At 42.1% G+C, this 70946-nt stretch overlaps 6 protein-coding genes across 10 annotated transcripts in view; all 6 read left to right on the top strand.

The window, feature by feature from the left end:
* The window catches only part of frmpd3 (FERM and PDZ domain containing 3), a 17049-nt gene extending 16424 nt beyond the window's left edge, over positions 1-625 (top strand). Inside the window, exon 12 of the mRNA XM_040119527.1 lies at positions 1-625. This exon is cut by the window's left edge and continues 4959 nt beyond it. The gene's annotated coding sequence lies outside the window, so the exon portion shown is untranslated.
* Positions 626-2283: 1658 nt separating this feature from the next.
* On the top strand, positions 2284-6490 carry prps1b (phosphoribosyl pyrophosphate synthetase 1B). Of its 2 annotated transcripts, none has more exons than XM_040119524.1 (7): positions 2284-2436; positions 2884-3073; positions 3779-3877; positions 4148-4272; positions 4475-4648; positions 4869-5028; positions 5312-6490. In XM_040119524.1, exons 1-7 carry the CDS (start codon positions 2315-2317, stop codon positions 5402-5404), a joined length of 963 nt encoding a protein of 320 aa, XP_039975458.1. In that variant the 5' UTR covers positions 2284-2314; the 3' UTR covers positions 5405-6490. The 2 variants fall into 2 exon arrangements, with proteins under 2 accessions (XP_039975458.1, XP_039975459.1); XM_040119525.1 differs by having other exon boundaries at positions 2884-3067.
* A 992-nt stretch (positions 6491-7482) lies between these two features.
* Positions 7483-9128, top strand: LOC120785518 (solute carrier family 25 member 53-like). Its single transcript, XM_040120297.1, has one exon. It carries the CDS (start codon positions 7513-7515, stop codon positions 8392-8394), a length of 882 nt encoding a protein of 293 aa, XP_039976231.1. The 5' UTR covers positions 7483-7512; the 3' UTR covers positions 8395-9128.
* A 5896-nt stretch (positions 9129-15024) lies between these two features.
* zgc:66447 (SLAIN motif-containing protein-like) lies at positions 15025-26891 on the top strand. Of its 3 annotated transcripts, none has more exons than XM_040120166.1 (9): positions 15025-15354; positions 15910-16586; positions 19644-19780; positions 20604-20726; positions 23004-23144; positions 23446-23775; positions 23916-24059; positions 25469-25766; positions 25857-26891. In XM_040120166.1, the coding sequence occupies exons 2-9, from the start codon at positions 15919-15921 to the stop codon at positions 25909-25911; spliced, it is 1896 nt and encodes a 631-aa protein (XP_039976100.1). In that variant the 5' UTR covers positions 15025-15354; positions 15910-15918; the 3' UTR covers positions 25912-26891. The 3 variants fall into 3 exon arrangements, with proteins under 3 accessions (XP_039976100.1, XP_039976101.1, XP_039976099.1); XM_040120167.1 differs by lacking the exon at positions 15025-15354 and adding an exon at positions 15375-15470; XM_040120165.1 differs by lacking the exon at positions 15025-15354 and adding an exon at positions 15596-15770.
* A 379-nt stretch (positions 26892-27270) lies between these two features.
* On the top strand, positions 27271-33738 carry znf711 (zinc finger protein 711). 2 transcript variants are annotated; one of them, XM_040120334.1, is made up of 8 exons: positions 27271-27491; positions 28603-28684; positions 28797-28895; positions 29317-30177; positions 30305-30451; positions 30589-30771; positions 31124-31258; positions 31390-33738. In XM_040120334.1, the coding sequence occupies exons 3-8, from the start codon at positions 28817-28819 to the stop codon at positions 32568-32570; spliced, it is 2586 nt and encodes an 861-aa protein (XP_039976268.1). In that variant the 5' UTR covers positions 27271-27491; positions 28603-28684; positions 28797-28816; the 3' UTR covers positions 32571-33738. The 2 variants fall into 2 exon arrangements, with proteins under 2 accessions (XP_039976268.1, XP_039976269.1); XM_040120335.1 differs by lacking the exon at positions 28797-28895.
* A 4664-nt stretch (positions 33739-38402) lies between these two features.
* On the top strand, positions 38403-40963 carry kctd12b (potassium channel tetramerisation domain containing 12b). Its single transcript, XM_040120503.1, has one exon. It carries the CDS (start codon positions 39129-39131, stop codon positions 39978-39980), a length of 852 nt encoding a protein of 283 aa, XP_039976437.1. The 5' UTR covers positions 38403-39128; the 3' UTR covers positions 39981-40963.
* The last annotated feature ends 29983 nt before the right edge of the window (positions 40964-70946 follow it).

The following is a 70946-nucleotide window of genomic DNA, read 5'->3' on the forward strand; positions in this document are numbered from 1 at the left end:
TTTTCCCTTACGTATAAGACTTTCGGGGGCAGACATTTTGACCATTGAAGCTGATGATACTGTTTGTTCAGATAATTTTACCATTCTAAAGTGGAAAAACGGGCAAAAATGAAAGGCTGTGGTGGCAACATGTTAATGTTTTGCAGATGGTATTCGTTATGGAAATGTATTATTCTACACTGTTAATGTAAATAATAAGATGAAATATTTGAGAGAATAAGAAACACTTTTAAAACATTACTTGTAACATTAAGATTTATCCAAACACTTCACTATTTTGTAAAAAGGACAACATAAAACATGTCTGTAAGGTAATTATTTATAGTAGTAATGTAACATAGAGACTAATAGCAAAACATATATTTTAAGGAGTATATTATGAGTATAAAGCATGGGACATGTTTATTTTTATAAATAAAAATATCAGACAATGTTCTCTCATCAGCACTTGAACATTTTAATATTATAATAAACATTTTCTGTGGTAGTCACTGTTCAGTTGCTTTGCTTAACTATGTGGATTTGTCTGTGTTTCATTCACACAATGAGCCCGCCAAGGCTTAATCCATTGTTTCTTTATGTGCACCAATTCATTCCTGTTTTTTTTTTTACTGTCAATGATCTTGTCGTCACTGTGGTCTTCTGTCTGTGTACAAAGTTAACTCATGTTTTAAAAGCAATAAAGTATATTATATAAACTCTTTCAGAGAATTTGGAAATGACATTGTATGCAGAAAACTTGCATTATTAACAGGGTGTCCATTAGAATGACTTCAAACAAAGGGTGTCATGTGAGATAAATTAAGATAAATTACCTGGAAAAGTCTCTCTCGCAGGTTCTTACTGCTGTATTTGCTTGCAAACCTCACTGACTTGACACAACACCAATGGTTGACAGTAAAATGGTTCTGTGTTTTTGACAGTTAAGATAGGTTTATTTAAAATTATTTTTTTCTGTGTTATTCGTATTAATGATAAACATTTGAAAAGCAGATTGAAGCTGAGCCAACCAACCCGAGGGCCTCTTTGAAAAAAAACACTGCAGCGAAGTTATGTTCAGTTACAAAAAAAAAAAGATATTCCAGTTAAATTACAACTGTCCGTGGTTGTTAGAGATCTACAGTGTAACACCCATAATTTTACACACTAGTCAAACCTCAATATACGGTAATATTCCACTGTAATAGTAATTCGTTTATTCACAGCAGACATTTTGTCATGTCAGAGTAGGAAAAGCAAAGGCGTAAATAATAAAATTAGTGTTGGCTGAATTCTATTTAGCTGCTTCGGTTACAAGGTCCTTGTATTGTGCATGCTGGCTCACTGTCACGGCTTAATGGGACACTAGAATTAGACAGAGCAATTGTTAATGTTATTAGTAACCCCCGGTGCTTCTCCTACTGTGTCAACAAGTGACATGTCGACTCTGAAAAGAGCCTATAATGTTAAACTAGCAGTGCTGTTCCTTAAATGTAGATTTCATTCTTACCTTTTTCAGAGACTGCATTTTGTTGATGCTCATTTGTTATAGTCCCTAAGTACACCATGCTGTAACCTGAGGTCCTGAAGGGAGTGCCAGGCACACGTCTGCCAGAAAAAGATTAGATTAAGACCATGACTACACCACTGGTATGTGTAGTTCTGTTATCTCTCCACCTAGAGTATGGACAGGCTAAATATTATCGTTATTATCATTTCTTTATTGATCATATCCAACACCAAAAAATCTAAGACAGAGCCAGTATGCGCAAGGTGAGGTTGAATGTTCACATTTGCAGAGGGCCTACAATCGATATTGAGGCTCAGAGGAGACACGTCAACGGTTTACAGACATTAAAGTTACTTTGAAGCCACTATACATGCTTTTTATAAAACAATTTGGGAAATTGATCCATTATTCGGGGCGATAAAATGTAAACCCCTAGAAAAATAGGGCAGTTAAAACTCGGTTTATCTGTAGAGCTACATTTTTACCTCACTTTTTACGGCAGTTAGTTGACATGCGTACGCTGGTGTTTCTAAGGATCTACCCGGCTCGGCGCGCTCGCGTGCCCCCGTTCTTCGCGCTGCTGGCCGCAGTGACGTAGGCGAAAGCGTGCGCGCCGCCACGAGAGGGAGAGTCACACGCGTGATGTGTGGGACATAATGGTGGATAGGTAGGGAACACACTTTAGCTCTGTAAGAGTAGCTCATCGGCTGTTGACCGGTTTCCAGTTGCCGTCTCGGACTCCTCGATCCGTCTCGCTCGACAGCTGCTCGCCGCCCGCCGCCGCTGCCCCTCTCGGACTGAAGGACAGCCTGGACCGCAACAAAAATGCCCAATATCAAAATATTCAGCGGTAGCTCGCATCCGGACCTGTCTCAGAAAATAGCAGACCGCCTGGGTCTCGAGCTGGGGAAGGTTGTCACGAAGAAATTTAGCAACCAAGAAACATGGTGAGTTGTCATTTGTCGTGGCCGCTGTTACAGAAGCTAATAATCCGAGGTGTGCCCCGTACGCAAATGTTGTAGCCTAGCGACATGTATTGAATTAGAAACGTGGTGTCACGGTGAAATTGCCGCGCAGTGTTGTCAGGAACTTGTAGTCCACGCATGGCTGACAACTCATGCTAACTAACGACCAGTCTGCTCATTCTGAGCAAAGAAATCCACCTGACTTCCGTCAGTAAATTGAAGCTATAATGTCAGATCACATATCCTAATGATACTGTCATTTTCTGACTCAGCATCCTTCCGTGTCCCCCAGTTTAACCCTTGTGCAGATCACATCACATGTAGACACAAGCCATTGTTTACTCTGTCTCATCTATCTCCTACCTGCCATGGTGTGTTAGCTCCATGGCACTAAGTGCTGTTTGTCTTGTCACTTCTGTCCTCTGCTAGCGTCGAGATAGGGGAGAGCGTACGTGGGGAAGACGTCTACATTGTGCAGAGTGGCTGTGGGGAGATCAATGACAATTTGATGGAGCTGCTGATCATGATCAACGCCTGCAAGATTGCCTCGGCCTCCAGAGTCACAGCTGTCATCCCCTGCTTTCCGTATGCCCGGCAAGACAAGAAGGACAAGGTGGGGGTGAGGGATATCTGTCTAATTACTTCTGTCATGCCATTTGCCATCCAGCGTCATGACAAGAAGCCTGCAGCCATGTTGCTCAACAAAGACTTGACAAGGCATATTTACTTTCTTTTAAGTTTGTTTTTCCTCTCCCTCATTCTGTATGCTTTGCTGAATCAACTCAGTTCCCATCCCATTCATCCCTGTGTTACTTACTCTCATTCCAACATTTTGATCATGTTGCATGAATGGAATGTTTTGCATGTTTAACAACCAAATGTAAGCCTTTATTAATCAGTAGGAATGGAGGGGGGGTCTTTTGATATTGTGATGCATGTCTGTTATATAACATTCAGTGCTATATTTTTATTGTATTAAAAGCGATCACACAGCTGGGCCAAACATTCATCCTGAACATATTTAACTCTTTAGCAAGATGTAAACTGAATGCCTCTTTCCGCTTAGCATTCGTATGTACATGCTGGTGATTTTTGCATATCACCTTTCCCAGTATATGTTAAATAGTGAGTGAAAGTATCAGTGGTCATAAACACAATATTGTCACGTTAAAAATATTGAGATCTAGAGTCAAAAAGATTCATCTCTGACTGTTTATAATTTTACTGAATTGTTATGCTCTCAGTTAGGTGTTATTTTTAGAAATGAGCCTTGCTTGCCAGTTCACTTATTTCATGTGACTGAAGAGATCTATTTTCATTGCAGAGCCGCGCTCCTATTTCTGCCAAGTTGGTGGCCAACATGTTGTCAGTGTCCGGCGCAGACCACATAATTACCATGGACTTGCACGCCTCACAGATACAGGTGAGCAACAAATAAGCTGACCTAAACAGAAGTGCATCTTATTCACCATCCTGCCATTAATCAGTCCTTTGGGTAATATTTTTGGTTAGCATTCTAAACCCGTTTGTGCCTGATTTTGGAGAAGCCAAATTTTAAACCTGACTCTCCCAGCCTTATGTTTACATACATGTCAGCAAAGAAAGATACGACCCGTCCTTTGGTCCTTCCAGCAAGTAGCATTTGTTCAGCTCCCGTTGCCCCAGTCCACTTACCGGTTTTATCTTTTTCCAGGGATTCTTTGATATCCCCGTTGATAACTTGTATGCAGAGCCAGCCGTGCTGAAATGGATCAAAGAGAACATCCCTGAATGGAAAAACTGTATCATTGTTTCACCTGACGCAGGAGGAGCCAAGAGGTATGCCGCTTACCATAGGTGTTCTGCCCTTGAGCATAGCTTACCCTGACCATATCCCATCTAGAATGTACTTTAGATTAAATCTTTTGTTGATTTTACTTATCTCTGATAGGGCTCTAATTTGACGTGTACAATTGCAGTTTAATACACTTCAACATGCACACCAGCTCTAACTCATGGACATTATACTTTCCCTTTTCAGGGTCACCTCAATAGCCGACAGGCTGAATGTGGACTTTGCTCTTATTCACAAGGAGAGGAAAAAAGCAAATGAGGTAGACCGCATGGTTCTCGTCGGAGATGTGACAGATCGGGTCGCCATTCTGGTTGATGACATGGCTGACACGTGTGGCACAATCTGCCATGCTGCTGACAAGTAAGCCCCTTTAGTTGCCTTTCGCGGTAAATAGATCTGGAACTTTTACAGCATAACAAAAGATATGACCACAGGCAAGTGGGCTACTGTGGTTACTATGGTCCTGACCTCAAACTAACTTAGAGAGACCATTACTGAATTCCATTTAGAGACCACTGTTCCAGAATATATCCAGTGATGTGGAGATCTGTAATGCATTATACTGTTTTTTTCCCCTTAGACTAATTTCTGCCGGTGCCACCAAGGTGTATGCCATCCTAACCCATGGCATCTTCTCTGGCCCAGCTATCTCACGCATCAACAATGCCTGCTTTGAAGCTGTGGTAGTCACTAATACAATCCCTCAGGAGGAGAAGATGAAACATTGTCCCAAAATACAGGTCAGGATACAGCACTTTCCTTGGTTATTGTAAGGTTGCAATTGTTTATTGTGATTGGGTTTTTTGTGTATGTCAAAAAAAACAATGTAATTATATAAAAAGGGGCTATATGCAGAATGATATGAAGTAAACACGCAAATCTTCAGTTTCGAGGAAGCTAGTATTGTTGGGAAGCTTTTTTTTTAACTCGGTAGAAGACTTATATAGAGTCATTAATGCTCTGTCAGTAAATAAAATATCCAGTCTAACTACTTTCCTAACTTACCATCTTCTCTGCCTGCAGGTTATTGACATCTCCATGATTCTTGCAGAGGCCATCCGTAGAACTCACAACGGCGAGTCTGTGTCGTACCTGTTCAGCCATGTCCCCTTGTAACAAATGGTTTTTACCATCAATATGTGTCCTGTTACACCAAATAAGAGAAGAGGGAAATCCCCAACCCAATCGCAACCATTAGCAAAGATGTTCAGCTAACTGTGGAAAACAAAAAAGAATGAACTGTCATGTCTGTTACCAATGCTGACCCCACTCACATGAGTTCCTTCCCCCTTTAGCAGTGACCCTGGGGCACCAAAGAAATGGCAGATTACCAATTTAGGCCAGCTTATTTATTGTACATGGATAAATAAGAGTTTATCCACTGTGAACTTTGCCCCCCTTTGTTGACATCTACATACAGAGTTTCTCCTGACCATGACTGACTCCAGGAGTCATTTCAATCTGCTGTCAAAGAGCTTGGATAAATATCCCTGGCAGACTCCAGTGGTCAGGAGAAGCATCTGGCATATAAAGCTGTTACAGTGCTTTTTTTTTGTTACTATGAACGAGTGTAGGTTTTCATGTCGCTCTTATATCCTCAGCTGTTTGAAAGATTATAATGAAGTGAATGTGTTTTGAACTAGTTTACGGTGCCACTGAAGCTCCACTCAACCAAGAGTGCCTCAACAGTCTGAAATGAAATTACTTTTTCCTCCAGATCCCCCACCCCCCCCACCCCCAACACCATCTCCATCCCCCTCTTATTTTGTTTATGCTTAGTTTCTCACTGGATGAAGAGCTTACATGTGTCTCATCAGGCTGTAGAAGATGTTTTGGGATGTTTCGTTCAACTCTTGAGGTGCCTTCATTGAGTGGGGTTTGCCCAGTGTCCGGGGTTTGCCCAGTGTCCAGGGTTTACCCTTTGAGGTTCTATGTTGAAGATCTTTCTATAGAGAAGCTGTTTGGTTTTTAGCTTGGGGTCTCTGCAGGCTGGAGCTTCCTTCAGAAATGTTCACCTGCTTTTTTTTTTGTTTTGTTTTGTTTTGTTTGTTTTGTTTTTGTTTTTTTCTTAATATCTGGAGGAAGGATTTGTCATCAATGTGCATATTCCAAACCTTTGTGTTTACTTTTTCAGTAGGATTAATGTGCCAGTTATCTGAGGGTGCGTTCTTAATAAAATTGAATATGCATAAAATCTTAAAAGTGGCATTTGTATTGTTATTTGTTATTAATTGATCATAAGTTTATAACTTAATTCTATGAATGTATTTTTTGGGGGGGAAATTTGGTGGGCCTTGCAACCTTGAGGGAGCTGACATCCATGGTGGTGTGTATTTCATAGGCTTGTTCGGGTAAATTTTTTTTAGACTCAGCATTTTGGGCATTGAATAAAGGAATCATTATTAAGTTTTTGGCAGGATGGAGGAGGCACTGAAACAGCGTTTTGACCTTTAATTTTGGCAAATATTTAAGACAATAAAACTGAACAGTTGACTTTTAAAATAAAATAAGTAAAATTCAAATATTTAGAACTCTCATCTTTATCTTTTCTGTTTTTGAATTTATAGAATTTGGTATTTCTAAAATCCCGCCAACGGCGCTGATGACGACTCGGCTTGGGATTATTAATAATTTGCAGTTGTATAAAACGGCAGTTATGGTTTCACATGGGGCACGCCCTTGTTCCGGAGATAGAAAAGAACATTGATTGATGGGCAAAACAACCAATCGCCGACCACATGACGTAGCCCGTCTTGACCAATAGTTATTATAGAAGAGGCGGGCCAACCATAGACGGCGGACCGGCAGGTTAATGCTAAGTGCACTGTGTTTTCATATAATCGCCGTAAATCGTCCTGAAAAGATTTGACAGTTATATTTTCGTATTCGGATAGAGGCGGGTGGGAAAACGTGTTGTCACCGCAACTGGACGAATAACCAGAAATTACTTCTCTCTACGTGCAGTGTTGTTTTCAGTTTCCAACAGTGCACGGAGGAAAATCAAAGTAGACACTACGCGATACATTTACTGTTTTTGCAGCCTGGCGACATATGAGGTAAGTGAATATCATTGTCTTAAATGTTTATGATCACACACCATAAGTTATTTCAGTTTAATTTCTTTTGCTGTGATATTCCAACCTTTGATCTTTTTTAATTTCTGGATTTACAGTTTCACTGTAACATTCCAGGATCTTGTGCGAGCCTGACAGAGTAGCTCCAGTATGACAGGAATTCCTGATCATAAACAAGATAATGAGGACCTTAGGCACTCCATGGTTCGTTTCCAGAGCTACTTGCATGGCGGGACATCCAGCTTGCTGTCCGCCATCCCCACCCTCATCGTCTTTCCTGTCTACAAGACTGTCTTCCGGCAGCAAATCCACAACAGCCCAGTCCACCAGGCAGTGGGGCAGCTCTACAAAGAGGGGCCTGTGAAGCTCTACAGGGGTGTGGCCCCACCATTGCTGATGAGGACTCTGAATGGCACGCTGCTGTTTGGCCTGCAGGACACCCTCCTCCACCAACTCTCCCTGTCATCCCAAAATGTCATCTCCACCTCTGCCCTGCCTGCTCTGGCTGGGTTTGGTGCAGGTGTGGTAGAAGCAGTGGTTTTCACCCCATTCGAGCGCGTCCAAAACCTACTGCAGAACGGCCGGAACGACCATCAACTACCCACCCTGAAGAGTGTTCTGGTCAGGCTGCGGGCACAGAGGCTGGCCTTAGGGTACTACAGGGCCTTTCTGCCCATCACAGCCCGCAATGCTCTCGGCAGCTCCCTCTACTTTGGCCTCAAGGGGCCCATATGCGCTGTTGTGGCGGGACAGGGGCTCTCTCCAGTGGCCTCCTCCTTCATCTCAGGGACGCTGACCTCCATGGCAATCAGCTTGGCTCTGTACCCACTCTCTGTGCTCGTGGCAAACATGCAGGCACAGGCGGGAGGAGAGGGGAAAGGGGTCGTGGCTTGTTGGAGGATGCTGTGGAAATCTCGGCAGCAGAGTGTGGCTCTGCTGTACCGAGGAGGCTCCCTCGTTATTTTGAGATCGTGCATCACATGGGGAATCACCACTGCTATCTATGACAGGCAGGAGAAACGTTCAGCCTGAGGAGACACAGAGGTCATCTCTATTGGATATCAAAATGACAAGTTGAAAATAGTCTTTTTAAATTGCTTTTAATATGCATTACTGTAGAATGCTCCCTTGAAAAGTCCCCCAGACCCCACCTCCTGTTTGTGCAGGTGCTTCGACCAGTCAGCAGGAGTCCTGCAGCCACAAGGATACGATCCATCATCTGGTTCAAACCAACAAACACAACGCACAAGCAAGGTGAAAGCACCACTGCCAGGTTTTAAGCCCCGATCTCTGAGGTAGTGGGCAAGTATTTAATTTATAATGAGCCAAAGTTGTTTGTAAACTAGAAATATAAATATGGTGCTAGTGGTTTTCTTTGTCTAAAAGGGGAACTTCACCTGAACCTGAAAGTCAGTTTACTTGCCATGGGAAGTACTACAGCCTGTGAAAGCAGTTGTATAATTTGTTCTGTGGCTTTGGAGGAGCTTTTTCTTCTATTAGAATCTCAGGCATTTTTGCTTTTATTAACATAGTAGAAAGTAGACATGACAGCGAGTGAGGGGAAAGAGATTGGGGATGGCATCCAACAAAGGTCACTAGCCCAGAGTTTCCTAAAGTCTGATGATCCTGTCCTGATTATCTCAACTTCGACTTGATGACTACAACTTTATAACAGAAAGCCTGCAAAACAATTTGATTTCCTTGGTTGTGGACATGGTTATTTATATAGCACTGTGACACTCATCCAAGCTGTAAACTGCCTCTCGCCCAGTGTGGGACAACACTACTTTTTTTTTTTTTTTTTTTTTTGCAAAGTGCATTAATAAAAATAATCTTATTCATCATACCCTGAAGTAGTTCCTATTATGTATTGACTGTCCACAACACTATTCTAATGGGTTTTTTTGTCAAATCGTGTAATATCATAAGCAGTCCACTAGATGGTAGTTGCGTTGCAAATTCAAAACATGAAATCATCGTAATCAACCACAATGGGAGCTCAGTGCGCTGACTGGTGGCACAGTGGCTGCTGCGGCTACAGGAAGGAAGGAGTGATTCATATGACTATAACATCTGGGGCAGGAATGGACAACAATGCCCAAGGAGCAGCCTATAATATCTCTGGGAAGTCAGGCATCACGCGTGTCCAATTGAAATCCTTCCCGTGAGCTGCGGGAGCCAATGAGAGACAGAGTACGGGTGTCCGTGTTGGCGTGCAGGATGGCGCGTTGGCTCTATTTAAACCGCTGGCCTCGCACGGATTGCACAGACGCATCTTACCTGTAGAGGACATTTCCGCGGCGCACCCCTGCACCAGGTAAATTTGTTCTGAATTGTCTCTGTTTGTCAGGCTTTCAAAAAGGAAACAAGACAATTGCAAGGCAACGTAGTGCGAACATCATAATTAATTTTAAGACGTTTTTTTTTTTTCTACGTAGCAAAGGGTTATAGGTGTATTTGTGCAGTATTTCTGGTAGAGCCCATGCAGCCATGCCACTGCAGTTAATGATCACTCCGTTATACTGCGAGGCGTGTACAGGTACCTGGCGGCGCTGCATTCCTCCGCAAGCCAGCAGCCTCACTGCATGTGGGACTGGTTCACGACTTAACGCCGCTTCTCCAAGCAAATCCGCCTCCTTACCTTGATGTAGAACATAAAACGCACCATCATGCATGCTGAGCACGGCGGGGGGGGCGCGCGCACTCTGTGGCTAGGTGTGGACGGTGTGATAACGTTATACCCGGCAAAGCCCCAAAAGCAATCGCCGCATTGGATTTCTCCAACACTTCGGTGCTGTAGGCAGAATAAACTGTACAAGAAACATGGTCGTTTAGCTTAAGTCTTATCTTGTGGGGGGGGGGAGATCTTTTTGTCTTAATCAAACTTTTTCTCTCTCTTTAATGACCACACATAAATACAAATCAGTGTCCAAGAACAGTATGTGTCTGTCTAATCAAGTCCCTCTTGTGGAATTGATGACTTGTAAATAATAATACAGTGAAACCTGACTCCACATCAGGGTTGTTTTGTTCATTGTGGAAAGGGGGGTTATATAGTAAGTACATGTTGTTTCTTGTGACTGGGTTACATAATTCCAGAGATCAGCCCAGTGCTGTTTTTTTAATAACTGAGGCGGGACTTGGTTTGTGTACTTGTATCAGCATGTACTGCAGACTTGAGTGATGAAATGATAATGGGATCGTGCTCTCTCATGCATTCTTTTACCATTTTTCTCACGCCCTCCTAACAGTCATTTTTGCCTGCTCTCCCTCTTTGTCCCCTAGAGTTCTTCAAACATGAGCGACAATAATCCCGTCAATCAGGAGGTGGAGCAGTTTAACAGGCAGAAGCTTAGGAAGACTAGCACGGCAGAAAAAAATCATCTTCCAACCAAGGAGGGTAGGTGTTTAAGAGAAAAGAGGTGTGCTCTTAACAAAAATCGATCTCATCTGCCCCGTATCCAGGTTTTGCCATAGCTTTAGCCCCTTGCTCTCCTTGTTCAAGGTAAGGTCCTCCCTGTCTGATATTATGAACGACAAGTGCAAACATTGCTTTACTGATTAACTAGAGATAACAACCCTGCTACCTGTGACCTCGCCCTTGTTCTCCTTAATGCCAACCCGTTCAGAAGGAACACCTAACCCCACCCCCATCAGCTGAGTTTATTATAAAATTTCTTCAAGTTGTTGTCACTTGACCGAGGAATGTATAATGAGGCCCCGGAAGATGGACTATACAGTCAATCCTACACTGCTTCAGCACAACGCGGGTCCTATCTTTATTCATTTCAAAGTTGATTTTCACTCCCGTGCCACACCCTGACACATGCTGTACATTGCTGCAGAAAACAGACATTGCATAAAAGGGGCAGTCCATGGATCTTACACGTGAAGTGAAATTTAATTCTCGTGAGAAGTACTACGCAGAATGTGAAGACAATTGTATAATGTTTTCTGTGGCCCAGAATGGAGTTTTCTAAATCTGAGGAGATAGCACCACTGATATCCTAGTGATGTCACCAGGGTTATCTCAGTTTGGGCATGAAGGCGACAAATTTGTAACAGGGAGCCTGTGTTACAAATGGAGTCTGGTATGTAAAAGGTGTGGGAAGTTATCGGGCAGGCATTTATTGAATTAAAAAACTGCCCCTGAGTTGCTTTATGGGAAGTGTAGGTGCCTTGCTCCATGCTAGCGACTTAAATTGAGGTTCTCTGTTTCTGCAGCTTTGATTTTGAAAGTTCATTCTCATTGCGTCTCTTCCGAAGTTTCCCAGCTTTGTGGATGTGCACCGCTAAATTGCTAGAGAGCCTCTTTAATTATTTGCTGCCCAGTCATTACACACCTAATTAATTTAACTGAGAGAGACTTGATCTATGAGTGGAAGTTCTGGCAGCTTAGTAGTAACGGAGCTAAACTCATGAGTGGAACCATCTGTCTCACCAGCTGCTGCATTGACAAATCTTACCCTAACATCTAAAGTATTTGACACTGATGCTTTAGATTGTGATTTGTTCTGTGCCATGTGTGTCAGAGTTGTGGTCTAAAATTGATTAACATGGGATTGTAATTTTTAAACAGTATTCTATCAGTTTGTTTTCTTGTCCTGACAACATTGCAGGACTTTTTTAAATCTGCAGATGCAGATTGATCACCTAATTTGTGTCTGTCTTATAATTACACAGAAATTGAAGAGGAGAAGAAATCCATGAAAGAGAAGTAACCGAGACACACCTGCCATGATTAATCTCCTTCACACCTGCCCTGTTACCTGCTCCCCCTCCAATTAGGTCCAACATCTCCACATCTGCCTCTGTTTTCTGTACCACCATGTTTTTTAGAAATGTTGTTTGGGTTGGTGCTATGGGGAAAGATTTTTCTGTAATCCCAAGTAAATTAATTCAGTGGATGTATTTTATTCTTTTTCCATGCAGTTTAGAAAGGGCTAAACTGAGAGACAAAGATTTGACAGGGTTTAGGTTTTTAAAAAAGGAGAAAACTCGAACAGTTGTATCAGTGGAAATCCATCAAGTACTGCATTGTTAACAATACTCTAAGTATGCCTGTAAATGGTACCATTCAGGAAATGTTCTGAAAAATAACGCATAAGATGATATTTTGGTTCTAATAAAAATCGATGCATCAAAAACATGTTTTGCTTTAGTTTGTATTTGTCAAACTGTCTTGCTAAACCAACCTGTCTACATATTTGAATAGATTTCACCAGGACAACATTGTTTCCAATGTATGCTGGACATGAGTGGCAAACAAAAATGAAAATAGTTACATTTAACACTCAGTTACTTTCAAGCTCAGTATTTGCAACATGTTTCCTACACAGGCCTCAAGCTGGGTGTAACACTGCTGCTTCAGTAGTTAGAAAGGAAAGTTAGAGCAATTGGAGTATATTGAATGGTCTGAGTTGACTGATATTTTAGCAGTGCCAATCGTCTGCTCTCTACAGCTGTCCAGTCACGTGAGTGTATTATTTCAGCCTTATGCAAGAAATATGAAATTGCAACATGAAAGTGATGCTGAGAAAAGAAAATATGAGAAAAAGTTCTGTAAGTTAAATAACTGAGTCATAAAAAGTATAATTTATTGAACTCTCAGATTTTCAACATTAAAAGTCACGAGGTTTGAGGTAGAATTTATTGTGATTCTCTTCATATACAGTGCTCAGTATACAGGGGGATAAAAATTACAGTGTTTCCATACTCTATTATGCACAACAAAGAAACAAAACATGTATAAAAGTGGTCTTAAAGTCAGTTTCTATTTCCAGTTATTCTAGTTTATGAACATGCATTTTCAGTTTGCCTTGTCTGCTCATGAGCTACATATTTGGACTCATTTTCAAATGGTTGAATGAACCTAACTCACCCACTGAAAACATCCTCCATCTAGATTTAAAACAGGTTTAAGCCTGCTGAAGAAAAGAGAGCAGATCAGCTGCAGGTGTTGGCACATTCCAGATTGCCCACATGAAATGCGATTTTACGTTGGGAAAGGGAGTTTTAATGTCTGAATTTAGGTTTAGTTTCCATATGCGGGGCCTTCATATTGGCTGTTTTGATGCAGGCAATTAATAGCGACATGTCCACATAAACCCTTGGTCTTTGTTGTACAAATGTGCATTGGAGAGCCCATACTGAAGAAGGAAAAATGCATCTCATGGATCAGTGACTGAGCATGTTTTTTTCCCTGCTCAGACTATATGTGTTGATTGCTTAAGATAGAGCATGCTGTGTTTTTCTGCCACAAGCCTGTTGAAGCATGCTCACACAGCAGCATGCAAGTACTTGAGGGCAAAGACACACCATCTAACTGGCTTTGGTTGGAATTTAGTAACCAAAATTATGAAGAGTTATACGGATTTACAATTTCCCTTCAGTTGTAAGGAAGCCTGTGAGAGATGTAAAACAAATGACTTTTAAAGGGAACGACAGCTTTGACGAATCTCCAAAAAGGGATGGCATGCATGTTATTTTCTTTTCCGGTCATCTTTCAGGATCAGGCTTTCTGTGCACTATGACAATCGCAATTGCAGCACAAGAAGAGAGGGATAAGATAAGGAAACAACTATGTGATAGGAGGTAGACACAGATCATGTTCAGTGTGTTTCAAACCACTGTGGAGCCACATCCTGAAAAACCAAAACTTTCACATGATATATGCTTTAGTATTGCACTGTCACAGGGCTGCAGCTTACTTACTGTCCCACCCGTATTTTTATTCTCCTCTGTGTATAATTCACGTCATCTCTGCATCAAAATTTTACACTCTCCTTCCTTAACATCACCTTGTCCGACAAAAATATAAACCTAAAATAGTCTATACTTGAAGGGGGTGTTATCTGTACTTTATGTACTGTATCCGTCCACCTTCTGTACAGCATAAGACCAATGAAGACAAATTTAAGAAAACAAGAGATTAACTGATTTGTTGCCTTTATTTGTATCATAACTTAGTATTTTCATTTCTTTAGCAGTCTCACTTTGGCATATATGTATACATAGACAAAGTGAAGTCCAGCATATGTAAGTAAGTCTACATGACTGGCCTGTGCTCACCACAGGGGTTCAGATTTCGGGGCCCCCGAACTGGTCCTATCCAAATGTGAAGTCCTGGAATCATCATCACCTTTTAATAGCAAATAGACTTTTGAATAAAAATGACCAGTGATGTTTCTCTTTGTTAATGTTATGACAAAGAGAGAACATTTTGTAAATTCCTGGACTTTTCTTTTTCTTTTTGGGGGTTAAAGAGTTCACTCAAGTAGTATCCAGGGCATATTTTCAATATTGTTTGTGAAAGATTTGAAATATTTGCTGCTGAGACTTCTTCCTCTTCTCCAGTACAATGGGTTGGGTAAAATATTAATTGTAGTTCTCAAAGCATAAAAAATTTGATTGAAAGAACTCAACGTTGAAGCTTTTTCTAAGAATCAGTGTCCCATTCAATTATTCTTTCTATCTATATATTGAAGAATGACTGCCACTCTCCACTGTCACTAGTCATTGCAGATAAACTATTTATGGGTTGCTTACTTTTAATACAATGGTGTGTTGCACCATTGTGTAAACAGCGACCCCCAATGGCTACAATAGAGATTACATAAAGATGTCCCTGCAGTACCACATATCCATCGTGGGGGGCGCCAAATACCAGTGAAACCCCCGTAGGGGGGAGGGGCGAGCGCTGCTGCGGGTCTGTTCGGTGGGCCAACTGAAGTCCATCAACAAGCTAGTTAGCAGCGAGCGAAGTGGTGAGCGCTATCAACGGTGCTGTAGCGACAAGAGAATGGACTAGCTAACTGAGAGTTATCCCGGTGTCTTGACGATCATTATCAAGCTGTGGGCCATTCCAGGTGGTCGTAATTAGCGGCTCCATTCATGCGGTCGCTGGTGCGCAGGGGAGTTTGAGCTCTGAGTGGCGGGTAAGCTCAGTCATCAGCTCGCTGGGACAACGGGGACAACACGGCTCACTCACCGGTACGACTGTTTTGCTAATAACATGCTAACCGAGCTAAGATTAAGGGGGAGTGTTAAAACATACATGTATGGCTTGATATTTTACAGAGCAACCGCTGCAGTTTTACATATTAGAGGTAAATTTAGTGGTGTATAACACCCTTATGTAGCTAGCTTTTTGCCACGGTAATTACAGTTGCAGAGTTAGCAACGTAACGACGAGGGGGAAAAAAAGTGATCGACGTCATGTAAATACAAGTGATTGTTAGCTGAAACTGGCTTGTTAACGCACCAGTGGCGCCTTTATACTTAGAGCTACTTGTGTGATTACGACCAAAAGCTTTGCATGTGGTTGAAGTAGCTAGGGAATCCTAACTTCCATGGTGTGGTTTATCCAGCGTTGAGTTGCTATGCATTGCTGGCAAGATAGACTGATGGTGTGTTACGTGAAACATAAAGTGAATAAGCTAGTAGTCATATCAAGCTTGAGCCAGTACGTTTTTTTTGAGTGTGTGTTGTTCACTAACCAGCTGCTCTTTTATTGTCACGTGTAAATGTTGCTCTCTCTCCTAACAGAGTAGGAGCATGGTGGTCCCGGACAGTGCCAGCGTGGTCCCCCAGCCTGATAATGGCAGTCCCACTGGCGTCACGGAGAGCTCCAAGTCCGGGTGCGAGGAGGAAGAGGAGGGGGGTCAAGACCTGGCAGGGGTGGAGCTGGAGGAGGTCCGAAAGCTGCAGGAGCTTGTTCGTAGGCTGGAGGTCCAGAATGAGACTCTGCGCAACAGGGGGAGCAAGACTATCATCCACAGAGGTGCCAGCAGCAACAGCAACCTCCAGGCAGCTGCCATTATCAATGAGAGGCTGACTTGTGAAGGGTTGACCGACTCCCACCTCAGGTTGGAACACAGTGGTGAGCTGGGCAGCACAGACTTTGAGCTGTCACCCCCACAGGACAGCAGCAGCAGTGAGGAGATGTCCCCTCTGCCTTTGGCCAATAGGCTGGAGGAAGAGGATGAGGATGAAGAGGAAGAGGAGGATCAGGGTCCGTGTGGGGGCTTTCTCACCTTGACCTGCAGCAACGGAGCAGGAGAGACCCAGGGGCATATCCAGACACCGGAGAGCCCCTCTCAGGAAAGTTATGAGTCAGAGACACTTGCAGAGAGCGACTCAGGGGTGGACCAAACTGCACTGGATGAGGTGGATGTCTTAGATTTGGAGGATGAGTGTGCAGAAGTAGAGGACGAGGACAGCTGGTATGTTTCAGCAGCTGTACCGTGTATCCCTTTTATGTTTGTGTCACCCAACATATAGTTAAAATACATGTGGTTAGAGCAGAAGCCTTGGTTAGGCATTGACGCCTTTCAAAATGTGAGGCCTAATACCATTATATACATATACAGCAAAAAATGCCAGCTTCAGTGGAAGTTACATGAATGCCACATTTAAAGTTGCCTGTTAAGTTCGCTTGTGTATAGGTAGGGGAGCCCCTTCAGCCAGATGATTCACTTGTGCTCTTTTATTTTGATTGATTTTAAAGTTTATCATTCCCCCACAGGGCAGTGACTAAGTACTGTAGCACTAGGTTATTTGGATTTAAAACTAGACTCAACTCTGGGCTGACACAGAAACTTTTTTTTTTTTTTTTTCCCTTATCCACAGAAACACGGTGTCTTGTACTTTTAACCTCTGCTTGACAGTGGCAAACATGTAACCATGAGGACATGATGAGATGTTAGTGAAGGAGAAGAGACAGAAGAAAGACTAAGGTGATGTGGAGGCGGCAAAAGGAACAGCATCCTGTGTGATTACTTTCAGAAGCAGTTGGAGTGAATACAAGAGTGAGAAGCTGCTGCTTCTTAAACCTGACTATTTACTATCTGGCCTAGGTAGACAGAAGGCATGACATATCTGCTACCTGTTTGGCAGGTTATCTTGAAAACAAAGGAGGGGCTATTTTATTCATAGCTGTCTAATTGAAACACAAATAAAAATGCTGCAGTTACCAGAAGTGTTCAGTTGTGCTGGAGAAAAGCAGTTTAACAAAAATAATTTTAAAATATTTATTATTATTATTATTATTATTATTATTGACTTGACATAAATCTGCATACCCTAAGATTTGTTACACAATGTACTAAGGATCAACAAAGCCATATCTGTATTAGCCAATTCCTAAATGCAGGTCAGGATGAAGCTTGTAAAAAAACAGTATTATTTTCAAACAACATGAACATTGCCCATTTCCTCCAAATTAATTGGCAGAATATAATTCCCTAAAAGGAATAGTAATAGAAGGCTAATTATTAATAATCCATGCTAATTTTATGCCAGAGATCGGTCTAGATGTGTTTGTTTATGCTGTGCGTGTTGCATTGCCTAAAACAGGTACCATATTGTGTTCCCGGTGGCTACTTCAGCAGCTCAGCCATGAAGCTTAACAGCCAGTCCATTCATGGCTTATTTTTCAGTTTCCCGTCATTAGCAATACCATATGTGCTTTGTGAGGTTATCATAGCCAAAACATCCAGTAATCCTAACGACAACATAATCTGATCTGCTCTGTGCTGGATGCTGCTGCAAGGCTAAACTGCTTTGGGTGGGATTGCACTGCATGTGATCCGAGGGCCCCCCTGTGTGACCAGTCTGCAGCAGACACAGAAACGCTGGCAGCAACTGTGGGATTTCTCATTATAGGTTTTTGTTTTGTAGAATCAAGATTGTACAAGAGAATAAATAAGCCTCCTAATAGCACGCAATCTAAGATCAGAAAAAGACAGTATTCTTGCGCTGGATCCCAACTTTATTAGACTGGAATGGCAATGTTTCAGCCCTACCAAGTCAAATCGGACTTTCCTTACAAATGTCTATATTCTCCTCAAGCTGACATAGCTGATGAAACTTATCCATCCACAGTTTTTTATAATACATTTTATAATACCCTTTTTTACAATAACTATAGGGTTAATTTAAAGTTGTTATAGAATTACCTCACTATTTCTACTATTATTTAAATACTAGAAAGGTTGGGTGTAGCAGTAATGTTTTTGGGAACTACAGTTGAAGAGCCATGTCTTCCGTGAATGGCAACAACCAACTACCAACCTGTGGCCGAAACTCTGGTGTGAATGGATCATACGCAGGCAGGGTTTGTTCACTCCCCACAGAGAGAAGCTGTGCTCTCTGGTAGGTTGTGTGACCTGAATATTGCTCTCTATATTGTTTCTCATTCCAGGGGGAAATGGGTCCTTTTGTGTTTGCCCAATGGGAAGATAATTTGTAGTTGATTGGTCCAGAACCTGTCAGTCCGGGCCTTTTGTGTATCCAACTCAAAGGATCAGCCCATGTGACCACCACTTCAAAGCTTGTGGTGAACTAATGGCTGCTTGCCCTCACTAGGGTAACATTGGACATGTTGCAGAGGAAGCATCAACAACAAGTGTTGATTTCAGATGGTGGCTTCAGTGTTTGATTTCAGTTGGCTGGCACACTGGTCCTTCATAGATGCGACTAAAGGTTTCTCTTGCAGTGAAATGTAATGCACACTGATAGCTGCACATGTAAGACATTGCACTTTGGTTATTGGGTCATCTATCTACATCCCTAGTAATCCACTAAATTTAAAATTCTCTCCATTTTGTCTGTCTTTGAACTTGTGCACACCAAAAGTTTTTTTAAGTTTGTCCACCTTACTGTGGATGTAGTCAGTGTGGTCTGCTTTTACATGAACTAGGTTGAGCCTGATATGTTAAGGGGAATAGATGAGGCACACGTAGAATGAGGATTGGACCAGGTTGAGTCTGATAAGGATGTTTAAAGAATTACTTTGAATTACTTACTTAAACGTTTTGCTCACTCATTGTTTGGTCTGATTACATCATTTGCTTTTAATTACTACAAAACAGCGTGCTTGTTTGTTTGATTTGGGATCTTAGCTGTCAAAGTGTCCTTTTGCCAGAAAAACATTCAGTGGTTGGGCGTTAGCTTCTGCCTGTGCTAAGTCTATGTCATACAATGTGAAAAACATTCCTACTGTATATGGCATGTTCAGTACTATTAAGTGCATACCTTGCACTCCAGTGGTTCACACTAATCTCTACCTTGTTCATATTCAGATTGTCTGCTCTACACTTACTGGCAAACACCTTTGACAAGGATTTTTAATAAAAAGTAGACAAGGCTTACTTCTTAAGCCTTTTCCATACCTCAGTTTTCACATCTCTGTATTACTCCCAGTCCGTTTTATCCCTTGTTGCTGTTCTAATTTCCCGTAGTAATAATAATTTTTCCTCTCATCTGCCTCTTCTCTTCAGGTTGTATGTGTCTCCTAAAAAGCAAGTTGCAGATGCGGGCCCAGAGTCTCCATTGAAATGGTGTCGGCAGGTTCTTGACCACCGCAGCCCAGAGACAGAAATGGCTTGTCGAACCCTGATCAGCCGTTTGGACCAGAGTATGCTTTAACAAACATATATATATATACATTTTTGTATCGTACTGTTTGAAATGCCCTGACCAAAGTTTTTATTGATCCGCATTTTAATTAATTTCCTATATTAACCTTTTATGTGATCAATATTTCAGTCAATCACAGTGTTACCCTCTTCTGTGACTGTGCTGTATTCTTATTTACTGTTCCCCTCCACCGTGCGTGTGCATGCATCTGTGTGTTTTAGTTAAATGACAATGCCTGAGTACTCTCAGTGAATGCGTACATGGTTTGTATGTCTCTGCATGTGGACGGATGTTTGTGTCTGATCCAGCAGACCCCATTCATTATTTATCCTGCTCACAGCTCCTACTTCCTGCACACTGAGAACCTGAACAACAAAGTTATTCACACCATGGCTGAATGACTACGTGAAGTCACTGGCTGGGTTGAATTACCTTCCCCCCATGGGTCAGGTCTCCTTTTTAAACGGCATCACTGGGCCATGAAACTGCTCGGTGGCATAAAAAAAAGAAAACATATCATCCAAATTGAATTCAAGTTTTTGTTACCTATAGTATGTGTGAAAATATTTTGACGGTTTTTCTCAAAGCTCTTGTGTAAAGTGAAATTTACACTTACACCCACTATTACACTGAACATCAAACAATCTACGTATTGTATAAGGCTATAGTGTAAAACTTCATTCTATGGTGACATCTACTAGCATTTACACTAATCCCAACCTCACTTAGCTCTCAGTCACATCTCTCTCTTTGTCAACCTTTTTAAAGTGTGTTTATTCTTCTCTGAGAATATCTCATCTCTCGTCTCCTGTCCCCTGCAGCGTCTCGATGGAGGAACATGTACAGCAGTCCATCAGCAGAGGCATGCTCGGCAGGCTCAGGCCTGAACTCTCCCGGGTACCACAAATCAACTAACAAATCCCTACTAACCTGTGGCAGCTCAGGTATGGCATGACATTAACACACCGTGCTCCTTATTTTCTGCTCAACACAACAATTGGATTGACTTCAGTTATTGAAAAGATGTAGGTCAGTTGATATGTGTGTGCACTAATGCATCAACAGTGTTTTCTCAAGGATCTCATGGGTAGTATTTAAGGCATTTTTGCATGTTTTACCCAGTTTACTGTGTATCACATGTTCTGTACATTGCTACTAACCATTTTTCAAAACCTACCACAAGTTTTTTAGATTGATTCTTTTACTTTTACCAGGCAGTCATTGTTTACAATTAATTTTATTGCTGTATTACAATTAACAAAAAAAAAAAAAAGCTTTAAGTTTTATGAGAAAGGCAATACATCACAGTGAACATTGTGCACGCTCTGAATTTTCTGGAAAGTTCGGATATCCCAGACTAAATTGTTGTCTGTTGAACAGCACTGAATTCAGGAGGTTGTCAACAGACAATAAAGAACAATACTGTTAGTGAATATAGATGTCCTGAAAAGGCAAATAGGTATTTTGGATCTCTTACATTATAAAGGTTGCTGTTAGACTGCCTTCTCTCAAGTGACAGATGTTGCAATTTCTGCCCGGCACATGAACACATCACAAACGGATCTTTCCCATTCCGCCAAACTTTCAACTACGTCACTGTACAACAGTCACATAGGTTATTTTAAAATAAAAACAGACATAATACTCACTGTGATGAATTGTTTGTCTCAATCATGTTAACTTATTTTGAGTTGATCTTCATGTTTTATTGAAATGAATGGTAAATTAATGGTAAATGCCTGGCAGATACTTTGGGATACTTTGAAAGATGGTCAGCAATTATGTAAAGTATATGTGGTTTCTACCTAAGGGGATGGAAACAAGGGTAATTTGAAGGTCTGGCAATGCTAACCTGTGTGAAATATACTGTATAATGTTGGTGGCCTTGAATTTGTGGTGGTAATTGTTACCGTTACTTTGCACTCTTGTTATTTCTCACATTGTCTCACAACACCTGGCACTCGAATGTGCAAAGACCAACAATGCTTATGTTGTTGTGAAAACCCTGTAAATAACATAATATTTGCATGACCTTGTAATGCTTGGCTTGTGGGCGGTGACCCTATTTAATCCCAGACTTTTTACATAACCAAATGCCCCTGGATGGTGTTTTCATTTCCTGTTTGTCTCAGTCTGAGTGTTGAGCCTGTGTCGGACAGACACGCCTGGCAGGGGAACTTTGCATACAGCTTTTCTGGCCATCATCAGCAGCAGCATACAGTCCTTTCTAGACTGATGCTGCTGAACACGGCTGGAGTGAAGTTTGAGTAGAGAGAGATGTTAATTTAAACATACCAAATGTGATTTTAAAAAACAGAGCTGTTGTATTCTCAAATATTAGCTGGGTCTGTCTAATGCCTACTGTAAAATGCTTATCCACCTGGTGAACATTAAACCTAAAACTAAATTTGTCCGAATACAGGCAGCGCTACGTGTGTTAGCTGACTTTGGGTGAGTTATCCCTCATATACCCCAATATTTCCAAACTTTAAAAAAATAAAAAAAATAAATAAATATAAATATATATATATATATATGTATATGTATATGTATATGTATATATATATATACTTTTATCATCAGCATGTCGTGAAGTGCCTCTCTACTTAATTAACTTGCGGCAATCATACAGTTGTGATCAATCAATCCCTGTCTTCTGCTGAGCAGAGTATGACAGATCCCGTTCTAATCCTTCGCTCTCAATTTAGTAACCACAGAGGTGATGCCCTTACATTTTTCATACTCATTTTGTGGTTCGAAAGAGGAAGATTAATTAAGACAATATTTTATTTAAGCCTCATGTCCAATTTCAACTATCATTATACACAATGGCGCAAAACCCTGTCACTGTTTATTCTTAAGGGAATATCTAAATGTGTATTTTTAAAAATTAGATGAAATATGTGCTATTAGTCTGATAAGTCTTTTGAATAACCATGAAGATGCAGTGCCATTGTTGCCCTTATACGGGAGAGACCTCCAGCCATTATAACCTGGGTCCTGGTCACCCCCACACACAAACACATTTTTTTCCCTGACCTTTATTTGTTCAAACAAATCTCTTGGGCATTATTTTAGTACAAGCTCTTATTTGAGAGTTTAAGGAAAGTCTCTTTCCTATCAACACAGATGGAAATAAATTGCAGAGGTTGTGCTCAATGCTGCTGTGATTGGTGTGTGAGATGCAGTTCGTTGTAACGGGTATCCCACTGTTTTTGCAGGTGTCACAAGCATGCCCCCAGCCCTGAGCTCTCAGTCCTCTATAGACAGTGAGCTCAGCACATCAGATGACTCCATCTCTATGGGCTACAAGCTGCAGGATCTCACCGATGTCCAGATCATGGCTCGCCTACAGGAAGAGAGTGAGTAGGAGTGTGTCACATGGTGTGCCAGACATCACCTGTGATTGTCTCTCCAAACTCTAGACAATGGAGCACTGTAAATGACAGCAGATGACGTAAGAAACTAGACTGGCACAGTTAGCCTTAGTGCAAACATTTGTGTACCCCTCAGTAGGTCAGATATATAATTTGACTATTATTTTGAACATCTGCCTGGTTTTCTATGACTTTTTTTTTTTGTCAGCATGAATCTGTGTGTGTGCATTTGCATGGCTCCCTGGATATGCTGTTTCCTTTTTTAACTTTATATTTGTGCTGTCAGGTCTTAGGCAGGATTATGCTTCCAGCTCAGCGTCTGCATCGCGCCGTAGCTCCACAGCATCTCTTCAGTCTCTGCGCCGGGGTGGCACCTACAGTGACCAAGAATTTGACAGTTACAGCCTGGAAGACGAAGAGGATGAGTTCTGCTCCATGCCCCAGCGACGACATCACTTCACCCCCTCACCCTTAGGCTCACCCCGGTGCCTGTCTCCGTCCACCTCCAACCATGGTCAGGAATACGGCAGCCGACTCGGGGCCCCACGCACAAGAACACCCAGACGTTCTCTCCAGGGCCCCAGTGCAGAGCTGCTTAAATTTGCCAAGAGTGAGGGTAGGCTATAAGCAGGAATAATTCAGCATATATACACTAGGTTTTGAAGATCAGAGTGATGGTCATAGAGATTGTTGTTGCAGCAAAGTTGTGATGATGTGCATTCTGTTGTTGTTACATGTGTGTATGTGTGGTTCCAGAGGAGTTGAGGCACAGCATGCCTAATCTGGCCCCCCGCACCAGCCTACGTTCCCTGGAGGCAGTCAGAAACAGCCGCAGCATGGAGGCTAACCTCCAGAGCTCTGGCAACCGCATGTCCCACCTGACTCAATCCCCCTCCACAGGTAACCCTGCCCTCCTCACCTAGTTGGCACCACTCCTCCAATATAGTGACACCTGCATTTGTCTTGCACATGGCCCTCCCACTTTTATCCTACCACCTTATCTCCTCTTAACCTCTGCATGACCACAGGTAGGGTTCAACCGATATACAGGGAGATTCTTCTTAAAGGTACTGTGTGGAATATAGTGGTGCTATGGAGCAGTTTTTGAGTGGGTCCCCATTTTGCTTATATCGTGGACACACATGAAGACGCACATGCACACGTGGGTAACAATACACAGTCTCGGGAGTCTACAGATGGACAGATGCCGGTAATGCAGCAAAAAACCGCAGCAATGCATTAACAAAGGCTGGGTAGAAGAACACTGCTAGACAACAAAGATAGATTCAAACAATGCAGATTTCAAAATGATCAAAAAGGCTTAGAAAATGTTTTGCCAATTTTTTTGTCATTGAGAAGTAAATGTGCTCAGCGTGTTTGTCAGAAGCTTAAGAATACACGCAATGTGTTTTGATGAGTAATGCTGAATAATAACCAGAAATGTTGTTTGTTTTCAAGAAATCTCCACAGGTCACCTTTTTAATTATTTTAATTCAGGCTGCTAAGAGTCGGAACTTTGCTGATTTTTAAAGTTGAATAAAAATACATTAAAGAGTAATTTCTTATTAATAGAATATTGTTTGAGTAAATGTAAAGGTACAGAAAAAACAACAAAAGTGCCCTGATGGCTACTGTAAGCAAAAAACAGTAATGTTTACACACGTCCTGTGTTCTTCTGACTGTTAAACAAACAAATCTTATCCAATAAAAAGAAAAACTTATATAAGCAGAAAAATCACAAATGTAATTCATGTCATTAAATTCATTAATAAATGTTGTAAAAAATTCAACTTGTATATCTATCTAAGGTACATTGAAAAGCTGATATTACCCCCCCAAAAAAAAAAAAATCTAATATTGGTGTTGTATGTATTGATCTAACTATGACAGTCTATACTTAACCACACAAGTTATCATCTATAACTAACTTATACAATATATGGATCTCAGTTACTTGTAGTAGTTCCAAAAAGCATCCCAAATTTTGCCCCATTACTTCCCTGACCATTTGTCTTCCCTTCATACTCCAGGTAATGTATAGGTAACCCTCCTCACCCAAAACCATTTTTCTCTCCTGCTACATAATTATTCCACCACTTTGCTCCAAACGTATCCTTGATAATCCTGCACTGACCCTCCCAGGCCTGCCTAAAACTCCATATATGTCACAAATGGGGTTTGGATTTCAACTATAGCACAGATATTTAATTTTGTCTATTTTAACAATAGTTACTTGATTTTCTAACTTGTCTTAAAGAAACAATCTGGATTGAGGTCTGTTATACTGCTGTGCCTTTCTTCCAATCAAGGTATGGCTTGTAGTCGGCTGCGTAGCAATGGCCAGTCTCCACTCTCCCTGCGAACTCCAGTTAAAGCTGTCACTCCAGTGGGCTCCATAGCAGCTGGTCGTCAGCCTTCAAGAGGTCTGCCTGTCATCCAAGGACCACCTGCAGGGGGGGGCCGCAGAGTCCAGTCACCAGGCTCTGCAAATGGTGGAGCCTACATACCTGGGAGAGCCTCAGCTGGGGCGGGGAGGCCTTCTGTGTGCCGAGGACAGGCTGTGCCATCAGGATCCACCAGGAGTAAACTTTCACAGCCCCCCAGGAGGTTAGTCATGAAACACAAAGCTATTATCATTACAATTTGATACTTGGCCTCTTGCATAAATAAACACTAACTTCCGTTTTTATTGAATAGGTCTTTGGGCATGACCAAAATCTCAGATGAATCCTGGAAAGATGGCTGTTACTGAGTCTGGCCGGGGATGAAGGATGTTCACTGCTGCAACCCTCACCTTACCTCGCCCCATTACCTCTCAGAGTACAAAAAACACAACCACTGTGTCCACAAATGTGTCGTACAACCTCCCCCATTTTGGAACTGGAGCGCTGGGCTGCACTGGATTTGTAGTTAAGACTCATCTCTATCTCTCGCATGAAACATTGTCAACCCACACACAGAGAGGATGTGTAGGCAGACAAAAAAGGCACACATGCACACTCCATTTGTAATATGGACGAACTCTGAGCTTCCAGAAGATTTCTGTGTGTCAATTTTACTTATTTTTCTAATGTAATAGTGAAAAACTGCTGGAATACAAAGGGTTGTAATTACTGTTCTGTTAATGTAATTGATATGAAGAAAAATTTAAATGAAGATATTGCTGGTTTTTTCACTTTATGTGTGAGTTCCTACTAGATGAAGGTGCTGACTGTTGCATGCTTGGTTTTGTTTTTCCTTATCCCTTCAGCCTTTTCATCATTATGTAACTGCAATACGACAGATCTTCCATGTGTCCCATAATGATCTGTGTGAATTTTTGAACGTTTGACTGGTTCATAGTGAAAATTATCTTAGGTTTGTGTTGTATTTGTGTTTTGCTCTTTGCTTACACAGCAATGCAACTCCTGTAAACCACACTGCCCTTATGAATATTTGGGAAAAAAACAAGAAAAATATGGTTTGTGCCAAGGTGCATTTCAGCTGCAACACTTTCTAATTCCAGAAGTAATCTTGAGTCATTAAAGGTACTGTAAGCTACTGCGTTTTCCAGGCGTTTTTACTGCATATCTAGACGTGTATTTGAGTGTTTGCTTTTGGATACCACTGTAATAAAGAAAATGTTTATGCACGAAGGCCGTGTGCCTTAGCCTATGCACCCTCATGCAGAGTGCCTCTGAGAATTAGGAGCTGTAATGAAAAAGAATAATAAAGTCTACCCTGAAACTGCAATTGTATCCCTGCTTATTTTTAATCCATGCATGCCAAGCCGAGTTCTGTTTGCATCACCGGCTAATTGGTCACACTATGCAGACCCTCCGCAGCACAGGCAGTAGCAGCAGCAGTACCGTTATCTGCAGGATGTTTCCAGGGTGCATGGCCAAACGCTTCACAAATGAGTGCTCGACGCTACCCACCCCTTGTGACAAAATGGCCTACAGGCCTCATCTGCGCATACAAAGTCTGAGCGAACTGTCTGCAATCACATTAAAATTTTTATTTCTTTGTCTTATAATGTTTCGGCATTGCGTCTACGAGCAGAGCATAAATATGTCTCCATTAAGAGAATGACTGCGTTAATGTAACTCTGCTCTCTTATGCATGACGCAAATAGTAAGGGATCAGCGGTAAACGAGGCCACGCATTGTCTGCCCCCCGCCCTCCCTCTGCTTGTCAGGAAGCAAGCTGATTGGCCGAGGCCTAGCAAAGAGTGCCCGGGGATCCAAAACTGCAGGCCGCACTTAGCTTACCGTCAAAAATAAACCAAAACAATAACAGACAAAACTGAGAAGGGGGAGAAACGCCGATAGAGTCAGGAGACGACGTTATCAGGTAAAATTATTTTGAATCGATTATAATGGCATGTGGAACAAGACGCAAGGGCCCAGTCGGCCGTAGCGGGCCTCTTTCAGCCTTTTCGAAAAACAACATGGAAGATAATGCGGCACAAGCTGCGCCACTTAGCTTAGCAAGCTAGCTAGCCGAACGGACGGCCGTCGTCGCGCAGATTAGAGCGACAGACAAAATAAATAATTTCGTGAGACATTACAGTTTGTTGCTTGTGGTAATTACTTTATTATTAGTTTAACGTTTTGCGTACATGATGCTTACTTGGTCAAATGAGATCGCTTATTGCCTCTCTTGAATTAGCAATTATGCTAAAACAAAATGGCGCTCAGAGGAACAGCCCTAGCTTGCTGGCTAGTTAGCCTCGGTGGGTGGAGGGCGGTAGCCGCCCTAGTATGCATTGCATAACGTCTGCGGTACTTCCATTGGCGGCCATAAACTCGGGGCATGTGTGGATTTATTCAAAGAGTCCAGAGTAAAAGACTTTTTAAAGACGAGAAGTGTTGCGGCACAGTGTTTGTTTTTAATCCCACAATGATATATCTGTAGAAATCTAGGACCCATAACGTTACAACAGACCACTGCAGACATTACATATTTGGCTTATTTTGAACCGTCATGTGACGACAGTGCATTTCCTCCCACAAAAACAAGCAGGACTTATCTTCCAAGACCCATCAGAGCCGCTACCCATGAGCTCGTCCCCCTCCACACTGAGCAGGACAGCCCTTTGTCTTAGCTGGGCTCCAGCCATCAGGCTCAACCAGCTCCAGGTGTATAGCTATATGTCTTCAGGTTGAACCTGCCTGTAGTACTCCTGATAGGCAATGGATGGAGCCAGTGGTCAACAACACAACTGCCGCCCTCCTCGGTGGCAGCAGATAGTTTTTCTGCCTTCCTTATTTTATTCATACAGAAGCCATACGTTTTGAAGGCGGCACTGGTGCCCTTATGATAAATCCGAACCCATGCATAAAGTTCGTTTTTAAATATTACAAGGCTTAGACTACAGTGAACTAACTAATTATCTCGTTCTGTTCTCTATTATCAACATTATGCTTATGAAAACCAATTTTTTGTTTTGTTTCTCTGTCAGAGGGATTGATTGCCTTGATGGAAGAAAGCAAGTCATATATCGTATTGGTTTTATTCTAAGAGTTTTGTCATCAAATGTGAAGGTATGTATTGAATACAAGCCATGTCAGTTGTTGCATTCACTTTCATTTTTAGTAATGCACACTAACAAAGTGAAAGAAAACATCTTAACACAGTGTACACTGTAATTTTCAGTCTTTTGTCTGAGTAAAGACATGGATCAAGGAGGAGGGGTGTTGGAGCTACACACTCAGGAGCTAAAGATGCCCCACGCTATGATCATGCAAGACTTTGGTAGGTGGTCGAGTAGGACAAGGTGAAAACTATTATATTGTAAACAACCCTGAATTTCAACATGCAACATGTAATCCAAGACAAATGTCCCCACAAATGAAAAGAAAGCTAAAGCTCTTGAAGATGAACTCTGTAACTATTTACCAAGTTTGGCTTTATTGGGTTACACCTATCGAGATGACAAATGTGATTTAGCTTCATTACTTAGCTAAATAAAAAGTCTCAGTAATATTACATGGTCAGTCTGAAATTTTCACTGCATACCAATAGAAGGGTGATACTCCTTCACAAACCTGACAAGATGCTCTGACATCTTCCCTGTAGCTTGAATGATCAAAAAGCTGTGGACTGCTGCTATAATTATCATTTCGTTGTTTGAACGTGTTTTTCATTCACCCCTCTCTGTTTGTTGTGATTACAGTTGCAGGCATGGGAGGTCTCGCTCACATTGATGGGGAGCACATTGTGGTGTCTGTGCCCGAGGGTATGCTTCTTTCTGATGTGATGACAGACGAGGGCATCCTCCTGGAGCATGGGCTTGAGGTGGAAGGCCTAGAGACTCAGGTGGTTCAAGGCCTCGAGACAGAAGTGGTTGAAGGACTGGAGACCGAAGTGGTGGAGAGCTTACATGCAGATGTAGAGGGCTTGGAAGCAGAAGTGGTTGAAGGCCTACAGACACAGGTTGTAGAGCTGGAGACTCAGGTTGTCGAGGGCCTAGAGGGTGAGGTGGAAGTGGAGGGTCTGGAGGCGCAAGTGGTGGAGGGCCTAGAAACTGAGGTGGATGTTGAGGGCCTGGAAGCTCACGTTGTTGAGGGCCTTGAGGAGGAGGTTGAAGTGGAGGGTTTAGAAGCTGAGGTTGTTGAAGGTCTGGAGGTAGATGTGGAAAGTCTGCAATCTCAAGGGGTTGAGGCCCATGAAATCACCAGTGAAGACATGGTGCCCTCAGAACACAGTGTGATCATGCCTGAGAATATCCTGGGGACGGAGGTTGCAATAGAGGAAGCTCTGGACCCCCATCACCACCATGTCCTTACCTCAGACCTCATCCAGGACTCAAACCACCACCATGATGACATGCCAGACCAGGTGTTTGTGGCAGAGCTACTGTCTGAGCACCAGGACAACACCCTGGACCACCAGCTTGTGTCAGAAGGCTTGATGGTGACAGAGGCCAGTGCAGAGACCATAATCCACGAACAGCTACCAACTGAGGCTGTTCCCTTGCAGACAGATGAGGATGATGATGCAAGAAGCAGCTCTGAGGATTACCTTATGATCTCCTGTAAGACACCTTGCCATATAATAACACATCTTAAATTAATAACCACTGTTCTTGTGCAATGTTCTGTTTACTATTGATAATATACAGTTTTGGATAACCTCATGTTTATGTATTTTTGTTACTGTAGTGGATGAGGTTGGAGAGAAGTTGGACATAGGAGACACTCCCCTTGAGATCAGCACTGAGGTAATGGAAGATAAGGAATCCAAAGAGGAGGATGGCTCTGAGGTCATCAAAGTCTACATTTTTAAAGCAGAAGCAGATGACGATTTAGGCAAGTGATCTTTAAATAGACCAATTTCTCAGTCTACTAGCAACACATCACTTTTAACATAAGAAACTACCTGTATATTTGTTCCTGTTCAAGTGAATGTAGATCATGGCTTTAACAGCATTTTTTTCCATTTCCAGGTGGAACAGAGGTAATAACAGAGGATGACTACCAGAATGGCCATCCTGACCTTGAAGCTGCATCATCAGGCAGACTGGGAGTTGGTCGCGATAAGATGGTCTACATGGCAGTCAAGAACCATCCTAAAGAAGAAGAAGACGACGATGAGGATGACAGTGATGAGGATGACGATGATGACATCAGTATGTTCCTTTGTGAAACAGCTTTCGGTGCATTTTGTTAGACAGGTTGTGTCTTTGTAAATCAGTAAGACTCAAAACTGCCATTGACTATTGAAAGTACATCAGTAAGAGGAGGATGCTGTGTATCAGCATTCTTTTTAGGTGACTTATCAACAAGATGTTTGTGCCTGAGCATGGCCAGTTTGTACAGCAAACATCACAGATTGGATAAATAACACATTTAAAACAACGATTGTTTCAAGCAAAAATGATTTAAAAAAATAACCAGTTTTAACAAGTCTCAATGAAAATAAAATAAAATAGTGTTGCCCATCCTTTTGATAATGTGATTTAAACTGTCATGTCTGTGCAGGTAATACCATTGAACAGGTGAAGAATGGCGCAGCTACACCATTTCTACAAATCCGAGAGGGGCTTGGTACCAACCGTACCCTTAAACCCAAAGCTAAGAAAAAGAAGAAAGGGGAGACACGACAGTGTCAGACTGGTATGATCAGCATATGATACTTACGGACCATAAGATGAGATGATATGATGATTCATACTGACAAAATTTCACAATAAATGTTGTTCACAAGATTCTAAGTTTTGCAATATTTTTTCAAACTTCTCTTCTAGCTGTTATCATTGGACCAGATGGCATGCCTTTGACAGTCTACCCCTGCCACATATGTGGAAAGAAGTTTCGCTCACGAGGCTTCCTCAAATGCCACATGAAGAACCACCCGGACCATCTGCTAAAGAAGAAGTACCAGTGTACAGACTGCGACTTTACCACCAACAAGAAAGTCAGTTTCCACAACCATTTGGAGAGTCACAAGCTGCTGAGCCACAACAGTGAGCGTTCTCCAGAATACACTGAGTACACACGGCGCTACCACGAGTCCAGCCCCCTGGGCTCCGACAAGCTCATTGTCAAGGACCGGGAGCCCAAACTGCATCACTGCAAGTACTGTGATTACGAGACAGCTGAACAGGGCTTACTCAACCGTCACCTGCTGGCTGTGCACAGTAAGAACTTTGCACACGTGTGTGTCGAGTGCGCCAAAGGCTTTCGCCATCCGTCAGAGCTGAAGAAACACATGCGGACCCACACAGGCGAGAAGCCCTACCACTGCCCGCACTGTGAGTTCCGCTGTGCAGATCAGTCCAACCTAAAGACTCACATCAAGAGCAAGCATGGGGCAGATCTGCCTTTCAAGTGCAGCCACTGTCCCCAAGCCTATGCTGACGCTCGGGAACTCCAACGTCATATAGAGATGGTGCAAGGCCACAAGACCCACCAGTGCCCACACTGTGAGCACAAGAGCACCAACTCCAGTGACCTGAAACGACACATTATTTCTGTTCACACCAAGGACTTCCCCCATCAGTGTGACGTGTGTGAAAAAGGATTTCACAGGCCCTCGGAGTTGAAGAAACACGCGGAGACACACAAGGGCAACAAGGTGCACCAGTGCCGGCATTGTAACTTCAACGCTCCCGACACCTTCACCCTGAGCCGCCATATTTTGTCCTTGCATACGAAGGACCTGCCCTTTAAGTGCAAGCGTTGCCGGCGAGGCTTCCGGCAGCCCGCTGAGCTGAAGAAGCACATGAAGACACACAGTGGTAGAAAGGTTTATCAGTGCCAGTATTGTGAGTATAACAGTACGGACGCTTCTGGCTTCAAACGCCACGTCATCTCCATTCACACCAAGGACTATCCCCACCGCTGCGACTACTGCACCAAGGGCTTTAGGAGGCCTTCAGAGAAGAGCCAGCACATAGCCAGGCATCACAAAGACATGTTGATGTAATGTCATTGTGCACACAAACACACTTTTTCCCGAGTAAATCTGTGTCACACACCCAGAGGTAATTTTAGTGTATTAACAAAGAAATGACGGATGTATGGTGTTGATGAAGACGACAACATTATATTGCCGTTATGTGTTCTGTGTTGTAATGGGTGTAAACCTCCTCCCCCAGGGGTAATACAAGAACACATTTTAGATGGGGTGAAGTCTAAAAAAACACCGTGTGTACACTGAGTGGGACGGCTGTAAATTGTGTTTTGTTTTGTTGCAGAAAATCACATATGAACATATATTCAGGGTTTCAAATGTCTATATTTTTATACCCACTCAGCTGAAATGCTGCAAGATGATGACTTTGTCCTGTAAAACAGAGAGTGGTGCTTTGTGAACGTCATGCCAGTTCATCAGATGATGTGGACTGAGTACAGGAGAAGTTTGCCTCCACAGTACCAACTAGTATCTATTTTCCTTATTAACCAGCTTTTGCTCTGACATTTGTTTCCAATGCCATCTGTTCTTCAATGGGCAAAGCCATTCATGAGTTCATAAATGGTTCTCAGTGATGTTGACACACATTACGCACCTTAAAAATATATTTCATTAACTCTTGACAGTTCAACTTCCATCATTTTGGATTTTATTCTCTAGCCTGAACACTTGGAGCTCCATTAACTTAATCATGTATAATATAGACTATATTCTGTTAAATATGTCTTAAAAGATGAATCAGAAAATTTCTGGTCTGATCAGCCGTGTTTAGCAAGGAGGAGAAGGGTTCAGTTCGTATATTAGTGGATTATCCCTTTAGTGTACACAACACACTTCTGAGACAAATATCTGCCATTATATCTGCTATGATGGTGCCGATAATTAACAGGTGTATTATTATATGAACTTCACAGATGGTTGGCTTTAAGTCAGATATAAACCCCTGAAGTGGTTATAGCTGACTGCCACTGCAAGTTACATATGTGTGAAATTACCTATGACACAGATGTGCTCTCTCAGCTAACCATTTGATTGCAATCATGCCTTACATCTGTTGGTCTCTATCCCTTAAGCACTGATGAACACAGCTAATCAAAAAAATAAGTGATTTTTAACTCTCAAACATACTGTATCAATACCATTCTCTCAGAGATTGTGTGTTTGAGTCAGTAGAAAGCACTTTAATAACTTTTGTATTTTTAATTACATGTATGGGGACTATATATATATATATATATATATATATATATATATATAGTGTGTATATATATATATATAATATATATACATATATAATATGTATATATGTATATATATTTGTATGTATATATATGAGTATGTATATACATATATATACGTATGTGTGTGTATATATATATATATATATATATATATATATATATGAACCCTAGATAATAAACAAGTACTGAGCTTTGTGAGTTGGTAAAGGTAAAGATTGTTTTGAGTGTTCTCGCTAACAAGTGGGCGCGATCCATTACAAATGTCATTGAAAGTGGTGGGTGAAATGATTTCTTGTTATGTTCAATGGATAAGTGATTGGGTTTTGTGTTTTGTTCGTGCTCACTAACAAGTTTCCCATACCTTAGTCCTACAGTCCTAAATAACCCAACCCAGTCCCAAGCATTGGATTACTCCCCAAGTCAGTGGTCATCATATTGGCATTAGTCTTTAAAGTATGCACATATGCTGTCTCCATTAAATTAATTGTGGTATATATTAAAAATCCCTACATTTCGTGTACCTTAGTCTATATTTTCTTTCAGTCTGATTGTGGATAAACTACTGGTGGGGAAGAACCAAAATAAACAATTATCTTTTTACACTTTTTGTCCTTTCTGTCCTGCATAAAAGAATCATCCTGACATCTTAAAGGTATAGTCAATTTATCTCTATCTAACAAAAGTATATGCACATACTTAGTGAGGTTTGGTTGTAGTAAAACTGTTTTGTTAAAGTTTTATCTGTTGGTTTATATTTCACAGATCATCCCTTTAATTTACTCCAGGAGTTGACAGAATACAGATTATTCCTGTAGATTGTTCCTTATTTCATCCATTTGGATTATAAGCAAGCCTGATTGATGGTGGACATCATGCAGGATTGCAGTTTTGACTGAGATAAAAATTAATCCTAATCCATATCTTGCTGCGGCAGAGATCTGTTTATTTTTTAAAGAACTCTAATGAATGTGTTCTCAGTGGTAGCGGTCAGTTCATCGGATTTGAGTTCACAATGGCCCTTGAAGCACAGCTTCAACATTGGTTGATTGTTCAACTTCAGTCAACCACAGAGAAGTGATGAATGATGCCATTCAACCTCTAAGTGCTGTCCCACCGGCCAACAAGCCGTTTAACGATTAGTAAAATGGAATTCAAAGTTTCACTCGATCACCCGCTCATCCTCCCACACATTTGTGCATAGATGTAGGAGTTAGTGTACGGAAAGGCTGAGCTGGACTGCACTATCCCAGTAGACGGTATAGTCTTCCACTTCAGCTAGCACAGAGTGAAAATGATGCAGTAATCTGAAAGCTCCAGACTTGAAGTCCAGAGGCATTAAAGCCTTCCAAAGTCTTGTACTTTCAGTCTAACCCACTGCGGTTATGCGCATATATTTGGAATTATATTTTCCCCCAGTTGCTAGGATGCAGTCCCGCAGCATTAAGGGCATCGCCAACTCAACAAGTAGGTTCAATACATGCGGTACATCTTCAGAGAGATCAGAGCCTCACCGGCCCTGGAAAAAGTTTAAACAACAACATTCAGGGGTGAACAAAAGCAGCCATAATCTTCACACTTGTTGCTTATTGATGTCATCATCATGTGTGGGCCACAATGCAATTTTTCAACTGCTGCTGTTAGAGTGAGGATAATAGCGGAAAAAGCACAGGTGCTAATATTAACATAAATAAACAGTTTTTTTTTTCTGTGCCATTCAAGTGACCCGGTAAACCATGACAGTGTAACAGTACCAAGGCCCTGAAACTGAAGCAACTAAACAGAATTCAGCTGTGAATAATTTGATTATTCCTATTATACACGCATCTAGATGCAGAGTTGCTGGAAAACTGCACTGATGAAAAGAATAACGCCTGCAAACTGACTGCTAACCACAAATTTATTTAAAAAGACAACATTTTTATATATTAATCCCAGTCCCATCTTGGTCAGGGGTCCAAAATGTTGTCCGTGTAAGTAAACGTGTGATTTGGAGTCATTGTCCAAGCATGTACAGTAAATGTGGACACAAACTTAAGCTTCCACCAAGTGGAAATTGATAACATGGCTTGTGGGGCACTTCACGACAGCTGTCATTTATACTTACTTAAAGAGAGATAGTGATGAATGAGGAACCATCTTTAATGAAAGCCATAAACATTATGTATATTTTATAGAGAGGATATAATTGGTTTGGGAATGGCGTCAGTGAAGGAAGAAACAAACAGATTGATTAAACAAACCGGGGTGAGGGGAAAAGCACTGACGGAGTCAGGAAGAAAGTGGAGTCAACTGATTTGATTACAAAGTTTGCCGGAGTAATCAGGGTGTGTGAGGGCTGTAAAGCTGAGGTGGGCTGTCAGGTCCACTTTAATTCTATTAACGTGTTGTACATCTGTTAGAGTGACTGCTGTCAACTCTGACTCAGTCTCACTATTAAATAAAAAAAACCGCATCTTCTGCCTCTTTGCTGAAGTTCCCTGGGGAGCTGGCTCTTTTCAACACACTAGAAAAATGTAACTGTAGAATATCACCGAGACGTGTTGCAGACGTGTCTTGTTTCACCTCCATGTCATCTGTCATGAAAGATGTATGACGTCTCATACTGAGGGAAATGAGGCTGTGCAGATGGGTTCACGTGGGCCTCGCAGAAACACCTGAGAAAATAGAACAGCCTGTTCATTTTTTTGTTGATTCCCGCAGAACATAACATAAATCACTTAATGGTGCAGAGATCAATTTGCAGACATGTCCATAATTCCTCCCTAAGTAACCCCTGTTTTCACTACGAGAAAAGCATGTCTGGTTGTTTTTCTCTCAACACATTCGGATTTAGCAGTAGCCGCAGTAGCAGTGAGTACATTTTCCCACTTCTTGTCTGAGTTATCTGAACCACTATCTCCCGCCCACGGGTTACAAGCATCTTCTCTGCCTCTTTTGAATGAGCTGAGCGTCATCACACACACCCACGTACAAACACACTCATAGTACACCTAACAGCCTTCCTGGGCCATCACCGTGGTGAGAATTGATAGACATACGCAGATCATCCAGCTGTTGCAGAAGGTCAAACTAATTGGTTTGATGTAGTCATTTTGTCCCCATTTCTGAGAATCAAAGGTCTATGGTGTGGATGTGATGTAGAGTGAGGAAACTGCCAGTAAAAATCAGGATAACATGCTGATGTGCAGCCAGTGGGCGAAAAGGTCATCGTCCATACATAAAAATTGCAGTAGTTTAATCATTTTACACCAGTGGCGTGGCATTCACGTTGCCTTATTAACCCCTAGATCCGGTCGTCCGATCCAGATTGGCAGCGACATGGCTTTATAGTGCTGCAAGCCATCTGGAGACTGCAGGGCCCTCAGGGAAATCAGCACCAAATTGCTTGGAGACGGGCAAAATTGGCCTGCTGATTAGTCAGAGAAAGGACCGTGTGGCGGACTTCACATGTCTGAGAGAAGAAAGGAGACAGCGACAGACGAAAAGCATAAATAGCAGGCAGCCTGTTGACTAGTCATCTCTCTGACTCACACATGCCCCTACAAGTGTTTTTACACTTTGACTACGGGAATGTACCTGATGTGGCCTAATCTGAAAAATAATTTTTAAAAGCTAGTAAGTGGACCTTGAGTTGAGATTGTTTTGTCAAGCTTTATTTTCAAACGGGTTCAAATAAAAGTCCTGATGAAACCATAGCAGCTACTGAGTTCACATAATAACAAATCCATCTCCATGGCAGCCGAGCAAACTGTTCCCAGCATGAAGACCATGTGATGTGGGCGAAAGCTGGGGAGAAAGCCGGGTTGTCGATGTGACAAACTCAGCTTCAAGGCGAGCGCAGAGAAACTCTCCCCCTCTCAGCAGATAGAAGTGAAAACAGCCTTCTCTCGTCACACTCTGCAAAGTGAAGCTCACACATCCAAGCGAAAGTCACAATGAGAAAAGCACATTTTTTTTCAGACGGTGAATTAACCACAGCAGAATACTAAGGATCAACCAGCTCTTGGTGGATTATGAAGAGAGAAAAGCCTTTCCTCTGAGTATTCACTAGATGTCACTGTTATCCCATCCTGAGGGGGAGACATGACTGAGAGAGCTCCCAAAAAACAAATGCATCAAAATGAGATGCACGCCCGTTTCCAAGTCATTGGCCGGGTTTGAATGAGACTCCAGGAAAATAAGAGGGTGAGCAGTGGTACGGTCTTGTTTTCTTTTATTGGCAAATAATCAACGAACGCCTGGTGGGACCACAGGTTTGGCTGCTGTTATCTTCCCATGAAATATACAGTATAATAGGATTTTCTAAGACCAAATACTGGAAAGAGTCCGATATACGAGGCTTCTTTAGATGGATCCCGTGGCCTTATCTATTTATGTTGAGGCGATTAACATTTCAATAAAACTCTGAAGGAAACTGCCCGACTTTGTTACCCCGACGTCTGTGCGACGGCACGGCACACGAGCCGCCAGTTTTACGCAGCCCTCCGAGGTCCGGGTGTTTTGACCCGGAGCCCAGCAGAGACGCGTCACGGCGGGTGGGCGTGGCTATCCGGGAGGAATAAAGCCCCGTCCTCCGTTACGTCGCAGCGGAGTTCCAGTCTGACGCGGGAGAGGGGCAGAGGGGACCGACCAGCTGACCAGCTGACCAGCTCGCGTTTCGTTCAAACCGCAAGCGATGGAAAGGACGGAGATCTTCCTGTACACCTTCCTCGTCTCCCACTACATCTGGAACGTCCTCTTCATCTCGTGGCTTTTCCTCACCGGGACACCAACAAGACACACCAACTATGGATTGCCTAATTGAAGTTGGGCCACCCGATCCCGCTTGCGCCAGAGCAACCGACCGACGTTAGATGCAAGAGCAGGTCGTTACGGACAGTTGTGCAAATCGCGCATTTCCTGATCAGAGGATGGTGTGAAAAGCAGAATTTCATCCTCAGGATACCACATCCATTTGCGCGTAAGGGACGTGGACACAACGGTTCCATCCAGCACTGCTTGAAACACTCTGCGCTATTTTTTTTTTTTAGTTGGCATAATGAAAAAAGCTGTAGTTAGACGAGAGAGTGTGCTCGTGTGACTTTTTTTTTTTTTTTTTTGTCTCCGCCGGCTTTTATCGCGCGCATACCAATTGTGCGTTGCAGTGCAGCCGCTCCGTTGCCACAGGCGATCCACCACGCAGGGACCCCCGCGAGCCTCATCGGCCACCGTGCAAGGTTGTTGTAGCCTGCTGAAAATAGTGCGTCGAGTCCTGCATTTCGAACTTTAACTGCAGCCGAGAGAGTTTTTAAAGCTGCGTCCAAGCACGCCTGTGTGGCAGGAGTGAGCAATGGCTTTACCAGACAGTGGCATATCTGGGGAGGAAGTGCCCTTCCCAGAGATCATAGAGCTCAATGTTGGTGGCCAGGTGTACATAACCCGCTACTCTACCCTCACAAGTGTGCCAGACTCCTTGCTATGGGAGATGTTCAGTCGAAAGTCAGCCAAAGGACTGGCCAGGGACACCAAAGGGCGCTTCTTTGTGGACCGTGATGGTTTCCTGTTCCGGTACATCTTGGACTACATGCGGGACCAGCAGCTGGTTCTTCCGGACCACTTCCCCGAACGCGGGCGTCTGCAGAGGGAGGCTGAGTTCTTCAATCTGCCAGAGCTTGTCAAGCTGCTGGCACCCAAAATCAGCAAACAGAACTCCCTGGGCGATGAGGGATGTCAGAGCGACCCAGAGGACTCCTCACCTGGGACTGACACGGCCCGCAACCTCGGCTCCCTGGGTGCTGCTGCTGCTGCCTGTGCCAGCCTGGTGCCCGGTGCCATGGATGGCAAACGCTCCGGGTTCATCACCATCGGCTACCGAGGCTCGTACACCCTGGGCCGTGACAGCCACACTGATGCCAAGTTCCGCCGGGTGGCACGGATCATGGTGTGTGGGAAGACATCCTTGGCCAAGGAGGTATTTGGGGAGACGCTGAACGAGAGCCGTGACCCTGACCGTCCCCCTGAGCGCTACACGTCCCGCTACTATCTCAAGTTCACCTTTCTGGAGCAGGCTTTTGACAAGCTGGCTGACGCAGGCTTCCACATGGTGGCCTGTAACTCCACAGGAACCTGCGCCTTTGCCCATGAGCAGACGGACGACAAGATCTGGACCAGCTACACTGAATATGTGTTCTACCGTGAGTGAGACTATCGGCTTTGTTCCCCTGGTCCCCCACCTTGTCTCCAAGTGAAACCCACACCCACCCCCCATCCCTCCAGCCTCCAGCCATCCTGTCTGATGGCTCCTGCACCAGTAGATGTACCGTAGCTGTTGTGCCCCTCCATCTCTCTCTCTGCAGCATCCAGCTTTTATCCTATGAACAGTAAGCAGCAGCTGCTCCGACTCTTCATACCTTCTCTGCAGGCCCAATCCGCAACCCTCCCCCCTCAGCCCCAAATCGATCCCCCCTCATCCTTAGCTCCAGTTTTTGCCCTCGCTTAAGCCGTCATTCCATCTAGTTGTAGTCCCCCAGTCCTCAACCTAAGCAACCCCACAGCCTTTGCCTGCAGGGACTGATACCTTCAATGTACTATTTCCCTTTTGTACTCTATATATTGCATCTGCCTTGGTGAAGCACAATATTGTATCCAAGAGCTAATTTTGTTAAATAAGCGCCCCGGTGTGTCCATATGACTATTGAACTAGTCATAAGGGCGAAAGGGAAAGGGCTTCAAAGAGTGGCCGTGATGTACAGTGCTATACTTTTTCCTGTTTACTCGAGCAGATCGGACTCTCTCCTGCTCCTCTGAACTAAATTACCAAATAATTGGACATCTTATCAGCCTTGAGGGATGTGAGCAGCTCCAGCATAAGAGAGCAGTGTTAAACAAAAATCAAATTTCCTTCAGTTCTTATTGAATGTGTCCAGTATCATGTGGATTGGGAATGTGCCATACAGCAGTTTATCTGTTCAGCTGTTGTTGTTATTATGAATAAACGAGGATTGAGATTAAAACAGCCACATGGACAGGGGGAAAGAATGCATCGAACTTCTTATTTTGAAGGGGAAAATGAGGTTGTAGGTGTGGGGGATTTCCTTTTCAAAAACAAGACGGTTCTTTGGCTAATGAACAAGCAACAGGCTTTGAGTTAAAAAAAGAAATTAAAAAAAAAAAAAAAAAAAAAAATGAAAGCTCAGATATCAAGAGATCTCGTAGACAGAAAGAGAAAAAGGTTGCCGGATGAAGTGCGTGTATTGATTGTGCAATGGAGCTTTCAGTATTTTAATCACCCACACTGGGAGGGCATAGGAGATGGAAGGTGTTACATCACTCGCAGCGAACTGCTCTACTTTTTCGCTCATTGTGCTTCTTTGACATTTCTTTGCTCTATTAGATATTTAGGAGCATTTTTACATTTTTAAAACCCTTCTTGGGACAGGCTCTACACCATGACAACATTTTGTTTCCATAAAAAGAAAAATGTGGTGGTCGTCTTAGTGGATCATGTTTTGAGTCTTTTGTAAACAACAATGTTATTATGAATACCCAGTCCAGTATTAGTTGAAGCTGTTGCATATTTGATGATAGCTCTCACTTACTGTACGTGGACACCCATGAGAAAGGGTAGGATTACGCTGTAGCCAGCCAAAGCCCAATGTTTTCTCACCTCTGTAGCAAAGGCATTGTGAGGGCAGTTTATAGTGAGCGCGTGTGACTTAAGTTGTATAGGAGCGAGTTACAGCCTCAGGACAGGTCTGCACGTCATATACCTCAGACTAAAACACAAACTGAAGACACTTCAATCCAACAAAAGATCCAGCTGATGACAAGAAGATGCAGACGCAGTTAGGAAAATGTAGATGCTGTAATAAGATTTTTTTTAAAGAATTTTTTAAAAGAGGTTTAATATAAAGTGAATCTTGAGCTGACAAACAGCCAGCAAGGCAGCCTAGGGCAGGATTTCACCTGTGCGATGAGGTATCAGGTTTTAGTTTTGGCAGGACACCTAACAGTGACAATAAATGTATTCTGAAATGTCTAGAAACCGCAGTGTTGTGTTTCAGTGTGATGACGTGCTGTTGTCATCTGAGTCAACGTGTTACACCTGCAGCAGTGTGTAGCTGCAGGCGTAGACAACAATGAAATTAAAAGTGTTCAGCAAAAAGCAAATTGCTTTGTAAAAATAAAAGATGTTTCCAAAACAAAATGTTCTCTCAGTCTTGAATGGCGTTCTGCGTAAACTGTGAGGAAGCTGAGTACATGCCTTCCTATTACTGCAGCTAAAAATTTAAATTTTCACTGACAATGCAACTCAATCACAAAGGAGACCAATTCAAATTTTCATCTCACCATTTCCCATTAAAATCAATGTCCTCGGACATAAACTCTACTTCATATTAAACGTTCAACACTCTACCCTCAGGCGCCATGTCCCTCATCCTCCTGTCTGCTTTTCCACTCTTTACTCCACCATTTATTTTTTTTTTGCTTCCTCAGCCTGGACTCGTATCGAGCATTTGACTGGAATTTAGAGGCAGGATAGAAATGAGGACATGCATAGATAAAAGGCTCTGTTAAAGCAGATTACAAAACCCTTGTTTTGTTGCCAATAATTGACCTAATTACTTTGTACGGTAAAAATCTTGAAGGAGATTGGACCTACAATCCAGGACGGTGATTTACTGTAGCTGTTAAGGCTTCACGCAGAGCAATGATTTGCCCATTTTTAAAAGATTAGAAAAGATTATTGTCTGTTGTAAATAAAAACACCCTGAGACATAAAAGTGGGCATTATTTACACCTGAGAAAACAACCAGGGTTATGGTTATGTAGATGAAGCAGTCACATGTTGTTTATAAGTTTTGCTACCTAGGGATTATCACATGCTAATTACCTTAGTATAAGACCTCTAAACCTGCAGTCTGGCCTAGATAAAAGCATAGCTGATGAGCTTCACATAAATTGTTGAAACATTTATGTAGCTCGCTTCCTGGAAAACAGAGGATTTTTGTTGCAGCCTGGAATGTATGACGAATCCTCAGGGATCAGGACAATACAGTGCCTGGAGTACCTCTCCAGCCCAAAAGAACATAGTCACAGGCAGCATTCCTCTGTCACGGTCCTCACACTACTGCAACATGGGGAGCGCCAAGGTCAGTCATTAGCACCAGCATGGAGAGACACGCCTCGTGTGTGAAATTTCAGGCGTCGGTGTCCTAGACCGCTCGCCGTCTTTGCCTCCATGAGTTGCCTTGAGTCTCAACATTCAACAGCAGATGTGTGAGAAGTGTTTGACACTCAGACACTGAGCAGGAGCAGCAGCGAGGTCCACAGGCCAGGCTGTGATGACATACTGCTTGGGGTTTGTTTTTTTTTGTTTGTTTTTTTTTGTAATGCTGCCTATTGTGAAACTCGTAAGTGAAAAGTGTAGCATGCCTGCTTGTGTGCCATATAAGAAGCAGGCTCTAGTTTTGTCACCATAGTGGTATGCCTGTTTTATCCAGAGTGTGACAATAAAGATATTTTACCATGAAATTCTGCTTCTCTGTCTTTTGGAAAAATCCAAATAGCAGACTGCTTTTGAATGACCTGCTTGTCACACAGCACACAATCAGCTTCATTCATTTATCATTTTTTTGTTCCCAACAAAATGTTTGAAGTTGGTACAATTTCGCTGTAACCTTTTGCAATTCATTATTGAGCTCTTGCCACTGAAGTACAAGGCAAAAAGAAATGTTCCCTGCAAGTCCCTGAGACTGTTCTCTCTTTGAGCACTCTACCTAGAGGCAGTGATTTGACCCATGTCGTGTTCTCGTGGTGCTGTTGTCACTGTAGGCGGCTCTACAAGGCAACATGCCTTGGCCTGGTTGCTCTCCTCTCTTAGAATGATCCCCTTGTCTCATAGCCAGCTGGGTCATCACTTCCCCTATTTGGAAAAAGAAAAGAAGAGAGCAGAGGAGAACAGGAACGGATGTACGTCAAAGGAAAGAGGGATTGGAAAATGGGGCAAGGAAGCAAGGAGAGACAGATAACTGGGTAGAGTATCTAAGCAGGGAAGGATTTGGTGTTTCCATCTTATCTCTCTTCCTGTGTAACAACAGCATGAAGGGTCCTGTTGTATGAGGAAGTGCTGGATCGTACCTACAAACAAGCTCCTCACTGGGCCGTGCTATAATGTGATGTGTTCCTTTCGTGGCCTGGCAGCTCCGTCAGCACTCACAGAGAGATTTGGTTACACCAGACGGACATAGATCCCCAGGATTACTCAGTATGGTTGGGATTAATATTGATTCATTGTCTGACTACATCAACAACAACAACAAAAAAGGAGGGGGGGGGGGCTGATATTTTCCACCAGAAAGAAAACGTATTTTCTGTCTCATACGTGTGTGAATTATGAACTGTGCCTTTAAATTCACTACAACCAGTTCAAGTTCCTGGCCTGCTGTTATGAATAGACATACTACATGTTGGACTGACAACACAAAGCACCTCACTGAGTCATTTTCTCTGCATCTTAGACTGCATGTACTATCAGATTTTGTCTGCATGCTGCTCTTACTGTTTATTCTCCACATTCAGCTGCAGCCATCTGTGGCTCTAAACTTGTTTATGTCTCTTCAGCCTCAATGCCTTCTCCACTTTTGGATCTGTATGCCACTATATTTAGGCTCTGTTTTGTTTTTATGCTTGTGTTGGTGCATACACGGATATTTGGAGAGCACGCTGGATGAGTATTCGGGCCTCTGTGTTGCGTTGGATCAGCGCTGGGTTGGTTTGGGGGCCACGCGGGGGGAATGAGATAGGTGCACTCCCTGTCTCACCAATGTGCTGAGCATGCAGTTGGCATCTCTGAATGCGCACCAACACAAACACAGGCGGACAAATGCTCAGAGGGAGGGAAGTTGCCGGGAGAAGATGCGCAACAACTCTCCTGGGCTGCCTTTGTTTGTCTCTTCTTTGTGGTCAGTTCAAAATGCATTAGCAGGCAAACAAGTCATTTGCCTCCTTCATCCTCTCCAGACAACAATAAACCGGAGAAGTCCGTGCTAATATAGAAAAGCAATCCTGCTGCTAATTACCTATTAATGGAGAACTGGAGAGAGCGTGCAGCAGCCTTAGGCTTACCACTGCTTTCTCCATCAATATGTGACATTTGTGTGTGAAGGGAGTGTATGCATGTTATGTGCTTAAACGTCAACGGAGAGCTTTGCGTGCTTTTGTTCATTTTCACATGTATACGTAAGCTAGCTCGGGCCCCACACTGTTTTTGTGTTTGTCCTTGACGACAACACAGTTCACCCATGCTGCCATGTAAGCCCACATGCACAGTACAGTAGCTTTGGCTCGGGGCATCTTTATCTTATTGTGTGTTGGGTTATTTATAGTGAGACAAGCATTGAGCCAGATGTGTACCCTCACTGCACTGATCTATCCTCCAGCATGGGTACACATGCTCCGCTGCCCCTCCTCCTCCTCCTCCTCCTCGTCCTTCTCCTCACACATCTCTCACAGAAAGCAGCTGTCTCAAAAAGATATTGGCCCCCCCGAACTGCAAGGTCAAGGGGTAGTCATACCCAAGAGGAAAGACAAAGGGGGGAGTTCACATGGGACGAGATCTAGGAGCCGAAAAAGAGGACATTAGGGCACTAGAGATGTGCAGTACTGTATTTTCTCTTCTGTCTCGCTTCATGTTGTCTTTTTACTCTTTTCTTTTATTTTACAATCTTTTCTTTTCTCTTTTAAGCTCCAAGACAGAAAGAATAACTGGCAGCTGAAAGCATAAGGGATGTGTGGAAACACAAAGTAAAAGTAGAATGGGAATGAGGGAGCATGAAATTAGTTAGATGGTGAGTCAGAGAGTCGGGAGTATGTTGTAGGATTAAAAAGGAAAGCAACAAAAAAAGGATAACTCAAGGGGCAAAGTTCCTTATATAAAGTACCACAGAGACTAAAAATGAGCAAGAGGAGTGAGGCAGCAGCAGTTTGAAAGGAAAGACGGGGAGAAAAAACAGAGACACTGTGCAGTAGATTGGGTAAAGTGAGGTGGAAGTTGTGGCAATAACTGACTGAGTACAGAAGACTGTTAAACTTCCCCTGCTAGACTCAGCTGTCTGAGAGTCTGAGACCATATATATATATGTAAATATATATATATATATATATATATACCTATGCAGTTGCATGGTACGGCAAGACAACATACATTTTTCTTTATTAAAAAGTCACAAAATGATCACAAATTTTGGTTCTTTGTTAGGAGGATTGGAAGTCATTTTAATTTAATTTTAATCCTAGTTTGTTTTAATGCCGTTGTTTGAATGTTTGTACTTTCTCCCTTTTAAACAGTTTTTATTAAGGAATATAGTTTTTATGTTGTTTTCATTTATGGTCATATTTTTATCATTATTATTTTATTCATATGTTTTGGTAATAGGTGTGGCTTGAAGAGGATGGCAACACTGTATGTTTTCAAGTCTTCTGAAACTTGGTGGTTTTATGCATCTGTGCCCTAGGGGCCCATTGTCTCATAGTCTGTCTATAGCTGATGCTCAGTGACAGATATTTTCAAAATTGTCAGGCAGCCAGCGTTTAGTTTCCAAAGTTTCATTGCAGACAAATGCCTCAAGAGGGCAAATTACTAAAATCTGATGAGTTTTAATGACATGCAATCAATCACTGACGGACGGGAAAAAGTTATATCATTTTGGAATGACATGTTTTTTTTTTTTTTCTACTAGTCATAACAAGGCAGCATAACTGTATCCATCATATGCATTTTAATTGAAGTCACTTATAATAGTGTTAAAGTTATAACTAGATTGTGTAACATGTCCACTATAACTCAAATTTGTGAAGCCAGTTTGAGAGAGAGTGAGCAGTTACTATGTGTCTTAGTTTGAGCGGTGAGTTGTAAATGTGACTGTCAGGGCCTTTGTTAGGATGGGATTCACCTTGGCCATCTGGACACTTGGGCTCTAATCTGCCCCTCTAATTATCAGTAATCTCAACAGTCAGGCTTGTCCTTGGTGCTGAAGTCCTGGGCATGGTTGGACCCTGGCTGACACCGGGCAGGAGAGGGGGTTGCAGGCTCTGCAGCAGCCGAGGGGTGCCAGGATTGGCTTTAGGGTGCTTAGGCAGGCTGGTTATGGACTGTGGAAGCCAAGCAGCAGCTCAGGGTGTTTAAAGCAGGGGAAGATAAGGAGGAGGTATGTGGAGCATGTGAATCAGCAGATGTAGATTTTTTCAAGCATGCAAAAATAAAAATAATATTATACTTTTTTCATACCAAACGAATTGAAAAACTTTATCCGTGGGTGAAGTATTGATGACTGGCTCACTGGTTTACTTCAAACACCTTCCTCTCTCTCTTTCTCCTCACCCTTAAACTCCCCCTTTGCTTCTCTTACTTGGCTGCAGCGCCCCGGTCTCCAGCTGTTTACGTCACTCATTTCCTCACTATTATGTAGATTGGCAGGTTTGTAATTGCTCGGAGACTTTTGAGTACTCTCCAGTGATTCTGATATGGGCGACTGTGCTTATGCATCAACATTTAAAGTTAGTGGGAAGAATTATCACCATGTCTGATTACACCCCCGTATGTATTTGCTCTGACAGTAATCAGAGAGGAAAGACAATGAATGAGAAGACTGTAGGTGGTGAGGCCCACTCCGTCATTAGGCGCCATACAGATCATTTCACAGAGCAGATGTTGCTGAATACTAGGTAATTAGATATAAAACATGCTGTAATTGCCAAACCTATGTAGCGTGAGCTCCCTTTAGAACAGTAGGATGGAGCCATATGTACATCTTCGCACTGTGGATAAAATGCTCCTCTCTGAGAGACATTACTATGCATTTGTGTAGCTCCAGCCCCTGCACATTACTGTGGCGTCACCATGGAGATGATGCTGTCCTCAACACCTGTCAGCGTACATAGTGAATTTTAAAAAGTACCCACAGGCTGACTGACCCGATTATGTTCAAGGTAAATCAGAAGCAGCTGATAGTTTCATTTTCAAACAGCTTTATTCTACATTCATGCATTGTCTGGTATTTAATACGAATTGAAATTACACTGTTGTCCTGACGCTGTGTGTGGAAATATAAACCACAATAATACCGCAGCTATTTTTCAGACAATGACTGAACTGTTTTCGGACATATTTGTGGAAACAATGTCTAAGCATAGCCCTTTATAGACTACAAGAGTGCAGCACAAATATAAACTAAACTTAAATTACTTTAAATAAGCACACAAGTCAAAGCTATGCAGTGTATACTGATTTCCTAGCAAAAAAAGTGAAAGACAATCCGAAATGTTTGCATTGCGTGGGGATGATAATGAGAACAGAATTTTCCACAATTATGAGTGTCTATTTCAATACCCTGTCATGTTTTTATTTACTCTGTGTGTGAGAACACACCGTGTGCTATGATTCGAGTAAAACATGAAGACTAAGGTGAAGGTAACATTACAAACCGTGGAGATATTTTGTGACAGAGAAGTGCTAAACCCTGGCAACAGTGACCCATTACGGTTGCTAATAGCAGTAATGATGGCGACGGAAGGATGTGTCACACTGAACAGATGGGAGAGACTGAGAGAGAGAGGAGGGGATGTGTGAGAAAGTGCTTTGGCTTTTGCATATATCCCTGGAGAAGTGGCCCAGGGAAAAGGGTTGAGTGCACTCTTTCGCTGTACTCCTCCATAAGGCTTAGCGATGGAGGAAAGCATGGAGCCCATCCCCCAGTGGATTATTCCTCCGACACTGCTAAGCCCCCATACTCCCACGTCCATGCGGCCCTCAAACACATGTATTCATTATGAAAGACAGTGAATGCAGCGAACACACAAACACGCACAGTGGAGAACATGCTTCTGCCACCCCTCCTTCCCCTACATCTTCTTTCTTTCTCTCTGTCTTTATCTGTCCTTCTTTCAAATGCCAACACATGCCCGGAATATAACCACACACACACACACACACACACACACACACACACATGCAAACACACATGCCTACATGTACAGTACGCACATACGTGCCGACACGCATGCATGCTCAAACACACAAGACGACACACACTTGCTCTCACACATGGGCTTGTGCGCTTTCTGTCACACACTCACACACACGTGCTCGTACTCAGGTATTCAGAAAGCCAAGGCGTTGGGAGAATATTCTATGCCGCCTCCGTTTTGACACAAGCAGCTTTTCCTGTTATATAAGACGGGTTACCGTGACGATGAGCCCTGTTGAAGGAAGCGCGCAGGCCCTTGCGTGTCTTTGTACACATGTGTGTTGGGGTTGTGTGTCTGTGTGTGTGGCATATTGTACCTGCATATCTCTGCATGAGTCTGTATGAGAGGCTGTGAAAGAAAGATTAGCTGCTTTTTTATTTTATTTTCATATACTGTAGCAGCATGTACTGTATGTGACTGCTTCACTGTGAGCGTGAGAATGCGTGTGATTTAATATTGTGTGACTGTGACTCTAGTGGATGATGCAGTGCACAAGCAGTGTGCATGCAGGGCTGTCATTACCATTTAACTTAGTGTGCAGCCATGTCCAAACTCATGTGGATAAATTGAAAAATGTTTATGTGTTAAGTTTTTTTCCGCCTGTGGAGCATTTTCTGATTGTTCTCTGGAAGTCCAGCGTTCACACTGAAATTCCACGACAACAAGAAAAAGCTCAGATCTCTTCTTCTGGGCATTTGCAGCCAGCGGCTTTGCACTATTTCCTCCAGACATTTTTGGAATTCTGTTTATTGTTTACAGAATTGGCGTGAGTTACTGAGCAAGTCAGAATTCTCCAAAATGGATCACATGACAAGAGAGCCTGAGAATGCCTAAAGATCATAAATTACAGTAAGATTTTGGATCGGCTGTTTTGTCCCAGTCCAACCTATACATAAAAAAGGGCAATTTCGAACTTACTCGGTGTGGCGCGTTCTCTGTGGTCAGAAACCCAGGATTAGTGCGAAATGGAGGACCAAAAATGAATTTTTTATAAAAAGATGCATTTTGAAATTCATCCGCTTTTTCGGTGGACATGGGCTAAGTTTGCTTTGCAAATCTGAAGCTTTGTCAAATCAAAGAATCGTGAGAGCCTGAGTAGACGGCCCACTTGTTTCTAAAAAAATGGGTTGTTTGTAAAAAGAAAGAGGGGCCAATTCAAAATGGTTGATGTGCTTTCAAATACCAAGAGGTACGGAATGTGCATGTGCACCTTCAACTATTCTGAGAAGTCGCACAGAAGCAACCTCCTCCGGCCTCACACAGAGATGAGATGAAAAATCAACATACCGTGAAAAATGGCTTGTCAAGCTTCAGTCAGGAGGTTTCACGCTCTCTGTTCAGTCACTGTTTTCCTTCTATGATAATATACATTCAGAAAAAGGTAAAGGGGAATTCTGAAATCAAGTTAAACTGTCCTCCACTCTCCTTATCTCTCATTTCCTTCCCTCTCCAGCTCCTTTCCTTGCTAATTTCTGTTTCCATGATGCTCCGACAACCTCTTGTGCCAGCATGTGTTTACTTTTGTGCTCTTGGAGACAAAAGCTGCGATAGCTTAGGTTCTTGTGTCTGTGCGAGCCACACGCCACTGACACACTTTGATAAGGCCAAAATAAAAAAAGATTAAAAAAAAAAAAAAAGCAAAATGTAATCGAATTTCTGTGTGGAGGTCCCAAACACACCAGACACCTGCGTATGAATATTCTATTTATCCTTTCATTTTGGGAAAAACTCTTTTTTGTTGAGACTTAAATGAGAGTATTGATTCTTAGCTCATGTCTGTACGTTGTGTATGTATGTGTATCAATCTTCTCATCTAACTCTCGGCAAGAAAGAACAAGATTCGATTGATTGGAGTTCAGCAAAAATTGTTTCAGATTTTACTGACATTTAAATGACTAATTCTTTATTTCTGCTGCAGGTGGTTCATCAGTAAATTCCAAGGCAACGACCTCTGACCCCCCAGCTCTCACTGAAGTTGAGACATCTCAACCCGCTGCTGCTCATACCGAATCCGCCACAGTGGAGCCCAGCGGCACCGGCCGAACCCAAAGCCTACCGGAGACTGGCGGCATCACGATGCTGGACATACGGAACCCACTGCACCTGGACTCTCCTCCTCCTCTAACACCTCCTCTTCCTCCGCCGCCTCCTCCTGCTGCAGACAGCCCTGACCTCCCACCTCTGTCCCCTCCAGTCCTGCCTCCCCCTCTGCCATCATCCGAACCTCTGTCTACCTCCAGCCCTCCTCCTCCCCCAACGCCGCCTCTCGCTGAGAGCCCCCACCGTCCGACCACCCTCAACCTAAGGACACTGCCACGGCCCACCGCAAGGGAGAATGGCGGCCCGTCACTTGGGGTGGATGAGGATGAAGAGGAGAGGAAGATGCTGGAGGAGGATCTGAAGAAATGCATTGCGGACTTCAAGAAGATCCGCTTGCCCAGAGAGTTTCCGGATCGCAAGAGGCACTGGCAGAGTGACTTGCTCAAGAAGTATAATGCGTAAAGAGCTTTGCTGGGGCATCACGGTGAAAAAACTTGACAATGATTTTACAACAATGGCAAGAACATGTTGTAGGCAGTGGAATCCAGCTTGGTAGTCACAGCATGTTTACTAAAACCAGTAATGTAGGAGCTCTGGCATGTCAACAGAACAAAATTGATTAAGTGTAGTGATTAGGCTGAGCTAGTCTAGCTATCACACAGCAAGATTAAAACACTAAGATCTGTCTTTTCCCATCATAGAAAACAACACCCCTTTAGAAATTCTCAGTGACGCTTCTCTGTTCCCCACAGCTATTTGGAAACATTAAAAAAATATTTCGAGTCATCTTCTTTTCACTCAGTCAAAGGATAACATAGGTAATGACAGTAATTAGAAATTTTTGCCCTAGTCTCCGTAACGTGCCCACTGATCAAGCAACTGGAAATTGTAAGATAAGTGTGGAATTTTAGGCATTTGACCTTGCTGATGCAAAATAAAAGAACAAAGTGAAATCTCTGGTGTTAATCATCTAAACTATTACACCTCATCAATATTAACCATATGACTTCAAAGTCTTTCTTCTCCTCCCTGCCTGTGATTCAAAAGCTCTGCAGTTTGGTTCATTTTGTGATTACATTATCCTCAAGGTAGCAACGGAAAGGATACGGAATGAGAATGGGGTGTACCAGGAAGCGACTGGGGTAATAACAGATGGCCAGAATGTGGAATAATAACGACAATAATGACTGCATGAACCAATGCCAGCGCACAATGCCATTTGTTCCTCTATCTGCTCTGCATAAAATGTTCATCAAGCTTCATTAATGAATTACCAGGTGTGTGTGTGTGTGCCTTGTACTGCTCCTTGTTATGGGATAAAAAAAAAAAACAGGTGATTCTTGAATGTAGGCTTACCTGTGGATAACGTTAGCGAGCGAGCTAAAAAGACACAACATGTAAGACAACTTTGGAGTTAATTGGAGTCGTATTTCTCCTCAGTAAAAGAGCGTTACTTGGGTTCATAACTGTAAAGAAAATACTGCATTTCTACTTGTTATCCCTCACACTACTTGTTATTGAGAAAGTAATCATATTATAATAATAATAACATGTTACTAGGTAATGTGTTTCCGCCCATCACCATATTACAGCTGTGCCTCTTTGAGTGTTCAACCCCTGAAAACACTGTAGTGTATCCGCCTTATTCTCAAAAGTTACTCGCCATCGTGACTCTCTCCTAATGACTTTTCTTCAGTCTGAACTTCCAACATATGTGACAGCTCAAGATAGTGCATAAACTCCTTTTGAATTTATGAACCCTTTTGATCATTTTCCCTTCATGTCTTCACCAGTATCCTCTTTCCAGTAGAAATAATAACTGACTGATGCAAGACACCATCAAATTGCTGTTTTCTTGTGATATCATGATGTCTAATTTTGGCTTCATTTTAAGCTTCCAGAGAGCAGCAAACATTACACAGGGCCTCCACCACATTCACGATAGAGCACTGACTTATTGAATGCAGCCTTGAAGATGTTATGTTGTCTCATTCTTCTGTCTCATTGACCGCAGTTTTTTCTTTGGTCATAATGAGCCCATTGGTCGTCCACAGCATCTCTAGTTAGGAGTCTTAATGATGTTGTCTTAACCCAGACCTTTCAGCTCTGCTTTGCCCCCGGGTTAATATCGAGGTTAAGATGTTAATCCTCCAGTGTGGCTTTAGAGGGAAGTTTTATCTTGTTAAACATCAGACAAATAGAATAGTTTTATCAGGCACACTGGTAACCACTAAGGAGCAACAGAGATATCCTCTTGCTCTGAGTAGAGGTTTAACAACAGATTAGGGTTTGTAACAGTCCTAAAGAGTCTCTAAACAGCGAGCTATTCCTCTCACAAGCTACACAGTGGCGACAATTTATGGCATCCAGTCGGTATTTCCTGAAACTTAATTTCACACCAACATCAACAGTCAGGCTGCCTCCAACCCGCTGCTGATTGCTGAGAAATCCATAGAAAAACATTCCACTTTGCAACTCATTAGAGAGTATTGCTTCATCAGCTCCTTTTCTCACATTTCTCATCTTTCAGTGTTGGATTGGACAGCGATAGCGTGCTGGCCGGGCTCCCGGGCCCCCGAGGAGTGTCAGCAGAGCGCGTCTGAGTCATGATGCATGTAGAGGATTGAAACAAGTAGTTTTCCTGATTTAAAATTCCTGTTTACTGTGGCAGAAGCTGCACAGTCTGCTGTGTTGGAGCCCTGTTAGACAAAACACTCATGCCTGTCCAAAACCAGAGCCCTTGATTTACATTTGGGCCTCTCGATGAGAATCCCTTCTCATTTCTCTTTCACCCTTTGTCTTTTTTTTGGTATAACCCTCTGAGGCTGGCCTTTTGACTTATTATGGATGCACTGTGAGGATTTGATCTCTGAAGTTGATAGGCTCAGACCTTCAACAAAGAGAATGCTTATCCTTTGAAATTAAGAGGGAAAGCAGTCTGGTGGGAACAGGACTGACAAAGAAACATTCTTTGACAGAATATTCAAGCATTTGAGATCAAACCTATGAATTGTAGCCATGGTGATTATCAGTGGACAGAAGTAGAGCTAACCACGAGTTCTTTCTTTAAAGTCTCTTCCTGAAGTTTTTTCACCCAGAGCAAAAAAGATGAAAACGAAATGAAGCCCTTCCCTGATGATTTTGTAACACCAGTGGGGGATCCAAAGCCAAGAATTTGGACCGTTTTCTATGTCGAAATTTGAAGGTGTCACCCATTTGATTGGATAAAAACATCAACCAATCAATATAACATATTGAGTAATGTGAATAAGAGGAGAAATCAGGTTTTCTGAGGAAAAAAAAAAAGGACTGCGAGTGAGATCCCTCCTTTGTTTTCCGGTAGTGCCCTACTGAGCACAGCAGCCTTCAAGAAGAACAGAATGTCGGAGGAAACTTGCCGCAAACATCTTCCATCTTCTTCTCTCAAATGTATCTTTTTTGCCTTTTTGCTGACACGTAGAGGCGCCATGCATTTGCATGAAAGAGCACCTTGCAGATTTATTGCGAATGGCCAGCAATACATTAGCATCTCATTTCTTCGGGGCATGAGTTATCTTCAGTACAGTCGGCCCTCCTGACAATTAAAGCTCAGCTGAAAGTGATCCTAGTAAATTACGGTGCTGCAGTGAGGGTCTTGGGATATTTTAGTATTTCAGCAGTCAGGAGGAGTTTCACACTTAAAGATAAACCTTGTGTGCAAGCAGTATATATGTGCCAATGAATTGGGGCTTTAGCGGCGATAAGAGAACTGGGGAACCAAATTATTACGCCTGAAATGGGACGTGCAGGGCTGGCAGTCAAGCTGTCTAATACACTCACAGGTTCAAAGTTGTGCAAAAATTTAGCAGCCTGCAGTTTTCGCATGATGTGTGATTTGGTGTGACCGTAATCAACTGCTTTCTCACAATTATTTTTAGAGGTGATCTGCCACTACTTGGTTTTATTAGTATAGGAGTAAAGATCCCAAATGGCCAAAAAGTACATTTACATGCACTCTAATCATTTAACGATTAGCAATCAATGCAATACTCCAGTTACTGCAACTGTTATTAAACACTTAATTCAGGTTCAAGAAAAACCCAAGAAAAACTATGCTGCTTCACACAACTGAATTACATATCATTGTTTCAGTTGCTGACGCAGATATGGACTCATTTGTCTGATTTAATTTTGTGAATGCTCCTCAAAGCTCATGCAATATTGCATCACCTATTTTTTAATTTAAAAAATAGCATTAAAAAAAAATTGTTAGGCTTACAGCAAACCACCTTTCAGTTTACAGGTAGAAAGCCACATAAATCATGTTAAGGCATTTGTAAATTCATAAAATATTAACAAAACATCAACACAGACTCTTTATTGTCTGTTGCTTATTCTGTGGCATAAAAAAAATGTTTCCAGTAGGCGACTACACATCCTTACAGATGTTAACCTGATTATGTTCAACTCAGGTTGCTGTGAAAGTCTGATTACTGTAAATCATGTAAGTGCTTTAACCAAACTATTACCTTAATACTGTCATTTACAGTGTCTGAGTTATGCATGTGATTGCAAAAGTACGGAGTGCCCGAGAGCGTGTGAATGCTCTAAAAAGTGTGCATGCGCAAGTGCAATGCAAGTCCACAGATTATTTGTTAACCAGGCTGGCCGCGTTGCTTCAGGAAACATGTGCTTGCACATAAATATTCTTTAAACAAATGTATGTTATTTAATCGAGAGCAGAGCTGGCTCTTCCTGCAGGCTGTCCACGCAATCAGCAGGAGACACATGCTCCGGAGAGAGGCAGTGAAGAGGAGAAGCGGGCCAGAGAGAATGTGTCAGACTCTGTTCACAGCTTTTCCATTTCCATCATTAAAACCTGGAGGCCTAATCCTGCAGCTAGTTTAATCTCCTAATTCTGGACCCTTTTCTCTCTTCATACAGTACACTCCCATTCTCTCTCTCCCTCACTGGTTTAGAATCACGCGTTTCCCTAGATTCATGGTGAAAGCTTTGTGAGCCTCTCCAACACATACACAGTCACACTTCCAGTATTTTAGTAGGGTCACTTTACTTGCTTTTAAATCCTTTCCATGAATATGCCTCCATGTGATAACTGTGTACAAAGGGGTTTAATTCTCATTTCTGCCGTCTCCGTGATCCTCGTCAACCCCTGAACATGATTGGTGGTATATAAAGGGATATGCAACAGCATCAGGGGTAGTTCTGTATAATGGCAGGCAGGCAGGCATGTGGAGATGAGCAGTAGCATGAAGTAGATGGTAACTTTACACGACTTGATTACCAAGCATCACATAAAAGAAAATTTGTGGGATGGCACGGCAGATGGCCTGATAGTCCGATCTGTGAGCCAAGTGCCTGGCCCGCTGCATTTCTCTGTGGAAAATATGACATGGCCTGTCTGTATGCGAGGCACATTGCCTTGTTGCTGTTTTGCAGAGACTGCTGCGTGATTGGAACAGCCTCCCTGCAAGGGAATTATAATGTACCAAATATAGAAACAAATACAGGCTAAGCCTCCTGCTGGAGAGTAATATATTTATAAGAACTTGTAATAGTGGTATAACCAGGCCGTAGCGATGCGTTACAGCCCATCATTTGAATTGATTAAAATTCAGCCACGTCATTTTGACAGTCGTCCCAAGATGCTGTGTTGCTCATTAATGCTTTTCTTGCTGCAAATGACTGCATTTTGTTCCGTATCATTCTTTGGCATTTGCAGTATTTTTATGAATAGCAATGAGTGCCCTGCTGACATGGTACCCTCCAGGTCATCTGCTGTCAACGTGGAGAGGAGTGGGGAAGAGAATGCAGCTTGACGTGATGTTAAAGCTGCATCACCAGGGCCCACTGGTTTGTGCTGTCGTCTGACTGGTCCAGTATCTGTATTTTATGAACTACAGGATGTTAATTCAGTGGAATCATGGTGGAGAATATAAACTAAAGAGATATCACTGCAATGTGTGCGCAAATGAGACGAGGCATCCTGTTACTGGAGCTTCTTTTGATGTTTTTTGATGGGAAAATAAGTATAAGTATTACAAATATACAGTATATTTGACAGTAACAAACGGAAGCTTGCCTCTCTGATCTTGTTGTAAACAGCACGCATTCTGCTGATGATAATCATGTAGATGATGTAGAAACGCATTTTTAGAAAATGTTTGCAAAAACAAAGTGCACAATATTCCAGTACTGGTCAAAATATATTTTGTTATACAAAAAATAATGTTGACTGTTAAAACACTTTCTTTGTCTGAGTGTGTGATCTAACACTTGGGCTTGACCACTATAAAGTCTTTAATTTCTTATTGTGCTTCTATAGCACACAGTACAGACATCTAAAGAGAAAGCTGCATTTAAACACCAAGCCCTCAATCCTATTTGACATGACTTCATCTTTAATGACATTTTTAAGTCTGTTAAACATCGCCTGCAAGTCCCTCGTTAGCTGCAGTCTTATCTGTCATTCAGCTGCAACACAAACAATTCTGTTTCATGACCGCATAATGAGCAGATTTTCCTTTATGCCATATCACTTGCCTGCATTGTACATTTTTCAGAAACGATTCACACAAAATACATAACACTAACTTAAGGGAAAAGGAAGACTTTGAAAAAGAGATTTTAATGAGTTTGTTGAAAACGAAATTCTAATCAGATGTTTTGATTTACAGCATCAAACCGACTTCAGATGACAACTGTTTCCTTCTGATCTTCATCAATAAAGTCCATCTGTACCGAACATCAAACACTTTGCCGTCACCTGCACGTATACTGTAGCTAATAAAATCCTGCATGAATGCATAATCATTCTTTCCTTCATTAACTACTCATTCCTGCGCTATGAAATGTTTCATGACCATAAAAAAAACGTTAAAATATGGAAATGTTGTACAGTTCTGTTGTTATTGTTATTGTAAGTCTACCCAGAGGCAGTAATCATGCATTTTTTATGTGGCCTTGGACAGTTCAACCCAAATATTTTAGAGACAAACAACTGTAACAGTGAGAGATAGAAAACATTGCCTATAGCAGCAGTATAGTCACAGTGAATACTGATATTATCGTCTAAAGAAAAACCCCAGTTTGCAACACTGACTTTATTAAAACTATATTAAAAGAATTCCCATCAAAATGTCAGAGACTTCGAAGCTCTGTGACTTGCACTACAGGGACTGTTGTTGTTGTAATTTCTTCGTGTCTGTATTTTATTTTTCTACCAACATGCACTGAGCTGATAATTGCAAATTGTGAGTCTCTTTTGTTATTATTATTAATAATTGAATCATTATTTCACAAGAAAAGTCAGCAGGACCACATTAGCGTTTTGACTTATTTAGCATAGTGTGGATAAAGATTATTAACCTCTTTGGGGACGCAAGTGGAGATAAAATAAAAATTCTGAACTGCAAATGGTCAACCGTCAGGGGTGCAAGCAGCAGATTGACCACATTAAACAACGAAGTACATTGCCATTAACAATAGGGTCAGGGAGTCTTTGGCAGCAAAAGCTGCAAAGCTGCACTGTTCCTGGCAGAGGAGGAGTTGTGGTGCACTGGGAGCAAATAGTAGTTTCCTTGGCCCTACACTCCTGCCTTGTCAGCCTGAGTCACTGCGCTCTCCTGGCATGTACTGCTGAGGAGGCTCCTCAACACACTGAGGCTGTACATCATCATCAGTCCTTATGCAGTGCGTGGGTGTATGTGTGTCTTGTTTGCGAGTCTCCCACGAGGCCCTGCCGACTCCCGAGCAACGAAAAAACTCTGCAACAACAACAGATCCTGTTCAAGTCCCCCGTTGTTCCCAAATAAACAAGGAACATTGTTGGAGTTCCTTCTCTTTGCATACAAATGGAGCCGTATGCATTAGTGATGATGTTTTCTGACTGGCAAACTGCCAGTCACACACAACACTACACCAAAGGTTCACACGTCAAAGCATGTCCTGGAAAAACTTAAACACCCACTAACAAAATTTTACTTTACTGAGTGTTTTATTGAAATTTGATAGTGGCTATGATTAATATTTTTATATTAACACGTTCTGTGTGAAAGGGGTCACTCAAAGAGATGCAACCACTGAGAATTGTCACCTCGCTCAGCAATTCCCTTCAGCGCTACAAAGCATTTTAGCATCTTTCGGCTCATTGTTTTGGTTTTCGGGCTTGCAGCTTTACTGTTTTGATTCACTCTCACCGCCTTCGTCAGCATTTTTTTCAGAAGCAGCAGGCAGCTGTTTTCAGCTCTGATAAATTCACGGTACACTACTTGCCCAGCACCATATGGCAGAAAAACAAAAGTAGTGACTAGCTGGTGAACAGCATTTAACATCTAAAGATCCAGATATTTCCCTCAGAAGTTGGTGGAGACCAAAAACAGAGCTACAAAAGATTAGTGTTGGACTTAAAGAACACATTTTCTTGTTTCTTACAATGGGGGGACCCCAACTTTGATATGCTGCCCCCTATTTTATTTGGAGTATGTACATGTGGCCAATTCTTATACATTGCCCCTTAAAAAAGCGACAGTATGTCAGTACTGTGTTTCCAGCTTGTTTCCACTGCCCCAAAAAGTGGCCAAAAAATCAGTTAATGCTTCTTCAGAGTGCTACTCCACCAATTTTTCACAAGTTCCATTTACTCATCACAGGGAGTACTACTCAACCTGAGAAAACTGTTGTATAATGTCTTCTGTAGCTCTGGAGGGAGCTTTTCAAAGTCTCATAAAATATGTCACAATGATGTCATCAAGGTTACTTCAAATTTTTAATTGATAGCCTGTGTTAAAAACTTGGAGCCATTGGAAAGATGTAGGCATTTACCAAACAGGGAGGTTATAATGAGTTGCACTTTGGGAAAGGTAAGGGCCGGCATTTTTGGAGTTTGACCCACAAAATATCAGGATCTTGTTCTCTGCTGCTTTGATTTTGACCATTCTGTTGCTTATTTAATCTGACTCTGTCCCTCAACTTAATAAAGGTGCCATGCTTAATCACTGTAACACACCTTTTAGTAATTAAATTTTTTCCTCTGAGAAGTCTTCCAAATATTTATGGATATGGTTACAGTCTAGGCAAATGATAAGATTAACAACAATGCAGAGCATCTCTGCATGACTGGCAAGTGATCACAGTTTTGCATTTCTTATTTCAGCAGTAGCAGCAGTCTCTCAAAGATGGCCTCTCATCTTATTAAGGTGCCCAAAGAATAATTACTTCAAAATTAATTGGGAGAGAAGAACAATGCACTTCAGAGCGGACTGGTCTTGACTGGTATATGCCCTCTGACGGCTTTGAAGTGATCATCGCACTGCTGTATTCTTCTCCCACAGTCTTGTGAAGTCTCTATTATGGCCTTTGGCTGTGTCTCTGTCTTCAACACATCAAGGTGAACAAAGAGAGCGCTCTACCCTGTAGCCATGGCTATTACAATATACAGACAGAATTCAATTAAAAAACACCACTAACCAAACATGTTGGAATTATTGAGATTTAATCATAGGCTGTCGCACTGAAACGCTCTAGTTGAATGCCACCAATTAATGGAAGACTAAATTAATGGATTCCTGGAGGGTTGAAAGAGCAAAGTGTTAACGCCTGCCTGTTACCCACAACATATTCTCAGAACTGCATTTAGTGCTAGGATATTGTTGTAAACCTCTAAATGGGAATGCATTTGAGCTTTTTAGCTTTTTAGCAAGCTTTTAGCTACACCCTTTAACACACAAACCCTGAGGTTATTTGAGATCATGAAAACAAGAGCAATCCACATTTGAGGGTTCATACCAGATTATGGTCATGGGCAAATTACTTGGTCATCATTGTTTATATAACGCATACTCTAATACATCATATATTGCAGCAAAATAACACATATTTCTCCAACATAATACATATTGCTGTAATACATGGTTAAAACATTGACATAGGTGTCCTGACTGACATAGTAAAGCTGCCATTTGCAGTCTGCTGTGTTCACAGTACTTGATGGAAACTTGGATGCAACAGGGCCCATACACGTTTCACAGCCATTGGTGTGTGTGTGTGTGTGTGTGGGGACCTAGGGGCCTGACTGCAAATTTTTTTGCCCTGGGGATCCCATATCCAGCCATGATTACAAGTCATTTCTGCAGTATGTTGTTTCACACTATAGATTCAACACGGCTGATGGAACAAAGGCAAACAGTGATATATTGAAAGCACATAGACTGTGTTATTTATTTTATGATTTCATCGTATTTTTTTCATTGGGCCTTTCTCCTAGTTACATACTATAATACCACAATATATATACTTGTTGTACTACTGTTGGTAGGCATGCTAGAACACACCTTAGTAAAACTGGGAGCTGAAACATTACTGCCATTTTCAAATTTAAATAACTTAAAAAAAAAAAAGATTGTTGTTAAAGGACCTAGTTCAGTTTTTGCTTTTTGAGCTGCTGTTAGATAGGAAAATACAAGAATTTCTCATGCACATGCATTAGAGACAAATATTGAGCTGTTGCCTGAGCCACCACACACCTGTCCAATATGATTTCACTTTCTCCAGCTTTGAGCAGCTCCTCTATACAGTATTAATTTTGTGCTGCATTGTAGGAAAATGGTGTCCATCAAAAACTCTATGTCACTCAAAAAAAGGAGCATTTTTATTAATTAAATTTATATACATTTCAATTTGTCCCTCCAGTGTCAGCGTGCTATAAACTCAACATCTGCTCAAAATTACATCCTGGTTTGTTACATGCAACACTGCAGCAACACTGCGTGTCACTGCTAAGCATCTGTGCAGTGAATCGCAGCGTGTTTCACATATTTCCCAGGACAAAATCTTCAACAGAGGACACATCATGCAAGCCTACCTGCACCTGTTTATTATCTCGGTGAATGCGACCTTGATCTATTGATCCTAGTCTTCAAAAAGCCCGTTGAATCCTGTCAGTCATTTCAATATCATGATTCTCCTGTGGTTTTTTGTTTAGTTTTGGGACAAGCCCAGATAATTGGATTTCCTAACCTCAGACTGTCAGCACTACCAGAGAGGTTTGGGAAAATTAAAATCTTCCCTGTGCAGTGAATCAATATGAAAACAATCCCCCTCCCTCTTAAAATGTGCTAGACATGCACAGAAAAGCAATTAACCCACTGCAGGAATTGATTAAGTCCACTTCAGCTTATCTCCTGTGGCATGGCGAGGCTTTTACATACCCGCTGGGAAGATCAAAAGTTTTTTTTTTGTTTCAAAAACCTGACAACATTCCAGGATTAGCACTGATTTTATCTTCACCAAGCAATTACCTGCTATGGAAATCAATGCAGGGCTGCTGTCTTTAGGACTCTGTGGTATCGCCCTCTCTGCAGGCAGCAAAAATTACAATGATTCATCACAGCAACACACGGCCCTGCCAGCAATGCTGATTCCATTCACACATAGTGTACACACACACACGCACACGCCTTCAGGTTGCTGTTGCTACTACAGCAACTGCTAAGCAGCTCTCTGTATCTTAGTGGAGAGGTCGCCGAGAGACCTTGATGCTTGGAAGAATTTCATCAGGAGGATTTTCGGCAGTAATTATTAAATTAACATCAAGAACGGAGGCGTTTTCTATCACACAAAAAAAGATCCACAGACACACAAGCTGTCAGTGGTTTACAGTGGTAAACCATCATGGTGAAGCAACTGTACAACTTCCCAAAAATAATATTTACAATCCTGGAGAGTGTGTTAACTAACATTTTTTGGCACCCTATATTCAGTGAAAAAAAAAGTGTCTAAATTCCACTACAATCAAAAAGGTGGGTTAAAAAAGCTGAGAAAACTATTTGAGAAAATTAGTTTAAAAAGTGGCTGCGTTTAGCCACCGCAGAGCAAAACTGGTCTGAAATTCTGGTCTGTACTGGTTTGGAGGTCGGAGCAGCAGCCTCAGAGAAACTGATGAACTGCAGGACAAGAGCTTGTGCTCCAATGATCTGCAATGAACACATCTGTCCATTCTCCCCTTTCACTTTCTCCCTAAATCCTTTACGCACGTGCACCAGCTCATGGAGAAAATCAATAGCGACCCCACCTGTTTCTATCTCCAGGCAACACCTGCTAACTCCTGCACATTCAACATCGCATATACAGACGTTTAAGACAAACACACTGCAGCTGAGCTGTGCTCAACAGGATGGAGCGGAGACAGAAAAGTCAAAACAGGAAAAGATCTGTATGCTTCCACATCTGACAGGCTCGATACATACCAGGGAAAATAAGAGGGGGATGCAGAGAGAGTCCACTTTGGTAACAGGACAGAAGGGCGGGAATGGGACACTTCCTCTTCTGCTGTTACAATATTATCTGAACTGGGCTGTTAATGAAGCAGTGACAGCACTTTCCTATAAGTCGGGGATGACTTTAAGGTTGAAATGAGAAAATATATCTTTTCAAGTTAGAATGATATATTGCTATAAATTTTATTACTTTTATTATTTTATTAGATTGCAGGACAGTATGGATATTTGGCACACATTATCTTGGACAGTGTGAAGGTTTAGGGATTTAAAGTTCTTGCCTCCTGACTGCTCTCACATCAGTGGGACCAATTATAGGAACCCTGTTTGAATTTTGTTACCGGAACCTGGAAAAACGCGGAATACGGTCATGTAGTTAGAGCTCCTTAACAACAGAAATGTGAAAAACAGCTACTGTGCAATATGTGAAACCCAGTCATGAAATGTGTGATGCTGAGTCTTCAATCTGACACTAATTACTATCACGTATACTATGTATTTATCTCACTAAGGAGTAACGTTGGGTACATTACAATACACATACTGCATCTTCTCCTGGGAGTAAAACACGTATCCCCACTCCATTTTGGTTAAACTAAGGAACACATATCTTATATTTTATCTTATCTTACATACAGTATCCTCTCCTCCGACACCACTGCATCGGGAGAGAGTTGACATGAATTTTAGATTTGTATGTGGTAAGTAAAACTGAATGGCGTCATTGCAGGTAACTTTTTTTTAATTCTGAGTAAAACTCAATTTTATAAATATCAACTCTCAAAATTTAAAAAAAAAAATTATAAAATTAAGTAATGTTACATCAAAGGAACAGTTTTGTGGATCAGCTGAAAGAATCACACATTTTGTTCTTGTCGCTCAGGTGCTCAGTTAACAACTGCTTTTTACTCAGTGCCAAGCAACAATATGATTGAAATTAATAGAAGTTTTCAAGGCTTCATCTAAAATGTTGTGAAACTTTGAGTTTGAGTGTTTTCATACTTTTTATTTTCAATTGAACTGAACATAAAAACTAAATAAATCTGATTTTTATTTTACGATTTTCATTATTTCTCAGTTGATGTAATGTGCATTTAGAAAAAAACGTCATTTGATTTGATTTAATTCATTTAAATTCAACCCAGCACCATTTTTTACCATTTCAACACGCTTTTTTCACATTTGTTTACTTGCAGGCCCTCAGACAGCGATGACTCCATGATAAAACTGTCTCCTCACTGTGTGGGTGGATTAAAGCTCGAGTCCTGTCTTCCTCTGTATGTCGAGCAAGGGCTGAGCTTACAGACAGACTTATTCTGAGCTCTGTTCCCCACAACAGGGAACCGTATTTGAACGATATCCTCTGCGCTATTCAGTAATCCAAACAGATTGGTGGATAAACACTACCCAGACTGAATCCGTGGCTCATGATGGCAACATTTTCTTTGGGTCAAGTCCCAAGGGTGACGGATCAGCTGTGTGTGCATCAGTAGCCCAATCTGAATCTTTATGAGGCAGATGCTGCTGATAAGAGGCACTTAAGATGCTTATAGGTTGTAATTTTTCAGTTTCACAGTCCAAGACACAGAAAATGAATAGAAGAGCTGGTCTGTTAGAGTCAAAACACCTTTAACTCTTATGTTGAGACATAAAATGACTCTTTCGGCTGCTGTTAAAATGAAACTGATGTTGTTATGATTAAGTGCATCTACATGATAAGACGTTCCTTCAGTTCCTTGAAAAAGAGTCAAGATTAGATTAAACAGATTATGGGTGCAGCAACATCAACCCACACACAAATTCAGTGACAACATAGATACCAGTGATGAAAGAAGCTTTCAGCAGTTTTACTAAAGTAAAAGTGACAATTCCACTTATCAGCAAAATATATACTTATCAAATGCAACAGTACTCATTATTCAGAGTTTTAGAAAACTGTCCACTCTGCACAAGGTCCATTTAGTAGCTGTGCTGGTTCTTTCGATAACATCACATGATCATTATTGGGAGATGGACTTTGAAAAACTTCTGATCCATGCTGACAACCAGACAAATGGTATCTGCTGACGAAGATCGTGTGATACGATAAGAAGCACCAGAATAGCTATTTTTAATCAACTTTGTGGTGAAACTGTTTTTTGTCAACTGCTGTTTCCAAGGCCAGTAATGAACTTTGAACTGCATGATAAAGAATGTGCAATATTATATGTATATTATATCCCAGATGCATTAACTTGAAAGCAGTGTTTTATTGCAGCAACTGGTCAAGCTGATTTTAACCAGGTACACTACATACTGATGGACAGTTTAAGCTCTAACAATGAATTATTTTTTATTTTTTATTTATATGCAAAATCTCACATTAAAATGAGTGAACAAATCAATCAATTTTAAAAAATGATTTGAAGGAAATGAAATAGTGTTTCTTCTGGAGTGAAATAAAACAAGACTTAGAATCTGTGCTTGCCTTGAGCTAAATGCTAACATCAGCATTCTCTTTATGACAATGCTGACATACTGATGTTTAGCAAGCATAATGTTTATCATGTTCACCATCTTAGTTTAGCATGTTAACATGCTAACATTTGCTAATTAGCACTGGACAGAAGCGCCCGAGGCTGCTGGGACTGGCACTCGTTTTGTAGGTATTTAGTCATAAACAAAGTTGTGTAAATAAAACCTGACAATGATGCTATTTAAATTTTGTGGCAGTCCATTCAATTGTTGTCCAAACACTTAAAGCCAACAGTGTCAACCTCATGGTGGTGCCAGATGAAAAGTCAGAAGATCGGTGTCCTCCGGGCACGATGGATATCTGTTCTGAATTTGATACATTTCAGGGCCATGTATTTAAAAGCATGCAGCTATCATCCCGAATAACTGACATACACATCAAGGCAAAACAACAACCTGCAGAGAAACTGGTAACTAGAGCTATAGTGGAGTACATCTGCACTGAAATTTAGTGGAGTGTAAATACAATATAACGTAGCATGAAATTCAAGTATTTGGTTAAGGTACATGTTCCCCTTAGCATTGAATGTAGACTCAGTACTGGAATAAATTAACTTTACTCTCCACCACCAAAAAAGTGCGTATTGTAGAAAGACAATCTGTGCACCAGAGGACACTCACAGGAATGCTAATATATATGCACAGAAATAAATATTATTATATGGGGTTACACAGTGAGAAGGTAAATCCCTCAGAGCCCATGTTCAACCTTTCTTAGCGCCATATCATAGACTGAGTATTAGAGAGTGTGTCAAGAAGTCACAGTGTCACTCTGTGACCAGACTGACTCTTGTTTTAGTCTCAGGCTTGGAGAGTTTATACTGTCTGTCGACCAGGACGCAAACAGAGGGTGAATAGAGAGCCCAAATCTAGCCAGAGACTGAAACACCTAAGCACTGTTTACAGAGACTCAGGGGAGGCTTTTCGCTGTTTAACTGTGGATTTCCGCTTGGGAGCTCTCCTCCATACGAACATGCCTGCCAGCCCATTTTCTGCAATGATAACATTTACTTTGGTGCAGGTGGAGTGTTAGCACAACATTGTGTGATGTGAACACGCTGGGTTAAATTTCCAGAACAGATAGACAGAAACTGTCTTTCTTCTTGCAGCTTTGCCTTGAGTCAAGAAAATCTTGTCGCTTCTACCCCCAGAGAAGATGAGAGTTAATGGAACAATTCGTAATCATATCACATCCAGCCCGAGACAGGTGGCTTTGGGGGACTTTTGTTTCAAGCGCTCTGCATGTTTGGTGGGCTTTTGCGTGCTACTGTTGATGTGTTGAGTTCTCAGATAGGAACTGAGAATATGTCAGATGCTCTGCTGGATCAAAGCAGCCATCACTCTCGCTCTGTCAGGAAAGACAAAATGCAGACTGTTACATCTGGCTCGCTGGCAGCTGCTGCTTCTGCGAAAGCTCAAAACCCGCTCCGACATCTTTGTTATCTCTGTCATCAAATTATTTCCTTCGTGTGCTTCTCTGCTATGATCCCCTCACTTCTCTGTCTCTTTCTTTTACGACAAGCTGCAGCTTGAACGTTGAATCAGAGATCGGTGAACGTTAGTGCGTGTAAGCCCCACAGGGAGAGATAAGGTGAGTCGAAAACAGGATGTCAGAGCCCTCATGTGAATATATAGTGGAATTGCCTTTGCCTTGCCAAACAAAATAAGGCCGGAGGTTGCCTGAGATAGAAAACAATTGCTTCAGACAGAGTAAAAGCTTCTATATATGAACACAAGTGTACTGTTTATTGAATTAAAAGAAAGACAGCATCCTTGCAGCACTGTGATTTGTGTGTGTGCAGGGAGTTAGTGGAGTGTAATACTAATGGGATCTCATTGCCTCTGATATCACTGAGCAGGCATAGTTTCTCCCTCCGTGCCAAGTTAATGTTTCTTTATTCAGCGGATATTGCATGTGGATGACCAGCTGACAACTGTCCTTCCCTTTTTGTTTCCTGACTCGACGCTTGATGAGTCACAGCTTCTCCAGGCCGTAAAAACATACATCGGCACTTTGGCAGCAACATGTACTGTATTCCTCCACTTTTCTGCTTCTGCATGAAATGTTTATACAGAATATACCAGAGCCAGAAAAATAAATGAGCATGTCTTATTTCCTGACTAAAACATGTCCAAAAATGCTTTTTAATAATGTTAGATAATAGGAAGGTGACGCGAGGACCTACTGCATCTGTCTCCTGTCTGGACAAGAGAGTAAAAAGTGTACACAGGTGATTAAAAAAAACATTAGTGAAAGCAGCTTTCTCCTGACTTCATACTCTGCCAGTCCCAAGGGCTGTGGCGGCTGATGCATTAAACAAGCTGGTATTTGTTCCATTCGACCCAGGTAGGTTCAGTTCACACAGGAGGTTTGCTGTTAAAGATTTAGCAGAGACAGAACGTAGGTGTAGTGGGTGGGTTGGGATTAAAAGAGAAGGGAATAAAAGCACAAGCAGGGGTAGATGATGAATTTTATGTGCAAAATGGCACTTGATGCTAAGGTTTAATTAATTGAAGGAATTTTGGGAAATACACTCATTTGGTTTTTTGCAGACAGTTACATGAGAATATCAATTTCACTCTCATATCATAACTTGTTATTTCTTGTTTGTTTAATTCAAAAAATTGAGTCAAAAAACTACATGCCAGATTATTTCCTGCCTGGGACCAGTAACTTTGTGGAGTCTCCACTAAGCTAAGTTAACCAGTTGCTGGCTTGAGCTACATATTTACAAAGATGAAATTGGTATCAATCTTCTCATCTAACTTTTGATAAGAAAGCCAATAAGCTCAAAATATACCTTTACATATCAAGATTAATCATGTGCTGTGTATAGATTTAGCAAAGTCTTTTCAATTTAAAACCTGCTCTGAGCCACTGGTCTCTCTCACTTCACAGTTTAGGTTTAAGACCCAGGCCTTGTATTACCTCAGGTGTCCATTCCTAAATCATTCTTAAACTCTGAGCCTGACACCAGGCCTTTTTCCCCCAGATTGAATCCCCATCCCACTGGTCACCTTGTCTGCCAGCCATTCGGTCCCGACTCAATCCTCAGCAGGCTTTATGTGTGTCAGGGCTGGGATGGAGTGTGCCTGCTAGCAGTAAGCCCAGTGTGAACGCAGCGTTCGCCCAGCTCTGGGCTTTATAACCTCCATCTGTTTCCTGTGAGCAACCCCCAGCTGCAGCAAAATAACAGTAGAGCATTTAGGAAAAGCATTAGTCTGATTTAGGAGTCAGAGCACTCCCTCCGCCGTCCCCCTTTCCACTCTCTGTCGTACTGAGGCGCGTTGTGCTGCGTTTCACCCCTGCACATTCCTAAACGTTTGGACAAATCTCACGGCTATTTCTTCCTCTCACTCTTGATTTCAAATTTGTTTGTGTCTTCCTATCATTTTCTGCTTCCATCTAGGATTATTCCTTTGACCTCATTCATCATGCTCCTGTTGCTCTCCTCCACCTCCATCCTTCTTTCTCTGATCACCTCTAACCCCAGTCCCCCGAGGATACGTGTTATTTAGGATGCTTCTCTCTCCATGTAGGCCTGAGAGACACCCGCCTTTGGGTTAGTCTCATCTAACTCTCCCTTTATAGATCATTCAACTTCCTGTGAGCTCATTTTTCTTGCACACATGCAAACCCACACACACATAGGCATGCAATGGCGAAATCCTGGTCCGTCCCCCAGTCTTCTCCTGCTTCTGTTCTTGGTCTTATCAATAATTCAGGCCTCACTGGTGGCAGCACAGGCAGGGTGAGGCAATGGAGGCAGCTTGGAGCTTTGAACAGAAGGTCAGGCCTCACCAGGGCCTCTGGGATGGCATTAATTAGATGGTTTCTAGTGCCCCCTAAACAAACAACTGTACACTGGAACTGCTCTCATTACCCTTCCCCTCGCTGCAGGTCCTTAAGGCTCTGGCATATCCACACAATAACACCAACCGCTTACGCCCTTAACTACTCGCTTGGGAGGGGTCCCCGCCTCAATTTTTACCCCCCTTGTGTTAAACACACAGAGATGCCCACTCACATAACCTGACCTCGATCTGTTGCCAACGCACCTGTAGCAGCTATTTCTGTCTCTCACTATTACCACGGTGTTTATGCTTTTCCTTGTCCCCTTCACACCTCTATGTTCTGACCTCCAGGCTGACCTCTGACAGGGTGATCACCTCCTCACCCCCACTCACCCTAGTTACTGCCCAAACACCTCATTACAAGACTGATGGCTCACTCAGACTCCCATCAGGCTGTCCAAGGCAGCCACCTCCATCCTGATCTATGGCCATCCATCTCTCTGGCAAAAGGGAGAGGAAGGAGGAGGACAGTAAAGTAAAAAGTGGGTGTTAAGATATATTGAAGGATAGCTAAAGATTTGCCTTTAAAACTAAAACAAACTTTTCTTAAGTTTTTTCTTAAGTTACATAGAGTAAAAGTCTCTGTTAAAACATTTCTTAAAAATGTATCATTAAAATGTCTGCATACTATCTACAGCCATGCTAACAACTCTGTGATTCATAATAATAACATCCGCATGCCAATATGCTCACGATGACAATGCTAGCATGTTTAGCCTGCGTAATCTTCACAATGTTCACCATCTAAGTTCAGCATGTTAGCAAGCTAACATTTGCTACTTCGCACTAAACACAAAGTACAGCCAAGGTTGGTTTTGCATTTATTTGGTTGTAAACCAAAGTATTGGAATAAATGAAATTTTGACCTGATGGTGGTGCTATTTAAAAAGTCACCAAACTCACTGAAGTTTATACCGAGGGGACATGAATGTTTGTACAAAATGTCAACAATCCATCAGCTTTCAAATGTGTTTTTGAGTGAAAGGACTTTTCTTCTAATGCCACTATGAGGTTCATAGTGGCATTATTCATGGGATCACCACAGACATTATGATTCATCCTCTGGGGATAATGAATGTATGTACTAAATTTAATGGGAATCCATGCGATAGCTGTTGAGATATTTAAGTCTGGACCAAAGTGGTGAGATGACCAGCCAACAGACCAACACTGCCATCCTTACAGCCTAAAAACCAAAGATTTCCAACTTCGATATGAATTTTAGACTCATTTTCTTCAGGAACCATGACAGTGTTTTCATTAAAGAAAAATGAAGTTACCCATCAACAACTGCCCACCTGTCAGGCAATCCTTGAGCTCAAACCTCCTAGTGTATCAGCAAAACTACAACAGCCATGAGGGCTTTTTAAACCACTCCTATCTCATCATCCCTCTCCCTCAAATTAGTCTATCTAGATGTCTAATCACAGTGGCCAAATATACTAACAAATACATAA

The sequence above is a fragment of the Xiphias gladius genome, chromosome 23 (assembly GCF_016859285.1).
Source record: "Xiphias gladius isolate SHS-SW01 ecotype Sanya breed wild chromosome 23, ASM1685928v1, whole genome shotgun sequence".
NCBI lineage: Eukaryota > Metazoa > Chordata > Actinopteri > Istiophoriformes > Xiphiidae > Xiphias > Xiphias gladius.

Bases quoted from the DNA above. Each gene is read 5' to 3' on its own strand.
- znf711 (XM_040120334.1), top strand. From the start codon at position 28,817: ATGGATCAAGGAGGAGGGGTGTTGGAGCTACACACTCAGGAGCTAAAG. The intron at 30,452-30,588 runs GCAAGTGATCTT...TTCCATTTCCAG, and splicing joins AGAAGCAGATGACGATTTAG to GTGGAACAGAGGTAATAACA. The intron at 31,259-31,389 runs GTATGATCAGCA...CTTCTCTTCTAG, and splicing joins GACACGACAGTGTCAGACTG to CTGTTATCATTGGACCAGAT.
- kctd12b (XM_040120503.1), top strand. From the start codon at position 39,129: ATGGCTTTACCAGACAGTGGCATATCTGGGGAGGAAGTGCCCTTCCCA.
- LOC120785518 (XM_040120297.1), top strand. From the start codon at position 7,513: ATGACAGGAATTCCTGATCATAAACAAGATAATGAGGACCTTAGGCAC.
- prps1b (XM_040119524.1), top strand. From the start codon at position 2,315: ATGCCCAATATCAAAATATTCAGCGGTAGCTCGCATCCGGACCTGTCT. The intron at 3,878-4,147 runs GTGAGCAACAAA...ATCTTTTTCCAG, and splicing joins TGCACGCCTCACAGATACAG to GGATTCTTTGATATCCCCGT. The intron at 4,273-4,474 runs GTATGCCGCTTA...TTCCCTTTTCAG, and splicing joins GACGCAGGAGGAGCCAAGAG to GGTCACCTCAATAGCCGACA.
- zgc:66447 (XM_040120165.1), top strand. From the start codon at position 15,744: ATGCATTGCTGGCAAGATAGACTGATG. The intron at 19,781-20,603 runs GTATGCTTTAAC...TGTCCCCTGCAG, and splicing joins GATCAGCCGTTTGGACCAGA to CGTCTCGATGGAGGAACATG. The intron at 23,776-23,915 runs GTAGGCTATAAG...GTGTGGTTCCAG, and splicing joins TAAATTTGCCAAGAGTGAGG to AGGAGTTGAGGCACAGCATG.